The following is a 72,089-nucleotide window of genomic DNA, read 5'->3' as shown; positions in this document are numbered from 1 at the left end:
TGGGTTGGATTAAGAGATGCCTAAATAGGAGAAGAAGAAGAAGAAGAAGCCAAAAATGTAAAATTTTGAAATACACAAGTGCTATACTATGGAAGAACCAAACAATACAAGTGCTAAAGAACAAGGTAAAGACGTTTAACTAGATGGATGAATGTAATGTTGGAGTTTGTGTTGATTATAGATTTGATTTTAGGATGAAGGATTGGTTTGGAGAGATTAGGGGTGATTTGGATGGATAAATAAAGGGATTAGAAGGATAAATGAGATATTTGGAGAAAAATATTGGGTAATGGATTGAAGGTTTGCTTCTTTCACTAAGGAGGAAACTTAAAAACACACCCCGAAAATAAATTGGATTGAGGGAGGTTTGGATCGATATGTAGCATTGTTTTTAAACAAGAAGAGACACTGAGCACTTGGACAAGCCTAAAAATATTCAATTAAGCATGTTAACTTAGTGTAGGCCCACAAAACAAAATATCTCAAGATAGTGGAAGGTATTTATCTTTCAAGAGTTGATAGGTAGGGATCTTGTCGCATAGGGGCTCACATTTTCCCTTTCATTGAAGTTGTTTAACACCTTTCCCAAAGAGTTCCTATATCTACTCAAGAAGGTGCATGGTGAGTAACTTCAAGCTTGATAATAACCCTTGCACCACACTAAGCAACGACTGAAAGTTCTTAAACTAAGATGAACAAATTTTCTTGGGAGTCCTCTAAATATCTCAAGAGTACATGAGATCGAATTCTTAGATGAAAGGAAATAATGTCAATTGGCCGAGAGGAAAGGGTAACCCACTCTCCACCTTCACTTCCCCAAGGTATAAGGTTCTTGGGAGCTTGGCCGAGATTAACAAGATTTCTCTTCTACGAGGGTGTCTTTTGATTCATTCCTTGCTCCTTATACTTCATTGAAACACAAGAGTTGAGGTTGTCCCTTAGGGTGATTAAATCCTTAGGCATGTTCCCTAAATGGAATTATCCAAGTATTTTGAGTCACCCAAGATCACGCAAAGCATAAGGGAAGAACATACACATGTTGGGTTCTTTGAGATACAATTATGCAAAAAAGAAAAGAGACAAACTTAAGCTTTTGATATCCAAGATCACCCAAGGAAGCAAGGAGAGATGATATAAAATGCTTAACGCCCCTTAAAAAAATGAAAAGTTCCTAGCTTAGTGGAAGAAAAGAAATTTTAGACAAGTGGATCTACAACAAAGATGTTAGTAGTTTAAATATTGTCTTTGACAAATGATTTTCAAGCTACACAACTAGGGGTTAGATGAAAAATTGATCAAATAAAATGATGGTTAGCCTTGAGATAAGCATTAAAAAATTGGGCCCTTTTGTGGTGTGATTTGGGACACTCACTCGAATGATTGGGGGTGATGAGAGGGGATGGGTTCAATCCCTGCTAACACAAAAAACTTTATCAACAAAAGCACTCAAACATAGAGCACGGGTACTAAAACAATGCAAGTGCTAAGACACAAAGAAAAAACACTAAAACAAAAATAAGTGGAAGTGCTAAACAACGCACGTGCTAAATCTACATTGTGCAAGTGCTAAAATGAAAATATAACTATCGAATGAGGTGCTAATTTGTAGAGCAAAAGCATTGATCTAGGCAGTCACTAATATTCAAGGAACAAGTACTAAGTCGAAGTTTTTGCAAGAAAAAAGGTCAATACTTTGCAAAATAGAAAGGTGATAGGCACAAAACACAAGTTAGAGGCAAATTAGCTAGAAACCAAGCAAGAAACAAGCTAGAAATATTAACCTACACATAAAAAGATTAAAAATAACAAAAATGGTGAAAAATTCCATAAGACGAAAGCCCTAAAGCGCATAAGTACTAAACTAGTCATGCAAGTGTTGATCCCATTGTAAGAATACCTAAAGACAAGTTGTAGGTGCTAAATTTATTCTTGTGACATAAAAACTCAAATAGTTGTTAGTTTTTAGCAACGTGGGTCCCATAAAATGTGCCAAAATGAAGATGAGGAAACAAGAAAAAAGATACAAAATAGATAAAATGAATGAAAGGCACAAGTTACATTGCCTTTTACCTTCTCATCTCATAGATTGAGCTGAAGTGAATGCACCATCCTTTACTTGATTTTCTATTTTGATGTCATGGATGGATGCAATGTGGTTGCTTATATATCAGCAACATTATGTTAGGATGAGGATTGATAAAAGAAAATGACAACATAATGACAACATAAAACTGGATGAAAATGAGAGCTAAGGCCTCAATTTATAGATTCTTGATGATAAAAATGATTGGTCAAGATTCTATGTTCAATGGATGGCTAGGATTGAATGAGATGAGAGCGTTGATTGAAGTCTTAGCCTCATAACAAGTTTCACAAGAGGAATGGAGATGTAAGAGCTAGGTATGCTCACTCATGTGTGAGCAGACATGGGAAAGTTCATGAAAGGGGCAAGTGAGGGAAGTAGGATGGCTATTTTATGACATGCTATGGTGGCTATTTTATGACATTTGTAAGAGGTAGGGTGTTTATTAGGTGACCTTTGCATGCTCACGCATGTGAGCATGGGGGGTATAGGGACACTTGTTACATGATGACAAATTTAGATTTTGATCCATGTAGATGCATTCAATGGCTAGGATTGAGTGGACAAGGAGTGATGGTGAAGTGGAATTTAATATTAAGAAAAATGATAATGAAAGTTAACTACCCAAACTAAATTAAAAATTTGAGTATTAATTAATTGATTTAGTTGGAAGTTATGGAGTATAAAATAAACAGTTTATTTAATTAAAGGTGAGGAATATAGGTGAAGGTTAAACTTAATTAAATAAATGTGAATCTCTTTAAAAGTGAGGAGTAAAGGTAAAGGATGAATTAAATAAATAATAAATATTTTTTTAATTAACTAGGGTAAATTAAAGTCAAGTGTAGTAGATGGCTTTGCATGTGCATGGGTTTCGTGCTAGGGTCGGCGTGCCCTAGCCTGTGTCCTGTGCTCTGCTTGCTTTGTTCCAAGGGGGTTTCTTGCTTGCTGGGGGTCGATTTTTGCTTGCCCATGGTCAGGTTTTTTGGGCTACAACAAGGTTTTTTTTGCAACCCTTTTCAGTTTCTTCTGCTCTGGGTTGGCATTGGGGTGTGTGGGATTTTGGGGTTGGGTTTTCTTCCCCTCTTCTTTTTCTTCTTTTGGTATTTTCTCTAGATCCATGGAGAATAGAGGATTATCCTCTTCTCGGATGGTCTCTGGAGATCTGGATATGGCGGATCCATCTCATTTGATGCATGCATGTGGAAAGGAACACATTGGTCATTCCCAATCAGGGGCAGACATTTCTTCTTCAAAAGAGCCTTTTTCGCATGAAAAAGGTGAATGGTTGTTTGGAGAGATCCCAAGATCGTCCAGTTCTGGTTATTCAACCTGAGTAAATTTCAGAGGACGTTGAATATTGGTGCAATCATGCTCTCATATGCAAATGTATCGGTCTTCACCTCTCTATACATGTTTTAGAGTCTTGGGCACGTCGTGTCTGGAATCCTGAAGGAGACATGGAGCTACTTATGGCAGCCAATAACTATTTTTTGGTTATTTTTTCCAACCTGGCAAACATGAACAAGGCTTTTGAAGGTGGCCCTTATTTCTTCAACCAGGTGGGACTCTTTATCAAACCTTGGCATATTGGCTTTAATTTTGCCGAGGAGCTTCCCTCTCGTGTGCTCGTGTGGATTCGATTGTCAACGCTTCTGTTGGAATAATGGAGAGAAGATATTCTTCACTCAATCTCACTACTTCTTAGTAAACCTATGGGTTCGGCTTCACAAACTCAAGATCGAAAGGTAATTTCCTATGCTCGTATATGTGTAGAAGTTGATTTAAATAATCCTTTGTCAGACTCTATGGAAATCTGTTTGGGGATATCTTCTTGGATCCAACATTTGGACTATGAGACCCCGCCATTTAGATGCAGAATTTGTCATGAATATGGTCATTTACAGCGAAGATGTCCCAGAAAAAAATCTTCTAAACTAGTTGTTTCCGATCCTTCTCACTATGTTCTAGGGGAAGATAAGGGGAAAGCTCCTATGCCTATTGGTCATGCTGATAAAGATGGCTTCATTACTGTGAAACCTCGAAATAAAGACAAGGGAAAGAAGAGAACCTAGTTGGATAGGCAAAATGATGTCACCCTAAATAGGTTTGAGGTTCTAGAGGATTTGGTCCAAGAGGAAGGAGTTCCAATTGAAATGTCCTTGGGTGCCCAATTTCAGCATGAGGTGCTGGATGGGGATTCCAAGAAAGAAGGTCGGACCCTATCTTTGGAAAATCAACATGATGTTCAAATGGTTATGGATTTGCCTTCCCATGTTCAAGACAACAGAGATCTTAGTGAGTCACAGGTCCCTGAAGGTGCAATGGTCATGGCGTCTACTCCTTCCACTATAGTGGCCTTGGGTTCAGTGAAGAGTAACAAAGCCCCACCTATTTTAGGCTTGCAGCAAAAGATCCTCAAGAAGGGTTCTTTAGAAAAACCTTTAAGGAGTGGATGAAAAACGGATCAAGAAAAGGTTAAGCTTATTGGTGATACTTTGGTTGAGTCAGGGTATGTGAAGCCCATTGATTCCCACTTCTCTCAACCACATAAATGATTGTGCTCTCGTGGAATGTAAGGGGGTTGAACAGCATCCCTAGACAAAAGGTTGTTCGCGGATTAATTAACTTTGAGTCTCCTGATGTTGTTTTTATTCAGGAAACCAAGCTTTCAGTGGATGGTTTGGCCAGTTGTGCTTTGTGTGTCTAGCCCCAGGGCCTTTGGCAGGGAGTGAGCTCTCATGGCAGTTCAAGGGGGGTTGCTTGCTTCTGGAACCCGAGGAAAGTTTCCCCTTTGTGGTGGTTTTCTAGCAGGTCTTCCATTTCTATGGTCTCTTCTAGCTTTGAGACTGGAGAAAGATGCCTCTTCTCTAATATTTATGCTCCTACTGATCTTGTGGGTAAGTCTCATCTTTGGGCTCACATCAATCTTGTTCGAGCTCAGGATACTTTTCTCCCCTGGATTTTGGCTGGAGATTTTAATGTCGTTACTAGTTTGGAGGAAAAGCGAGGTGGGTTATTCAGGCTTGATCCTTCATCAAATTTACTCAAAGATAATATTGGTCTCTTGAATCTATTGATGTGAAGCCAGCTAATGGTGTCTTTACATGGAAAAATAGGAGTGGTGTTGAGGCTATCTTTGAAAGGCTGGATAGATTTTTTGTTTCCTTCTTTTGGGTGCATGATAGGTGGTCCACCAGTTCAGAAATTCTTGATTGGAGGGGTTTTGATCATTGGCCTATTAAGCTTTCTATTACATCTTTTAGAACCTCAAAAAATCCCTCTTTCAAATTTCAATTGATGTGGTTGCGTGATCAGTCATTGAAGGATCTTATGGTTGATTGGTGGTATGAAGGGGTTCCTGCCCACGAGCGGGCTATGTACTCCTTTGGGAAGAGATTACAACATGTAAAATACAGGCTGAAGAGGTGGAATAAACAATGTTTTGGGAACCTGCATAGACACAAGATGGTAGCTCAATCCAAGCTGGATGAGGTTACGTGTCAAATTAGGGATCAAGGGATGACTGTGGAGCTCAATATAGCCGAGTCCCTTGCTCTAAAGGACTTAGAAGAGTGGGCGTTGCATGAGGAGATTTTCTGGAAACAAAAGTCTCGTGTGGATTGGCTCCAAGAAGGTGATAGAAACACTGGTTTTTTTCATAATTCTATTAAGGCTTGGAGGTATGGTAACTCTATTACCTCTCGCATTTCTTCAGAAGGGGTTCATCTTTCATCTAAAGAAGAAATTGCTACGGAAGCTATCAGTTTTTTTTCTAGTTTGTTTACCAAAGAGGATCCTGGAGCTATGGTGGAAGAGAGGGCCATCTTGAACTGTATTCCCCCTCTCGTCTCTATTGAAATGAATGATGCTCTCTTGCGCCCCATCTTATTGTCTGAACTTGAGGGGGTTGTGTTTCAAATGAAAAAAGGTAAGGCTCTTGGCCCTGACAGGTTTCCTATTGAGTTTTTTCAAGAATTTTGGGAGATTATAAAGTATGATCTTCTAGATGTGGTTCAGAATCTCATAGGAATAAACAAATGCTCAAATCTATGAATTCTACCTTCTTGGCTCTCATTCCTAAGAAGGAGGGGGCTAATAGCTTGGATCAGTACAGGCCTATTGCTTTATGTAATGTTGTCTACAAGATAATCACTAAATTGATTGTTGAACGACTCAAACCTCTCCTCTGCACTTTGGTCTCTAAGGAGCAAGGTGGTTTCATTGATGGAAGACAGATCCTTGATGGAGTTGTGATAGCAATGGAGGCTATTCATTCGATGGCTTCCTCTAAGGAGAAGGCTATGTTCATTAAACTTGACATGGCCAAAGCTTATGATAGGGTGAGTTGGGATTTCTTACAGAAGATCCTTTTGGCTTTTGGTTTTGGAGAAGAGTGGGTGAATTGGGTTCTTACTTGTGTGACTTCTACCTTTTTCTCGCTTCTTATGAATGGGGAACCCTCAGAATTGTTTAGCGCTTCGTGGGGGCTTCGGCAAGGGGACCCTTTATCTCCCTATTTATTTATTCTCATGGCTGAAGGTCTTGGCAGATTTCTCACTTCCCAGGTGAGACATGGTCTTATTCAGGGCTGGAATTGGAGTAATGCTCTACCTCCCTACTCCCATTTTCAGTTTGTGGATGACATAGGTTTGACGGGTAGGGCCAGAATCAATGAGGCAGTGAATTTCAGGAGAGCTTTGGATATCTATTGCAAAGCCTCAGGTCAGAAAATTAATGAAGATAAATCATCCATATATTTCTTTAATACCTCTCTGCTTATTCAGAATAGGATTGTCAGGATCCTTAGATTTCATACAGGGTCCCTTCCTTTGTTGTACCTCAGGATTCCTTTAGATTTGGGGGTTCAGCGCGGAGATTTTTGGCAAGGAATTTAGGATAAATTTCGTTATAAGGTTAATCATTGGACTTATAGGTGGTTATCTTCTGCTGGAAGAGTGATTCTTCTGAAGACTATGGTGCAAGCTCTTCCCATTTATATGTGTTTTGTGCAGGCTCCCCCCTCCAGCTTTGTGAGAGATTTTGATGCTCTTTCCCGTCAATTTCTTTGGTCTGGTAGTTTTTTTTCTTCTAAGTGGAGTTTAGTTAAATGGGACTCTATTTGTAGACTGAGACATGCTAGGGGTCTTGGCCTCAGATCTATTGCTTTGGTTAGCAAGGCCTTGGCGGCTAAGCTGTATTGAAGGTGGTGTAACAGTCAGGATCAGGATTGGGCTAAGATTTCAACCCACAAGTATCTCCTTGGTGCTAATGATCATGAGGTGCCTCGTCTAGTTTAGTGGGCAGGGGCTCTTGTATCTGGGATACACTTCAAAAAGGTGCCCAACTTATTAAAGATGGCCTTTTGTGGATTTGTAATAGAGGCTCTGAAGCTCTTTTTTGGCAAGACTCTTGGGATGGTCACCCTCCTATGTTGTCTAGTTATCCACAGCTTCAGCCTCTTTCCAACATTTTCACTGATTCTGGATGGGTTAAGGTGGAGAATTTTAAAATAGTTAGGCGCATTGGTCAGGTTGAGGTGACTTGTTGGAAGGATCCTCTTGAATGGCCCTTGGGTGGTTCGGTTGAAGATTGTGTGGTGTTGGTTAATATCTTGGAGGGTAGGTTATGTAGTTCCCTCAAGGAGAGAGATATTTTGGCTTGTGGTCCTAATCCAAAAGGCAAGTTTTTTGTTGCTGAAGGTTATGCTCAGCTTGATAGGCAATTGCATGGCTTGACGGATGTTCCCTGGTGGAAGAAGGTTTGGAATAGCTTCTCTTGGCCGAAATGTAATTTCTTCTTATGGCTGGTTGCTCAGAGGAAATGCCTCACGTGGGAGAATCTTCGTAAGAGAGGCTTCCAAGGACCATCTATCTGTTATCTTTGTATGCATAATGAGGAAGAGTGCTCCCACTTGTTTTTTCTATGCCCTTTCTCTTGGGAGATTTGGCACAAGTGGTGGGAGGCTTAGCAACATGCTTGTTTTCATGCTACCCCCTTAATTGAATTTTGGGATAGCTTAGGCAGACCCCCAGCAAAGACCTCTTTTCTTCAAGTGGCCTAGGCTATTGGGCCAGCTCTTATTATCTAGAATTTATGGCTCGAAAGGAATCAGAGGGTCTTTTGTGATTCACATATAGGGAGTCCTCAACTGTGGCAGAAGATAGTTAATAGCCTTCAAGAGACAATCTCGGCTAAGTGCAATTTGTCTGAAAATGTTGATCCAGGTGATTATGCTATTGTAAGGAACCTACAATTGGAAAACATTAAAATGGACTGTGTTGTTGGAAATAGATCTTGACATGCAAAGCAGTGGATAAGTAGAGATGGAAGGTGGAATCCCCCTCCTGTGGGAATCTTAAAAATTAATTCAAATGGCTCTTCCCGTGGGAATCCTGGACATGCAGGTATTGGAGGTATAGGTAGAGGTGATGATGGTTGTGCAGTTTTTTTCTTCTCTATTTATATTGAGCAGCACTCTAACAATCTTATGGAGGCCCTAGCTATTAAGATTGTTGTTGAGCGATGTTGTTCTTTAGGATGGAGGAAAATTATTTGTGAGTCGGATTCTCAGATTGTTGTGGACATGTTGAACAAACAAAATTTGAATGATGTGAGTTGGCAATTTGCTTCTATGGTCAAACAGATTTTACAAGTGTGTAATACATTGGAATTTGTCTCATTTTGCCATATTCCCAGGGAGTGGAATAGAGTGGTTGATTGTTTGGCCAAGTGGGCTTCAGAGCATGTTGATGGTTGGGATTTTAGTGGGAGGGATGGTCTACCTCTTGATTATCTTGAAACTTTAGATAGGTTAATGCTAGAAGACAAGATGATGCAAGAGCACCCAGTGGTGTAGGTTCAATTTCCCTTTTATGTTTGTTTCATTTTCATTGTCATTTTTGAGGCCCTTGGAGGCTCCGGATGAGACTGGTTTTTGGTGTATTTCCAAAGTAGCTGGCCTTTGGCCCTACTCGTCATCTTTCTGAGGGATTTCCGAAAAGGTATTATCATTGGAAATCCGACGGTCGGATCTATTGCTATGGTCACTGGACTTTGTAGTGGTGGTGATGGTGGTTCTTTTAGGTTCCTTTTAGTTTTTGTTGATGTCTTGGTGGGTTTGAGGCCTATTCTTTGTAATTCTATGATTTCTGAATAAATCTTTACCCCTTTTTTCAAAAAAAAAAGTCAAGTGTAGTAGAGTGGACAAATTTAGGTGTCTACAAGAGATTTTAGATTGATAACAATTTGATGAAACTTAATTCTAACAATTCTAACTACATCTCAAAGCTAAACAATTAAGAACACAACTAATGAATTGGAAAATGATAAAAAGGATTTACAATTAATTATTAATGTGTTATCCTAGCTTAGTCCTAAGCGTTCAATATTTGTTTTGGGATTTTGCATGGCTTACAAATCCAACCTATATTTTCACCTACTTACTTTGGATCCATATGCCTTGACAATCACCATTGGTTCTCCATAAGACATGATTGTCACAAATCTATTGGAGAGAATAATAATTGCTAGATTCAAAAATGGGATATTTCATAGAAAACTTATCAAAGAATAGATACATTCTTGGCTAGCATGTTTAAAACCTCAATTTCTCTTGAAAGGCTCATTCTATGTTAACTTTGAAAGTGAAAACATCTGCAACTTGGTGCTCCAACATGGTTAGATTTTCAAAAAAAAATCCTTATACATTAAAAAGTGGGTTCCAAATTTAAACCTAGTGGAGTGATACTTGGTGATAGAGCTTACTTGAATCATATTATACAACCTACTATGTGAATTTTATACTGAGGTGCATCTCAAAGGATTGGAAACATCCTTATTGCTACTCTAGAAATTAATGAAGATTTTTTTATTAGAAAATCCTTCCTGTAAACCACAATTGACATCACTTGCATCCACACAATTTCAATATAGATCACCATGTTAACAAATTAGTTGTTGAATGGTGACAACAAAAATAAATATCGAATATATAATTTTTTTTGCCTCTTTTTGGAAGCCAATGACATTGGGAAGTGGATTTCATTAAGAAACATATTTCAAAAAGCAGAAAGTGTGAGTTGAAAAAATTAGGATTGCTTAAGCATCTAGGGTAGACACTTTTGAGGAGATACAATATGGTCATTTGAACCTTCAAATCCTTTCAACAACTAAGGTTCTAAGGACCAATGTTGGTATTCCATCTCTTGTTACTTTCGATGAGTTAGAGTTACTACATATATGGCTTCCAATGATTCTTTATAGCAATAGCATTTACATCATCTTCTATAGACAACTCCCTTAAATGAGTACTATCTTGTAGGTTTGTTTTGTGAGTGTCTTACTATAGATTTAGAGGACAATATTAAGGATATTCATATCATCTTTGATTATAGTTCCATCACTATTGTTCTCTCATCTTCATCTTTGGATAATGTTCTACATACATTTCCACAAGGTTCTAGATTGTCACTTTTTTTCAATTAGTCATTGGACTCTTGATTTGATTGAGGCACCATCATAACAACATTTGAGCACTTTCCAAAGACATCATACAATTTATTTTTTCTTTCCTCATAATCCTTTCAAGAATGGAAGAGCTTCACCATACACCATTAAGTTTACATCTTCCCAAAGAAAGTAATGTAGTTCAATACATGTGACTATTCATCAACTTTTTATTCTCTTCTTAGAGGAGATAAATTATTGTGTGTGGATTCCTAACTTGACCTTGTTGTCAAGAGTTATTTCTCTTTTTTCCCTTTCTCCTAACTTGTACTTATGAGAAGTGCTAGTGTAATATTTATTTCACCTTGAATATGTTTTATCCTAACTCTAGTGTTGCAAATATTTTAATGAGTTTATTTAATATAATAGGAAAAAATATTTTTTCTCATCAAGTAGATAATAATGACATGTGCTCACCTTGACTTGAGTTACACAAATGTCACCACTATTTAGGTGTTACCTTTTTTAGTCAAAATCATATGTCTCTATCAATTTGATTGACTAATACACTAATTGACAATTCAATTTTTAGCCTATCTAATCTCTTGAATGCTAATTAAACTCATGACTTATGCACATGATCTCCTTGATCCATGCATCCTCAAGGCTTATATATTTGTATGTTACGTTCTATTATATTAAATATACAATAACAATATTTTCCAATCTACTATTGTGGTTAACTTACCATTATTTCCTAAATAGAATTATTGTTTATGCAAAATTCTAACACTAGAAAACAAGAAGCAAACCTTGCATTGATTAACCCACATCGAACACTTAGCATGGAGAATCTAAAAAGTGGTCACTTTTTATTTTTTATTTTTTTTTATTTTTTTATTTTTTTAAGCAAGCACTTTTGACTGGAGCTATGAACCAGTGAGATCACAAGGAGGACCTCATCTCTGAATCGAAGGTCAAGGCATCCTCTTTGAAGCAACCTACACAGCCTGAGAGCACAGCTGTCAATTTCCTAGCCAACGAACAGAGAGCAATCGACCAGTGAGCATCGGGGGGACTAAGAGCACGCTCCAAATTTATCAATCACTCCTCGGCGTGCACCAACAGCGAACTACCTCTCCGGCCAAAGCAAACATTTGTCTGCCAAGTCAGCAGACCAGTGTAGTGACAGACGATGTGGAACGGTGGGGGCGGAGAGGGGCCAAGCCCCGTGCATCGAACTCACGACGTCCATTGAGGGAGGCTCGCAGCTGTACCATTGCGCTATGGGGTGAACCCCTTAAAAAGTGGTCATTAGAGAGAGGTACTTGCAAATATGTTATGCATATCACCACCCTACAAGTACCAATAGTTATGTATGAAGGGTTGTTGGGAGGATGAAAGAAGATTGGTATCATGGTTTCCTCAAAGAAGGAATCTTGAGTTATGCTTTGTGTAGACACCTAATTTTGTCCACTTAATTAAATGCATTTTTTATTTGTTTAATTATCATTCATCCAGCTATTAATTAAATTTACATTTAATTAATCTTTTCTCCTTTTTCGAAAAATTAATTAAATTAATATTTAATTAATTCACCCTAGCTATGTTCTTCTATTAATTAAATTAATTATTCAATTTATTTGATTTAATTCATTAAGACATATTTTGACAATTAATTAAATGAATAAAGCATATTTGTTTAATTAATCCCATCTCTCACAATTAAATAAATTAATATTTACTTAAAATCCTAAAGATCTCATCTCACTTTAAATAAATAAATATTTATTTAAATTTCTAAAATCTCTCACCCACTTGCATCTTCTAGGAAATGCAAGTTGCAAGTTAATTCTTTTCCTAATCATATCTAAACCCCCTATCATTAGCCTAATCACCCTTTAATGGTTTGCAAATTCCTAAACCAAAGTTTAATCCAAAACCCATCAACTCAAACCTTTGATAGCTTCCTTTAAAGTCTTCAAGCCTTTAATGGTTTCCTTCTAAAATCTTCCTAAGCCTTTAATGCCTTCCTTTAAAGTCTTTAAGCCTTTAATGGTTTCCTTCTACAGTCTTCTCAAACCTTTAATGGTTTCCTTCTAGAGTCTTCTTAAGCGTTTAATGGCTTCCTTCAAAGTCCCCTTAAGCCTTTAATGGCTTCCTTCAAGTCTTCAAGCATTTAATGCTTTGTCCCCCTCTCCTCTCAGGCCTTCTCTTGTTGACACTTGTCAACATGTGATTGATTTAAAGGAGAACAAATGGATTGAGGATCAACACTTCCTCAAGCAATCCTAACCCTTCCTCAATCAATTCAATCTGAACCCTTCATTTGCCCATTTTCCCTATAAATGGAGCTCATTCCTTCATTGTTAGAGGTCACACACGAGTTATCCATGCATTGTTACTTTGCTTAGAATTTGAATGTTTTTGTAGAAAAGATTTGTATTATGTTTTTGCTCTTCCACTAATTGGAATTGTTATTTAACCATTAATACTTCATTTGCATCCTCATTCAACACATCACATGATTAACCATATCCCATCCTCCATTTGACATCCTTTTGTTCTAGTGCTCAAGCCGAGGCCATACTTCATATAGCAGCAAGATCTTGGAGAGGAGGACAAGGAAGACTCATGACATAGGAAACATCATTAAAAAATAATTTTGTTTCATTTATTTCCTAACTAGGTTCTTGTGTTAATTTTTTTTTATAATGCTTTGAATGGATTTCTTTTCATGTTTTGCTTATGGTTGAAAGCTCTTACTAACATGAATTCCTATTGATTTTGCTCGTCTCCATTTTCATAGCATTTCACTTTGTTTGCATTAATTGTTTTTGGGTTTTGTTTTTAGTTGTCTTTTTTCAGGCGAGCTTACCTGAAATTTGTAACCCGTGCTTTTGTTGAGACTTACCGGTTAGATCTAATGCATATCACCTTTACTTCCAAGTGAGGTCCTTGTATAACTGTCACTTAATCTTAAAGAACAATTAAAAAATGAACGTGTATATAAGTGGTTATTAAGATTTGAGATTTGGGGTTTAAGCGATACAATATAATGGTAGAATGAAGGAGCGCTAAAGCTTTCCTTGTGAATTATTTTTTTCGAGTGAACACGAGAAAATATTAGTCGTGATAATTTTCATATTATTTTCAATGGCAATTAAGGCCACAGCACAAACAATCTTTTGCGACTTACACTGATTGTTTGAAAGGCTGATTGTTTGTCTTTGTGAATATACGATCAAATCTTGTATTTTTTGTTATGTTATGCAATTATTATTTATCCATGATAACAATATTTTAAAAATGCAAACAATTAGGTCTTTATTAAATGCTATTGAAATTACTCAGTAGTTTAAGATCATATTAATTCAAGTCTAAAATTCACAAATAGATCCGTTATTTTCTTTTACCTTAATTCTCTCTTTCTTTTTAGCCCAAATGGTCTTGAACAACAGGAAAAATGAGTTTCTTCTTAGTATCCAAGCCACTGTAGCTTTTTTCTTAAGTTTGTTCCATTGTCGACCTCTTTATTATATTATTCATAATAAGAGAAGCATCAACGTGTTTTCCTGGGTGGATTTACTATCTTTTTGAGCTCAACTCTTGCTACTTGTTTAACAAAATTTCATGCTCCAAGTCTTATGCCAATGAGATCAAAATTCAGCACACAGAACACTGGTATTTATAATTTTCAAACTCAAGTCAACAGTTTGAATTTGGGAATGGCTAGAAGAAGTTGATAAGGGGCAGAAGCAAAGGTACCACATGGCTCAAAAGATAAGCCAACCACACAAAAAAATCGTATTCCATGGAATCTGACATCACATTCCATTGGAATAGTGTTTTTAAACGTATATGTGAAAAAATTGGTTGTAACAGCAACTTGCCACATTCTGCTAGAAATACAATTAACAAACTCAATTTAATTGGTGGGAAAATATGTTACAATGTAAATGGTTACCAAGACGTCTTATTTATGTAGGTTTGCAATTCAATGCAATTTGACATCACATTACATCAGAGTAACGCTTTTAATCGTATGGGTGAATAATGCGGTTGGAATGACAACTCTGCACATTATCAAAATAGATCAACAAACTCAATTAGGTCAGTAGGAAATATATTACAATGTAATAGCTACCAAGACGTCTTATTTAAGTAGGCTGGCACCACTGGCAACAGTGTGGTCTTCAAACGTAAAATCAATTTAAAGGTCTCCTCAGCTTTGACTTGATAATCCAGCCCATGGTTTGATGCGTGATCAGGATGAAAACGCAATAAAGCTTGTTTATAAGCTGCATTCACCTGCCAATGAGAAAGGAGCATATGATTTGATATTATGGAAAATTTAGAACCATTTAAAGGAACTCCCAGATACCCCTTAACAATGTTAATCCAGTCTTGGAGAAAAAAGAGAACAAACATGAAGCCATGTCCAGGTAGAAGATATATACACCCACAATCACAATTCTTACATCCCCAGATACATCTATATAAGTTAAAAATCAGTTCAACCAGGCTTCTCTACATTTTGGGGATTCACCAAGCGTTTGTGTACTTTGCAACTTTTCTTAACCAGCTGTTTTAAGGCAATTATAATCCACCACTAACAAACATTTAAATCCTAATTGTAGGAAAACAATGCAATTCTAGATGGCTCACGGTCCAGATTACAATTGTTCATTTAATAAGACTCCAGGAAAAGTGATTCCTCGTACCTATTTTCTGATGGAAAATAATTCCTCATTGATCCTCAAAACTAGCATGCCAGTTATTTGTCAGGATTTTAAAAGACTAACTTGTTGCTCAAATACTTAGGTATTTAGTACAATTATTTCAAAGCATCCAGTACATATTACAAGTTTCCGAATGGCAGTCCTAGAGTTGTATTTCATGTTACGTTTTTTAAACTCAACTCTTAATTTGTTTTTTACTGGTTAATCTAACTAATGTGATCACAAATCGTTACAGTGGTTAATAATCACTAGTTCTGAGAATTTTTTATTTCACCTTTTAATTGTATATCTTAATGACTGATAATCAAACCAAAATTTATGCAACAACTAACCCCTTCATGGTAAGACAATTCTTGATAAGAAATATTTGAATGTTCTTGCCCGATAAGACCTAAAACTTCTCATCATGTTTTAAGCTTACACATGAAAATTTCTACACAAATTAGGGACAGCTAAAAGACCTAAAAACCTACGATGACATCCTCAAAGATTATGATGACTCCAAAAATACTTCAAAAACAATGTTATCATACTATCAAAAAAAATAAGAAAGAAAAAGCCTGCATAATTCGTAACCCTGGGCAATTTCATAAGTGAAAGTACACATTGAAAGCTGTCCAACAATATAACATGCATTTATACTATATTAAATTATATAACAAAACAAAAAAACATTTCCTAAAATTTATTTATCTCTCCTACTTACAAGGCCAATCTGCTAGAATCAGCCAGCCTAACAGCAATGTCATCAACTATAAACGGAATTGAAAATGTATAAAACCAACTCCTCCAACGTCATTCAATACATATCCACCAAAGTAGAAAAAAGTGTGAATCTGCCTAGTGATCCAAGTGACATGAGTGACCCATTTGGTAACATTAACAAGCTAGTTCCTGATTTGTTTGATTGTTGTTTGCCTATGCTTGCTTGCTGACATCAACAATTTGTTTGACTTTGATTGCCTACTGACATTGGCAAGAACAGCAGAGGGAAGATGCTTTATGATCTGCATGTGAGATGAGAGGCTCCATTGATTAACAGCAAGCAAGTTCCTGATTTGTTCAATCGTTGTTTGTATGCACCATCCTTAAATACAATTTTATTTGCTGCAGCGGGTCTTTTATTTCTAATGCGATTCCCTTAAGGAAAGGATAATAAAGGGAGTTCATAAGGGAGAACAGATAATAATTACAAATAAAAATTAATAAAAAGTCAATAGGCAAGCAAATGAAGAGTTATCTATATATATATATATATATTTTTAAAGGGTATATAAAGAAGATCAATCAAGGAGAAGGAGAAATCAATCATTGAATACATTTTATATTATTGCTCCTTTTGGAGAGTGAACTGTGATTCAGCAACCTGAGGACGAAACCCTTCAAGGTTTGAAATTAAAGGATGAAAACCCCTCAACTTCTATTGCCAAGTTAGTGGATGAAAGCCCCTGATTCAGGCCGATTCTAGAACATTTCAAAGGAATTTAAATAAAGAGAAACCACTGCAGGTTGGAGGAAGATTTACAGCAGAGATAAGAGAATCAGTTCTATATTTTCAAAGATACATTCTAAGCCTTAAATCTGAATTATTAAATAAACTGTTCAGCTATTATTTCTAGCTTAATTTATTGCTTATAATTAATTGTGCAACTATTATTGTGAGTTAGATTTGATTTATTTATAGAAAAATAAGAAAAATTTAAAAGGGTATATTACATTGTTTTACTGTGGTTGCCTGCTGGTATAGCAGGAACAGTGACATAAGGAAGTTACATTTATGTTATTTGATTTTTTAACTGGTAACATCAGCAAGGTAAGATGGATATCGTTCTAATTATACTTTGCATTCATGTTGTTTAGGAATGTCTTCAACTGCTGACATTACAAATTCAGCTGTGACATCACCTGGGCACAACTGACTGATCAACAAAGACTCTTAGGCTAATAACAAATGATAGACTGAAATTCTGCATTAGTGAACTTGTGATAAAGGTTTTAGTGATGTGTGGTTTCTGACTAAAGGATTCCTGTCTTTGACTACTTTGACTGAAATGTGACCACCATAAATGTTATATACAGTTTTAACATGCCAAAGTCCTCTGACTTAATAATGGATTTACTAACTAGTAGATGCTAAGAGTTGTCAAACTATATTTCTGTATTTAAAGAAGAATTGACTGTGATTGAACTGTGAGATGAAAACCATTAAGAGATAGCCTCTGGTATCAAACTGTAACAGTGCCTTGCAGTGGAAACCCTCTGGGGACAGCCTCAGATGTTATATTACAATTGAACTATGACCTGGGAGACCCTCAATGATATCCTCTAACATCAAACTGCGATGGAGCCATGAGATGGAACCCCTCTAAGAATAGCCTCTAATATCAAACTCAGTTTTAGCTTTGATGTGGAATAGCCAACATTGAAATGAAATCAAGCTGAAGCGAAAACCCTTTGAGGATAATATCCGCTGTCCGGCATCAAACTTGTTAGCATTTGAATTATCTCTTTCAAGATAACTCAAACCAAAACAGTACATTAAGTAAAACCTCACATCAAATGGAAGCTCCATAAGATCTAAGCTACCCTGGACGCTAAGCTATAAGACAAATATAGTCATTCCGTAGTAACAGCTCTTGCCTCATAAAAGAGATCTAATAGTTTTATCAACAAAAACAACCAATCTTAGCATGTTTGAAGCTAAGGATAAGGCTGATGGCAGGTTGAGAGTTCCCTGATGAAATTTTAATTCAAGCTGCCTTGAGCATTGTGCTCTGTTGCTGTTTGGGGGCTTTTGCCTGATTCTGTTTTAAAAGCCCCTGTAGTTGGGGGTTGCTGGATATTTATTGTCTCATGAGTTTTTGTTGTTGGCTCCTTGTAGTTGTTTTCTGCCTGCCTTTTGGCTTTCGGTCTTCTCTATTGTGTGCTCTGTAAAAGGGTGGGGCCCTTTCAAAATCCCTTGTTCCAGTTCATAGCTCTGGTCGAATGTGTTTACCTTAATCAAAAACAGAAATAACTGATCTAACAACAGAAATGACCACACCTCCTAACTAGCTAAAACAGATACCAGCAATCTAGTGCAAACCAAATTTCAAAGGAATAAGTTAATATCAACTTAGATTAACAACATACGATTTCAAGAACTAAATAGCTCCTTTGCACACAACAATGCAACCTAGATAGACAAATATGTCAATACGAAGCTTGATTCTACAAAATCTACTTTCAATTCAATTGATGAAGTTATAAACATGAAAATAATGTGTGGAACGATATTTCTGCAGCATGTAAAGCACAAACACTTAAAGCTTCCTGAAAAGTAGGAAAGAATGATTTTTAAAGCAAAAATCTAACTAAAGCAACCTAAAAATAGGCCTTGACCCTCTATCTGGAAATAAAACCACCAGAATAGCAAATACCAAAAATAGTTGAGGCTAACAATAGCAATTTAATGCAAGGGTACACTCTATGATCTTCAAGCAATTTTTGGCACCGAGACCTAGCAGAACCTTTGATGAATACCAAAATCCTACTCACCAATCAACTGCCAACTCCATAATTACCTTGGTGACTTGAATCTATACCCTCCAGGAAACAAAACAAATTCGATGTTCCAAACACTAGATCTTTTTGCCAATGACTCACCCAAACCATTCTAATTGAAAACGATAGCCTTGGGTTTGAAAAGGCTGAAAACTTGAAGTTGAAACCCTAGAATGATGATGTGACAAAAAAAAACCCTAGCACAAGCTTATAAACTGACAAAAGACCCATGGCACCATCACCAAAACCAATGTTTGAATGAATGGCTGGATACTGCCCTCAAACCCTAGGGGGTTTTACAGTTTACCTTAAATCAAACCAAAAGTAGTAAATTAGTAATCAACGAGAACTTTGCTGTTCTGACAAGCTCACACCAGTAATTTATACTTGAAAACAGTGATATGCAAACCGCAATCATGCATAGTTTCAAAACTGCTGTCATATGTTAATGAAACCCTGTGTTTACTCCTTGGGAAGCTGAAAGCCTATGTTCTTGGGTTTGAGTGCTGTTGCAGAACCAAATGGGTCTGGGTTCAAACAATTTTATTTTTCTTTTTAAAATTTCAAAAACATTCAATAACATATATATTAGACATTATAAGGCATTTACAAAGTTACAATGGAATCAAGAAAAGTGTTGCATATCGAGTTACAATTATAGTCATAATTTTTACATAAATTGTTGCATGTTAAAGGAGTTCTTTAAAGGGGATTATACTTAATGATTTTATTGGAAGGATAAGAATGCAAAAAATATTAGCACCAATTATTTAAAAATACTATCATTAAAAAAAAATTAAATCTTTATTCGGTATATGCTTCTAAAAAATAATCATGAGATTAACTTTTACATAAATATTTTTATCACTTTGGGATCCCCCATCATGAAAATGACAAACAGATGTGTTGGATTAGAAACTTCACTCCCCAAAAAGGTGGTGAGATCGAAGCCTTTGCTTGATTCAAAACAAATTTAGTATATTGTAACAGTAATACTAATAATTAATAAGTAACATATAAGTATTTTAAAAAACTAAAATTATAGAATAACTCTCAAGTAAATAAATAGAAAGTAAACAGAGTAAATTAAATAAAATAATTTAAGAATGCTTCTAAAGTAAAATAAAATAATTCTTAAGTAAATAAAAAGAGCTCTTCAAACAAAATAAGTAAACAATATAAATAAAACAAAATTATTTCTGAAGTATAATTAAAAACCTTTTGTAAATAAAATAACTCAACTAATATCTCTGGGGATTTTTTAAATAGATGTATTTAAAATATGAATATCTATACTAGTAATAATGCTCCTTGCACTTGTATAAAAATGTACCAGCATACAAATTGTAACTGTTTATTCCTACTGCTGCAAGCTTCTTGTTTGCCATGATGTAGAGCTTTTATTTATATAATTTATTTACTTTTAGATTTAATATTAATTAATTTAAAAAAAAATTTAAAATTTATATTTTATATATTTTTATAATTTATAAAACTATAAATTATTTATTTCTTATTAATATATTTATATACAATATTATGACTTAAGTCTTTATATATATATATATATATATATATATATATATAACAGAATTATAAAACTAAATACATTTGATAGTATGATACTTCATCATTGATCAATGCCAAATGCCAATTGATAGTTCAAAATTTCAATATTATCATATTATGTCATATGCCATTTAATATATATCAATGTATCATATATGTCTAGGTTCACGATTCGAATGAATATCATTACAATTACAAAATTGACAATCAAAAATAATAATTGTCTTCTATCTTCATCAATCATCTCATCATTGTTTGGTATATATATATATATATATATATATACAAAAATTTAATGAAATATAAAGAATTATAAAACTAAATACATTAGATAGTATGACACTTCATCATTGATCAATGCCAAATGCCCATTGATGGTTCAAAATTTCAATATCATCATATTATGTCATACGCCATTTAATATATATCAATGTATCAGATATGTCTAGGTTCACAATTCGAATGAATATCATTACAATTACAAAATTGACAATCAAAAATAATAATTATCTTCTATCTTCATCAATCATCTCATCATCGTTTCCTTCAAGTTCAAATTCAAAATCATTTGAACCCAAAGCAGTGCCACTCCCACTAGGTGCATCATGTGTAGGTATCTCATCATCATCACCCATAGTGACTCTAGCAAGATCATCAATAGTTGCATACAAGTTGGTACACTCATGGGTTACATCCCAATGCTTCGTTGACCCATCCTTGTAATGGTGTTCCTTATGTGTTAGAAGACACAAATTGGAATGAACATAAATCAAGTCTTCTACTTTTTTTGCAGCCAAACAGTTACACTAAACTAAGTGGATGAAAAATGTACTCCAATTCTATTCAGCAGAAGAACTTGCAACCTATTGAAATTGGAGAAAAAACCAACAAAACTTAAAAATAAAAAATGCAAAATAAATTAAATAATGTTAAGTGCTAAAATCTACAATACAAATGTTAAAAATAAAATGTAAAAAATACTTACTTGTGATAGAACCTTGATTGCAAGTTGTTGGAGGAACATATAATCTTGACCATGGAGGTACCACCATGTAGTAGCATCCATTTTGGATTGGCCATTAATAGAACAAGGACTATGATTTCTTCCTAAAATAAACAAGCCAAACCCTCTCCTAACATTTTCCACCACTTCAAAATCTGTGAAGAGTCTAGCGAATGCCCGCTTTTACCCACTAGCAACTTCAATATCTCTATATGGTGGAGTTCCCATGGCAAAGAAAGTGCATCAATGTTATAGGACCTAGGAGATAATGCATATGCAAGGAGGTGCAATGGCGTGGTCATCTTGTTCCAACAATGAAGAATGATTTTGTCCACCCTTTTGAAAAATGCTTCTTCAAGGTCATTCTCGTTTTGTGCTATTATGACTTTCATTTTTTCTATCATGGTGTCCATGCCATAATAGACTTCCCCCAAACATGTTGTATTTGTATCAGTAAACCTGACCATACTTATAATAAGCTTCGTGAAATTCAAGACATATTCCCCACGATCCTACCAATTGTCATCCAGGATCAATGACTTAACCTTTTGGGCCCTTTTTGAATTTGACTGCTTCCAAACACCCCATTGATTACTAATAACCATGGCACTCAATGTCTCTTTCACCTTCAAAAGTCGTCTCATCACACTATTGTATGTGATGAAATCAAGTTTCAACAACCTAGGATAATGTAAAAAATATTAAATATGTCATTAACACATTAAAAAAATATTATATGCATATTAAACATGGCATAATAAAATAAAAATTAAATAAATATATTAAATTTACCTTCAACAATTCCAACCTCAACAAACACCTAAAAATGGCTTGTGACATATGGTGGTTTATCACAACCATTTAGATCTCCTCGCTCTCTTGATAATTTTCCTTCACCCACTCTATTTGAGTGCCAATTGCTTGCATCACCAAGTTATGGAAGTGCATGGTGCATGGTGTCCAAAAAATGTGCTCATATCTTTGCTCAACCAAAGCACCTACAACCCTACAAACCTTTGCATTGTCTATAATCACTCGGACAACATTTTCATGAACCACCATCTCTATGGACTCAATGAGGATTTTTGCCTCTCACAATCAACTACCCTCAAAAACATTGCCCCTTTGGGGGACACTGCAATAATATTTACTGATGTACAGCTTTTGCAATCTTTCCATTCATTAGAAACAATAGAAACACCTGATTCAACCCAAGACTCTCTAATCGGTTTGAATGATGTCTCTAAAAAATTATTCTCTCTTGCCAATAGGGCGGTGTGCACCTTTTGACACCTAGGATTTGTGAAACCCCAAGGTGCATTATTGATTGCCACCACCATTTCTCAACAATATGATGATCTCACCAATTTGAAAGGAAGACCATTGGCATAGATGCAACGTGCAATTTTTTGCCTTGCGATATCTCTTGCTTCCATTTTAAATGCCTTGTCCAATGGGCCTTTTTTGCAGGAAAGATTGGGATTTTCTACTCCATCTTGCATAGAGGATGTCTCCAAGAAAGGATGTTAGGAGGCCTTTATTGATTGATGATTTGTGGGTAAAGTCATTGGTTTTTTCTTTGCAGATGGATGAGCTCTTAGTTTTTCTCTATCTAGCATTCTATCAGCTACTTCTTGTTCCCTAATGAGTCCCACTATTTGTGTGGCAGACAATCCTTTGTTATCTGGCCCTTCACATATTTTAATGCCTTTCCCAAGAGGGACACAAAAGTGAAGTTACACTTGATAATACAAGCACCTATAATCAGTTCTACAAAAATTACAATTCCAATCATATCCCCCACCTCCTGGAAGTTGTGCTAGCATTGTTGTATAATTTCCACAGAGGATATCCTTTATCAATTTTAATTTTTTTGGTTTTGAGTCTTTTGACTCCCACCCACTGAACTCAAACTTGTTGCCATTCTTTGCTATTATAAGAAATTACACATTTTTACATTAGAAATAATTAAAAATAAATGGAAGCATAAAAAAACATTATAACAAACACTACCTGTTTCTCTTTGTCTAAAAAATTTGAAAATTTCTTCAAAAACTTGAAATTTTTTATCAAAATCTTGAAAAAAATCATTAAAAGACTAGAGAATAGGGTTAAATGCTTACCTTAAATGATTGAATCTCCTTTGTGTAATCTCTTGTCCTTCCTCAAGCACTCCATGATCAATCTCCTTCGAAAAAAACTAGCTGCCCTTCAAAATGACAAAATGAGAAAGAGAGAGTGAATGGACAAAATGAACTTTGTCTTCGACTAAATCAACCTTTTAGTGTTGGATTGGGGTTTTAGAGAAAAAAAAATTAAACAAATGTTTTTTAATTGTTTTTGTAACTTTTTAAGTGACTAGGCGATTTTTGGGGTTGGGTTTGCTTAAGTGCACCCCAAGGGCCCGAGTTCACTATAGGTCCAAATGTGCAAACCCACAATGAACTTGGGGCCCCTGGGGCACACTCGAGCACGAACCTAGTCCAGGTGCGCCGTCCTCCATACGTGAACCTGGTAACATAGGAAAAAAAAGGAATCCCCACATCAATGTGTCCAGACCCCAAATTGGCAATTAGCTGAAAAGTGAAGACCCTTTTGCTTGAAAAAACCTTGTTGATATCCCTTGCTAAATGCCTCTTTTGGGTGGTCAATGTCAATCAAGCCTTTTCCTCTCAAGCACCTTAGTCATCAATGCCACTAAAACTCCATCATACAATGACGCATTTCATTTGGTAGTTTATATTGCTCAAGATTTTCTCGTTTTTCAACCTATACACACCATATAATCATTGCTGCTAATAAACCTTGTCTAAGACTGCCTCAGCATGGCTCATGAGTGTCACTGTCACTTCAAAGACCAGCTTTTACCCATCAGGCACCTCTTTCCTTTACATAGTCAATAAGGTCTATCATATCCTCCTAGACACGCTTTTGAGCAGCCTTTGTTTCTTAACATTGATCTAGGCAAGCCCAACAGTCACTTTAGTCACTCAAAACCCAGTGAGTAATCTAGGCACCCTTTTACACTACTCATGCCACTTAAACCTCTTCACTCACACCTAGGCACACCCTTCATTCACCAATGCACACACCCTACACTCACTGTTGTTATTTAAAACACCTGCCAAGCATCTATTTTGTCTGTTCATGTCTCAGGCAGTTATTTTATGATGTCCTGTCGCTCATACTCCCTTAAGGGCAGTCTAGATACAAGTCAGCTTGGTCCCTACCACTCTCCCATGCTGGATTTAGGGACACCTATCCGTCATTAATGTTGCTTAACACCCTCCTAAGATGCTAAACAGGCACACCAAACACTCTCTTTTGTCACTTTGACCATCTCTTATTAAATCCTTCATCATTCAAACCAGTTTCCTTTGTTGGAAAGACATTTCTTGTTCTTTTCTTACAACTCTGACTCGGCAAATGGGTACAACACTGAATAGTGACAATCAATCCACAAACTACTTATGGTAAGTGATGAAACTAGACTTACATATTTGGCACCTCGACGAAAAGATATGACAAAACTAACACAAAAGGTCTTATAACTAAAAGTTTTATAGGGGTGAACTGAGATGAAGCAATGAGCTCAAGGCCTTTCAAGCATGGCCTCTACTATTGAATAGTGACTGAGCTATGAAAAGGTCCTCCAGGACTTTGTATTGAACAATTAATATGATGAGCTGAGAAGAGCTTCTGCATATATCTGTTCATTACTTTTTACTTTTTAGCATCAACATTGTGCTAAAAAGTAATACACAGCGATGAAGATGAAGGATCATAGAATGTGATCCGAAATGTTGATGTTAAAAATAAAAGGTTAAAAACTAAAACACGGTCATATCCAGAAGCTCTTCTCAACTCCTTATAATAGACTCTGGAAAAATTAAGTCCGCTACAACTATTATGATTTTCATAGAATTTGCTCATAGTTGGTTTGTAAAACTAAATGGCCAGTCAGTAAGTCAAGTTGACTAGGGTCCCAAATTACTCGATAGCAAACCAAGCAAGCCAACAGGATTGAGAAAGAATGTCAAGAGACATCCATCCTAAGAGGTGGTTTGGCAATACCATAATAGTATTTCATTACTCTAGATGTTTAATTTTCTTATGCTACTTACATTTTGCAATCTTTTTTTTCCTCTTGTGCATGCATCCAAGTGAAATCGCCATAAAAAGAAACATAATATTAAACATTGAAGAAACATGCCCAGCTAATGGTCGAAAGATTTTGTGTAGGTTCCTACTGCCCCAAACTAGTATTAATTCTCTTACTTTGAATGACAGGTCCACTATAGATACATTGGCACTTGATGCTTTCTAATTAAAAAAATATTGAAATGGGGTAACACTTAAACCTAGGTTATTAACAACAGGCTGGCAAGATAACTGAACCAGACACAAAGACAATTAATACAAAGCTGTACTTGCCACCAGGAAAAATGAAACATTCACAGATAAGATGAACCTCAGTAAAGCTGATTGATGAATTTGTAAAAATGTTTCTATCATAATCAAGGAAACTTGGACTTTTCACCATAGAATATAAGTGTATTACAGAATACATGAGAAAACAAACCTAAAAGATAATATATGAGATTCACCTGCTGTGGCGATGGACAGGCTCTCCCATCCACAGGTATACCAAGATTGCGTAGCAGTGAGGCCATGTCTTTGGATTGAGAAGCAACTTGCTCAAGCTGTGCCCTTACTTTGCCACGCAGCTTTTCTTTTAAGTCCATTGTTTCTTCATCCTGTGGCAAAATATGGATCAGACTATTAAGGCAAACCAAAAAGATCATCATGCTTAGGGTGGCATCAGATAAAGGTACATAAATTAAAAATAAATTGGATAAGATTATCCATTTCACATGGTTGTGCAAAATACTAGCAATCCCTTTGTGAGAAGCTAACCTATAGTAAGATTTATCGTGTTTAGCATTTCAGGCACTTGCAAAGTACCATTCAAGCTAATTTTATTAACAGCATAAACGAGAAGAGCAGTGCTTATTTTATAGAACATATAATGTTTTTGCACATGCAAGGGACCCTTAACAACAAAACTCAGGATGGACCACCAAGAGCAAAGAAAAAATCAAAAAACCTTTATCTTAGAAATCAGGCAAGATTAAACGAGTAAAGAAAATGGTAGCTAGTAAAACAAGATTTTGGGTTCCAAACCTTCTTTTGGGTTTCTCTCATTTCTTCAAGACGTTGTTTTTGCCTCCTCTCCATCTCCTGCTTCCGTGCATCTTCTGCTCTTTTTCTCTTCCGCTGGCGTTGTGCCTCCTCTGCCTAATAAAAAACAACATTGTATTGACATATCAAATTACAGGCCGAAAAGTCTAATTGACCCACAAACATGATATCTTAAACAAGCTACAATTTGACAAAATCTACCACAACTCGTTACATGCATGCTCAAATAAAAACCTCAATAAAAAAGAAAGCAAGCAATATTGTTCCAAGCCTAGCACAATACAAATTCTATCAAAAATTGAAATTAGAAAACTGACTATGTTAGTATTTTGTCAAGCAATAGATTCTCTCATACTTAAATGGGGTTTACACAACCAATCAAGTGACAACATCTTTCATTAAAGTCTTAACAGGTGGCTGTTATGGGAATGATCAACTCAGTTATAGTTGTTTGGGATTAAATGCTGATAGAAAAGGTGAGGCTTGGCTTTCAATTTTGTGGGTTTCATCTCTTTCCTGTCACTAGTATGAACCATAAATTCATTTACATAGAATATTTTAATTGCTATATTTCTAATTACAACCCAGATGGGAAGGAGATTTCCATGATTGACTAGCTGTCACTATCATAGCATGTGCAGTTTCACCTTCTCTGTGCTAGACATAAAGTTGAGTTGGTGACTGTCACCAAAAAAGAAAGGATTTTTTTTTTAAAATCTACAATGAGGTAATGCTCCACTCCAATTATCCAACTTCTCTCAACACATTCCACCAAGTATTCCAAAAACCAAGAAGCATGATGTGAATTATATACTTACATATTCTCTCTCATTGATGTGAAGGCTTCACCTTGGGATTATACAGTTGAAATGAAGACATCTTACATATTCAAACAATCTGAGGAATCCCAAGAAGACTAGGTAAAAAGACATAATTATCTTTTAGATGCATGCGTCCAACATACAACATTGAAGATCAAAGCATAAAAACTGTCTTCTTATATTGCCTAAAATATAAATCACAATTTTATTGATGCATATTAATTGAAAGGTTAAGAAATTTAGGAACTTTGTAAGTCTATAGCAAGTATTTCTAATCATAATGATAATGTGGTGAGACAATTACAAAAACACATTCATTAGATGCATGTCCCCTGCCTTCTAGGATTGGCCCTGCTATTTTGTGGACATAGAGGTATCCCCATTTTTTTCTGCATATTCTTTTCATGTCACTAAGACGTTTCAGAATTATTCTGGCATCCCAGAGATATTTCCTATTTAACAGGGGACACTTATGCACCTCCTAACATTCCTGATAACATTGAAATACCTCCTGCAGAGAAATCTGACGTCAAGTCAGCAAAATGCTATTGAATAAGTGATGCTAACAAAGTTGAACTGCTGCTGCTGAAGTTATTTCTGTTTTTGACAAAGATAACAAACAATTGGTGATGAAGTCCTATGCTACTAAAGACATTTTGGGCACGGCTAAAAATAGTAAATTCTGTTTTAGTTTTAAGAGTCACTTTCTCTCTGTCCAAGACTGCTTAAGAAACTTAAGTTTAGAAGATGCTAATCTCATATCTGAAGCACAATTTTCAAGACTACTTTTAGAAGTCTGTGTTTAGGATTTTATTAATTAGAAAGTTATTTTATGATGAAAGTTAGTAGACGTTACTTTTCGTTGAGTTTTTTGTGTTTTGCGGAAGCTATTCTTCAAAAGGTGCAGTCTACTATTCAATGTATCGCCCAATTTCTTTAGATTTTTATTATGTTCGTTTTGGGTTTCAAACTCTATATTAGATTGCTCCTATTCCAGTTTGTAATAAGATATTCAAGGTTGCAATGAAATTCAGAAGGCCACGTAGAGCCAAATCTACTTGAGTCCAACCATCAAGTATTCCTTTGTTGCAAACTATTAAAAAAACACCAATCTATGTAAAACATTTTAAAGGAAAGACCCCAATACCACACGTGGTACGTAGGTTTATTCCTTGTAATGTAAAAAAAACATAGGTACTCAAGCATGGTGATCCAGGGAGTCATGTCATAGATGTACAGGTTGGTTGTCAGTTTATTTTCTGACTCCTTGCATAATTTGATGCTGCTATGAGTGTATGGCCTTGAAAATGATGAATCAACTAGTGATCAAACAGCTTAGGAAAGCACGTAGAACTTCCAAATAGCTGATACCTATGCAGTTATTCCCAAGGGATTCTTGGAGATGTCGTCATAACAATTTCTCTTTAGGGCTATATTATTGGCTTAATACTGTTAATAGTATTGCAGGCTAAAAGGAAATCAGGCAGATATTTTTAATTTTAGGGAGGCCTTAATTCACTACAACAGATGCCTACATATGATGCAGATCAGGAATATAACCATCTAAAATGCGATCGCTTCCAGAATGTAGCCCTCTTTTCATACACACAATTACCTAGGGGAATAAACCTTATGAGTCGAGTCAAATTTAGAGGAATTTTTTATCAATGATCTTGAAGACAGCACCAAGGATGAAGAACCGGTTAGGCCTATTCTTAGACATGTGTTGGGCACCCAAATAGGCAATTAAAGATAATGATTACTAAAATCATTAAAAAATTTGTCATGTTTAATTTAGATTATGCTACCGCTTTTGCTAATGTTGGTGTTATCTTATTCTAGTGTTACATTATGAAAGAAACTGATGATGAGCAAACCACTTTCAGTCATCCATAATTAGGAATTTAGAATATAGATCTTCACTTCCTCATTCCCCAATGCCATCTTAACATGCTAAAATTCTGATTATGACTGAAAATTAGATTACTATCCCTTAAGAATTGTGCTTAAAGAATGGAATTGAAGTGAAGAGCTGTGATGCCTTAAAAGCTGAAATTTGTAAAGCAGTTTTATAAAGTGTAATTAAGCAAAAAAAGACCCAAACAAATATGGAATGAGGAATTCAACACTAGACTATACCAAATTTGGGAGCTAAGCTTCATCTCCACTATCATAATGTAAGATTTACAGGCAAATTTGCTCAATTTGAACCTCCATGAAGGCTGGGATTTTTGCAGCACCTCTATAATACTCTACAAGCTTTCCTTGCTAAAACAACATGCTTCGCTACTGCACTCAGGTGTATGCACATCCTACAACACTAGATGACCGATAAATGATCCCAATAGGATACGTTTATAGAAATAAATGAGCAATTAATACACAAAGAGACTCCAAATGCCAATTCTCGCAGAAACAGAATATGAAGCATTCAATAGTGATAACCCCTACTGTATCACCTGATGTAAATTTATTAAATAATGTTAATATACTAAAAGAGGAAATAAATCATTAAATATTGTTAATTTATTAAATAAAGGTTAATATAAATAAATGATTAAAATATTAATGTATTTAATATATTAAATAATGAAGAAAAGTATTATTAAATAAATAATGTTAATGGAAATAAGACATTAAATAAACTAAAAGTTAATTATGAACTGCGATAATATAAGGGAAGCACATCACGGTTACCCCCCCCCCCCCCCCCGCACAAAGTGGTGGGACGGTAGTCGCAGCCTGGGCTGCGACCACGTCACACCCCTTCCCGCGGAAGGGACCCGTGGAGGGACGCAACCCTTCGCCTCCACGGGGTATAAGGAAGGAACCACAGCGCAAAGGGAGACACAGGACGGAGAGGAAGGAGAGGGAACTACAGCTGCGTCAGCAGAGCCGGCAGTAAGAGGTTAGCATTGATGCTACAGGTACGTATATGTGTGTGGACGTGTGTGCCACACACACATATATATACTTGTATTCTTTTGGTAGATTTGTCATACGGAGTATGTCTTCAATCTCGTTTTACAAATTATATTATTATTATAATGTTGTATGTATGCAGAATAATTATATGTATATAGGATCAAATACTGAGAATTAAGGAATATGTAAATGTAGGCATAAATTATGGATTGGAAAATGGTAATAAAATGTAGAATGTTATATGGATAATGTGGCTATATGAGGGAGGCTAATGGGAGGAAATTCCCTTAGCCTAATTCAGGGATTATGATAATCCCTGGTAAGCAGTATATACTGAGTATTCATATGCATATATATTAAGGCTTGGGTGTCAAAAGCTCACCCAAGAAGAGACGGATCTGGCCGGTCCTCTCTGGTAGACTTGGATGATTTATCCAAGTCAAGGAATTGATCATATATGATGGTCTTCCTTGGTAAGCTTGGATGTAAGATGTTACATCCAAGACAGGAATCGAATTATCCATCGATTTCCTGGTATGGCTTGGAACCAAGATGGGTTCCAAGAAGGCAAGCATTACAATCGCCTAAGGACATGTCCCAGTGCGGCACTCGTATCCTTTTTATTAAATAAGAATTGAGATTAGTGTTAATTAAGTAATTAAAGTTTAATTGCAAATTAGATTAGATATATATATATTTGTTGCATTCTAATAGTCTGTTTTGCAGGACAAGTGATCTCTAACTAGTAGGGACATTACAGTGGTATCAGAGCACAATCCTGCCTACCTGTGGAAAGAAGTCTTAGTTTATGATCACATATCAGAGAAAGAAAGGCACGAAAGCAATGGCCGATCAATTAGCCAAACAACTTCAGACTTTCATGGAGCAAACCAATGAGAAATTCGAAAGAATGAGCCAATTAATCCTCCAAAGTACAAATAGCAACAATAGAGATATTCCAAACCCTAGAAGAGAGACACTCTAATCACGCCAATAACGAACGATCTCCTCAAAGTTCTAGACAAACAATTCCCGAATTTCTTCCTGGAGAAGAACATGTGGGAGATGAAGAGGAGCAAGCCACACTTGGGGTGGAAGAAATCGCCCAAATTTATGCTAGATTAGAGCCGGAAGTTCAGAGGGTGGTTTCATTTAGGGACTTCTGTGAGTCCAAGACTAGTGAAGGTAGAAGAAGGAAGCTTATGGGTAAAGACCTCAAAGCTAAAGTTAATAAAATGTCCCTACCATGCATTGATGGGTCAGGAAAGGATATCGCCCAAGCTTGGGTCCAAAAACTAGATACATGCCTTTCATACAGCCCCATGACCAAAGGAGATGCTATAAAATTTGCCATAATCCATTTAACTGGAGCAGCCCATAATTGGTGGCATAATGGACTCATTACCCTAGGCCACAAAAATATCTCCACCTATACTGAGTTTACCCAAAAACTCATCAGCCGGTTTGACCAGAAAGACTCAGAATAGTACTTCCAAGAGTTAACCCACCTTAAGCAATCAGGAACCATTGAAGACTATATCGACCAATTCCAAAACCTATCAGTAATGGTCCCCGACCTATCCCAGAGAAGGCTTACTTACATGTTTTTAGAAGGCTTGAAAGACTATTAAATATTTTGTAAAACCCTTGGAACCACAGAGTTTAGTAGAGGCCATTAAGAAAACTAGGATGGTCGAATTTAGTACCCCCAAGAACATTTCAACCAAAACACCGCATTGGAATGAGGGACCCCAGAGGGACCACCGGGAGAGGCCCTACCGCTTTTGCAAAAAACCTTGGAGTTTGAATCACCGATGTAAGGAGAGAGAGGAACTCATGGAGAAAGGGTTATGTTTCAAATGCAAGGCCCCATGGGGGAAGGGCCATGAATGTAAAAGAGGACAGTTAAATAACACAGAAGAAATACGGGATGAGGAAAGACCCTATAAAAGGGCTAGGTTTGAAAGCAACGAGTCGGGTACCTTGGCAGTCATCACTCAAGGAAGTGAGAATAGATGCTTCAAACTCAAAGGGATAATCAAAGGACAGAAAGTAATCGCTTTGGTAGACACAGGAGCCTCACATGATTTCATTAGCAAACACTTAGCAGCAAAGAGAAGGTTAACAAGAGTTTGGAGGGTTTGAAGTCATCATGGGCAACGGAGTCATAGACAGGTGCACTAAAATTATACCTCAATTGGAAGTCACCCTGGGGGACATACAATTAAGAGGAACTTCTTTGTGGTGAACTTAGAGAACGACATCATTTTGGGGATGCCATAGATAAACTCATTGGGTCGGTTCACCATGGACAGTCTGAATCGGGAGATATGCTTCCAACATGAAGGGAGAGGATAACATTAAAAGGAATTCCCGATGGCTCTCCAAAGATAGTATCATGTAATAAAATGGAAAAAATCCTTAGGCACGATCAAGGAGAGTGGGTCGCCCAATGTATGGTCTTGGATAAATCTCCGACCGAAGGTCAAACCGTTCATAGTGATATACAACCCATCCTTAGGAGACACAAAAAGGTCTTCGAAGACATTCCCCCGCACTTACCCCCAAAAAGGGGATTTGAACACTCCATTGAATTAGAAGGAGGAGCAAAACCCATCATTACCACTCCTTACCGCCACCCCCACAAATTCAAAGAGGAGATTGAAAAAACCATAAAAGAGTTATTAGAAATAGGACACATCCAACCAAGCAACAGCCCCTTTGCTTCATCAGTGGTATTGGTCAAGAAGAAAGACAGGACAATGAGAATGTGCATAGATAACAGGGCCCTGAATAAAAAGACTATAAAAAACAGATACCCCATTCCAAGAATTGACGAATTAATGGATGAACTTCATGGAGCAAGATATTTCTCTAAAATTGATCTAAGGTCAGGATACCATCAGATTAGAATGAGGGAAGAGGATATTCCCAAAACAGCATTCAGATTTCACTATGGGCATTTCGAGTTTTTGGTCCTACCATTTGGTCTCACAAACGCCCCGGCCACTTTCCAGTCATGCATGAATCATACGTTCAGGCAACAATTGAGGAAATTTCTTCTAATATTCTTTGATGATATACTTATTTACAGCAAGACATGGGAAGAACATCTCCGGCACATTGAGGAGGTATTAAACATTCTCGAGTCTAAATCATTATATGCCAAAGTCTACAAGTGCGAATTTGGGATGGAAGAAATCATCTACCTAGGACACAAAATTAGTGAGGCCGGAGTAAGTGCTAATGAAGAAAAGATCAGGGCCATCAAGGAATGGCCCACCCCTAGAACCTTAACACAATTAAGGGGATTTGTGGGACTATGCAGCTACTGTAGACGTTTTGTAAAAGGGTTCTCCAAGATCACAGCACCCCTTACTTATCTAACTAAGAAAGGGGCTTTCACATGGAATGAGCAAGCCCAACAGGCTTTTGAACAACTTAAAATAACCATGAGCTCATGTCCAGTATTGACCATTTCCGACTTCTCTATACCTTTTGAACTACAATGTGATGCATCCAGGGAGGGAATTGGGGTAGTCCTCATGCAAAAGAAACACCCCCTAGCCTTTGAGAGCTGTAAACTTACCGAAGCAGAAAGACACTACTCTATTTATGACAAAGAAATGCTAGCCATAATGCACGCCTTGGCCAAATTTCGCCAATACCTTGTCTGTGGGAAGTTTAGTGTGAAAACCGATCATAACAGCCTACGCTTCTTCTTGAACCAAAAAGATCTTAATGATAGGCAACAAAAATGGGTGAGCAAAATACAAGCCTACGACTTTGATATAGAATATGTAAAAGGGGTAAATAACGAGGCAGCAGATGCATTATCCCGAAGAGCCCACCTCAATACCCTTACCAGCATCTCAAAGGACTGGAAGAAAGAAATCCTTAATGAATATGACCAAGATCCACAAGCAAAGGAAATTTTAAAGGGAAACCCTCCCAATGAAGATTTTATAGTTAGGGGAGATCTCATCTTGTACAAGGGAAGGGTATACTTGACCCCTCAGACCAGATTCAAAAGCAAAATCCTAAAAGAATTCCATGATAACCCCCTGGCAGGACATCAAGGATACTATAAAACTTATAAACACATTAGGGAAAAGTATGCATGGAAAGACTAAAAAAGAGATGTCCAAAAATATGTACAGAAGTGCCTAACCTGTCAACGCAATAAAACTGAACTCATCCACCCAACTGGTTTGCTTCAACCATTACCTATTATCAATCAAAAGTGGGAAAGCATTTCTATGGATTTCATAACAGGGTTGCCAAGGACACAAGGAAAGGATAGCATTTTTGTGGTGGTAGACAGACTCACGAAGTATGCCCATTTCCTCGCAATCTCCACAGAATACAAAGCCTACCAAATAGCCGATCTATTCTTCAGGGAAATTTTCAAACTCCACAGACTCCCTCAGAATATTGTCAGTGACAGAGATAGCAAGTTTATTAGCCAATTCTAGCAGGAACTCTTCAGAATGGCAGGAACAGTCTTAACCCCTAGTACCAGTTACCATCCTCAAATTGATGAGCAAACTGAAATAATGAACAAATGGATAGAGGGCTACCTTGTTTGCCCTCTAGGGTGAATAACTTAAAGTACACAGATAAAGCACATAATGCCGAATAATAATGCCATAGATATCAGACAAGTATCAAATATGTTATTCCATTCATAATTCGTTCTCCTTTTCATAAGTTACATTAGGAAGTATATAAAGATACCGAGGGGGTGCGAGCGCCAACCGTCGCACCGCAACTGCCACCCCTCGGTTGCCAACTAACCAAGACAATTACAACTTAATTAACTAGTTTTATTTCCATGTACAATATTGCCGCCAACATCATCCCCCCCAAAAGAAAAGAAGTCGTCTCCGGACGACTTAATACAAAATAGAAATGACATTAAACAGAACTGCTGACGCCAGTCGAGCCCGAAACTTATACACTTGCTGCGTCCTCGCCTGAAAACCCTTTTCTGCTCCCATCCGATGCTCAAGTGCGGATTTCACCATTAGTGCTTCCTTTGACATCACAACCCTCCTGTGCCTAAACCAAACTTGTCTGCAAAACATGCTTTTCAGTCTCAACCTCCACCAACTGCTACTCAAATGATACTGTCTCCCTAGCCAATTTGTCCTCGATAGCCACCCGTGCTGCCCTCTCAGCATCCAACTCCTAGGTACACTGGGCTATGTCTCACGCTAGTACTGCCTCCAACCTGGTGGTCAACTCCTCCCAAGCCCTCTCTACATCCACCAAGGCAACCTCACGTCCAGCCGAGACATACTCCAAGTTCCTCAAGCGTACCATTCCTACCTGGAGGTGGCCACAACCCTTTGGCACAAAGGCTAGGAGACACCTCAAATCCTCCATCACACTCCCCAAAGATTGCTAACTAAACTGAATAACTCTCTGTTGTCATACAATTGCGCGGACCTGCAATGCCTTCCCTCAAACTCTATTTGTTTGCAACCTCCAAATCCGTCCCCCTCTACGGCTTATGGCTTCCCCGCCAATGTTTAGCTGCAAGCTTCTTTCTCACAGTACGAACAACCACAACACTTACCGTGACATCTCCAATGCCCTCCGTCCAACTCCAACAAGTGTACTGTAGCTCAAAATAAACTGGGGTCTGGGGGCAGTGCCCCCAGTGGGGTTGAGGGGCAACGCCCCCGTGGGGTCTGGGGCAGCGCCCCCATGGGATCGAGGGGCAGCGCCCCCACAGGGTCTGGGGCAGCGCCCCTCACGGGGTCCGGGGGCAGCGCCTCGCAGTACAGGGTGGGGTCGAGGGGCAGCGCCCCCGCCGCCAAGACCAATTTACAACCTTCAGAACCACACGGAAGTCCATGGCGCGCATCATTTCTGTGATATTTTAAGGTGTCAAAACCCTCCTTCTCCACTCTAATATTTTTAGCGTCCTGGCTCCATATGTCATTGAATGATTTTTCAATCTGGTCGTCGTCTTTTTTTTTTTGTTTTTTTGTTTTTTTGTTTCAACGTAATGTCCCCGATGGCACCCCGGCCATACAACCTCCCCGTACGGTCAACAACAGCACTGACACCGCCAATCATACGGCCACCTTCCCATGCGGTCAACACCCCTCCACCGTTCGGCTGTGTTTGTTTGTGCGGTGCTGCGTTGCTGTGCGCCTCTCCTTTTTTTTTTTTTTTTCTTTGTCCGTTTTTTTTTTGGCGTGGTGCAGGGTTTCCTTCTTCTTTTTCCTTGCGTGGGCTGCAAGGTGCGGGAGTTTGTTTTAAGTGCGGCGTGCGGGTGTCCACCGCACGGTGGCATCCACCACCGGTGTGACCACAGCACGGTGGTTCCACCGACCGCACGGTGGTTCCACCTTCGATGGCCCCACCGTCGGTGTGACCACAGCACGGTGGTTCCACCGCCGATGTGGTCACCGTATGGTGGCCCCACGACTTCTTTTTTTCCCACGCCGTACGGTCACCTGGCGTACGAGGTTTTTTTGTTTTTTTTTGCAAGTCCTACGATCACCTGGCGTATGAGTTTTATTTTTATTTTTTATTTTAATTGTCCAGATTCGACTCGGGTTTCGTGCCTCCGGGATCGCCTTTTCTCGGTTTGCCTCGTCGGAGGGTCTCCCGCTATGGTCCTGTGCCTCTCAAGTCACCTGCCCGGCCTCTCGAGTCCCCATCCATCCTCTCGGGTGCCCTTCCGGCCTCTCAGGTCCCCTGCATGCTTCGCGTGGTAGGGTTTCAATTTGGACCCGTTGGTGGCAAGTCTATTTTCAATGGCCATCCGAAGACCTGGAACCACAAATTCTACGGCAACCACGGTCTCCTTCCCGTACATAAGGAGAAGAAGAATAATAAAGATTTTGAAGGCTGCGGCCTTCCACATAAGGTTCCAATCGTTGCCAATAATCTTGGGATTATCTACGTCACCGAGGTTTGGGGCGTCTCCCTTCCAATATTCTATGTATTCTGGCAAGTACACCTCTGTTACTTGCTCTAGTTCCTCTACTTCGAGCCTGTAGCTCTGGAACATTTCATAATCCTCCATTTGCCAATGGAAGAGCTCATTCAATGACCCTGTCTCATCCTCGGAGCACTCCTAGTTTGAGAATCTCTTCGTCGTTGGGCTCCCTGCAGCCCCGTCCTTCGTCCCTCGGGTCACCTTTTCCTTCATCCTCCGATTTCGAAGATGATGCCAGTTCCTCGTCAACAACCTAGGTCCTCAGATCAATGGTGTACTTCCACCCCCCTTTCTCCATAGAAAGGGTGTTCTTTTTCCAGTCGTGGTTCACCTTTGCTGTAACCAGCCACCCTCTGCCTAAGATGGCATCGTACCCCTTCTTCTTGAGTGGGATTACCACAAAATCTAGTATGAAAGGTTGCGTGCCGATGGTGACCGGCTGGGCCATCAAGGTGCCGAGTGGCTTGATGCCATGTTGGTCTGCACCTACCAAGTTGAACGTGGGTGGCCATAGTTTTGGCTTCCCCAGCTTCTTCCACGTATCCTCTGGCAGTACATTCACCCCCGAACCTCCGTCCACGATAGTGTCTTTGAGGATAGCCCCGAGAATTCCCATCCCTACTATAGCAAGATGCTGAACACTATTTAAGGCCAACAACATTGGGTCAGCCAAGGGGCTGACCGGAACTTCCGCTCGTGTGGCACGCAAAGGTGCCTGCGCAGTGGTTTGTATGGAATTAAAAATGGCGGTTCCTAACTGTGGCATTGTTTCTAGAAGGTCCTTTACCCTTATAGGTACTTCCATCTGCAGTACTTGCCCAATGATGTTATTTTCCACTTTCGTACGGGATGATGTACTCACCACCTCGTTGTCCCGTTGTTCGGCCGTCATCTCACATTCAATATTGGCCTTTGCCTCCCGTAGTCTCTCCTTCTCCGTACGGGGGTCGGGATAAGTGGTTTTTTTCGTTTGGGCGCGGGTGATCGCCAATACTTCTTTCTCACCAGTCTTCTCAGCCTTCTCAATGTTGAGGAGATTAACCCTTGCCTGTGGGCAATTTGCATCCTCATGGTCGCCTAGCCCACACCATCGACAGAGGTGCTGAGGGGTGGCTTCCTTCGTGCAATCACGAGAGAAGTGCCCCCACTGATTACAGGCCCTACATTGGATAATTGGCCGGCCCTTGGCATCATACTGGATACGGCTTCCGTTATTGTTATTGTTGCTATTCCTTCCGCCGCCGCGTCTGTTGTCCCAGTAACCTCCAGATGATGTCGTTGTGTTGGTTTGCGAAGTTCCGACGGTCGGCTGCTCTTGCGTGAAGAGAACTTGTTGGCTCCTAGTTTTCATATTGTAGGGACATTCCTTTGTCAAATGTCTCGCAATCTGACAAATGTCACAGAAAGCCTTCTTGGGGCAGGACCCCTTGGTGTGTTCGTCACTCCTACAGTCGGTACACCACATGTCGTTTTCTTCAGTCTTACTTGTACTCCCCTTCATGGCTTTGAATTCTTTCAGCATTCGTTCCATGTCCTTTTGGAGAGCGTGCACCTTTTTACTCGATTCACCACTACTGCTGCTTTCCCCGTCAGAGTCTTCATCATCGTCAGATGAATATTTATTACTTTTCTTCTTCTTTGACGTTTTGTATTCGCTCTCTAGGTCCATCGCCCTATTATAGGCATCGTCATATGACGTCGGGGGTACAATTTTCATCTTTTTTCGTAGGGAGGATTTCAATCCTTCAACGAACCATCGTTTCTTCAATCCATCTGCTGGTTGGCTTTCCATTTTACCCAGCAATTCCTTCAGCCTCCTGCTGTATGCCCGTACTGTCTCCTTGGTACCTTGTTTGGTACTGTATATCTCCATTACAATTTCATTGTCATCACGGAGCAACTGAAACTCCTCCGTGAATTCCTTCTGTAGATTGGCCCATGTGGCCACTTTTTGCTTGTCCACATCAGAGTACCAATCTATGGCAACTCCACGTAATGTGGTTGGGAACTGCTGTACCCAGTCATCCTAGTTTGTCACTCCGTTGGCGGACCAAATGGTTTCACATGTACGGCAGTGCCGTAAGGGGTCTTCCTTGCCGTCCCCTATGAACTTTGGCAATTTTTGTTTACTCGCCATCCCGAGTCGTCTTCCTGGGGGTGGTTGCACCTGTGTCTGTGGCCCTGCGCTACTTCCTCCAGTGGCACCGGTGGTGTGTCCTGCGTGGGCAACTGGAGGTACGGTGTTTTGCCTGTCGTGTGTGGCACCTACACCCGTACGGTTACCCTCCCCTTCGCTCTCACCCGCGCCCACTCCTGGTTCCCGCTGGTGATCTTCACTCCGTGGTGTGAGGGATAAGTTTCTAAACTGATCTCGAGTCTCCTCGACTAGATTTTGCCGTAACCTTGTTTCCTCCAGAAACTCTTCGTGGCTCCGCACCCTACGGTGTTCTGGTGACACATAGAAATTTCCATCGGCTTCTGTACCCTCCGCGACACCTCCTTGGTTCCCCTCGGGCCACCCTTCGGCAGGTCGTCCTTCGGCAAGTTGCCTCAGCCTCCATCTACATTCTACTTGTTGCTCCAAAATCAAGGCCCTCTGCGCGGCCTCCCACTCGTCCATTTCTGCTTTTTTATTTCTATCTTTATTTAATATATTGGGCATAAATCACTTCCGTACATAACAAGCACATGCCAAAAAAAATTTCCTTTCGGCCACAATTTATCTCAACATTGTGTCGGGATTATTATAGGGTTCAATTTCCCCTTTGCCTCTTGTTCCATGTGCGCATCGTCGGTCTCTGGGTTCATCTCACCGACGGGTAGGCCCATCGCGTCCATGCGCCATCCGCATCTTTCGTTCCCGAGTACGTCTAGGCAACGGTGCCAAATGTTTGCCCTCTAGGGTGAATAACTTAAAGTACACAGATAAAGCACGTAATGCTGAATAATAATGCCATAGATATCAGACAAGTATCAGATATGTTATTCCATTCATAATTTGTTCTCCTTTTCATAAGTTACATTCGGAAGTATCTAAAGATACCGAGGGGGTGCGAGCGCCAACCGTCGCACCGCAACTGCCACCCCTCGGTTGCCAACTAACCAAGACAATTATAACTTAATTAACTAGTTTTATTTCCGTGTACAATATTGCCGCCAACATACCTAAGGAATTATGTTACAGGGCAACAGACTGCTTGGGTCAAGTGGTTACACCTAGGAGAACATTGTTACAACACGACACACCACATGTCAATAGGGATGAGTCCTTTCCAAGCCTTGTATGGCTATGAGGCCACAAGCTGTGGAGAGTTAATAACCCCAGAAAGCAAAGTACCAAGAGCACAAGATTTTGTTCAACAGAGTAGGGACATCATGAAGACCTTGAAAGAGAATTTACAAGAAGCCCAAAATCAACAAAATATCTATACAGATAGGAAGCGTACGGAAAGGACATTCGAGGTCGGAGATCTGGTGTTTTTAAGGCTACAACCATATAAACAATCTTCCCTCAAGAAGAATGGGGCTAAAAAATTGAAACCCCGGTTATATGGACCCTACAAGGTAATTCGAAGGATTGGGGAAGTAGCTTATGAAATAGAACTCCCCAAAGACAGTAAAATACATAATGTGTTCCACGTCTCCCGACTCAAAAAGGTTCTCGGGCAACACTTGGCTCCATGCAGTGAACTACCTCCCCTAGATGATGAAGGGAAACTCACTTTGTACCCTGAGATCATTCTGGATACACGGAAAAAGGAGCTTAGGAACCGAACCATTACCAAATACCTGATTAAATGGAGGAATCTCCCAAATGAGGATGCTACTTGGGAAAAAGAGGAAGATCTAAATATGCTTGAGGACAAGCAAAATTGAGACGGAGGGACTGTGATAACCCCTACTATATCACCTGATGTAAACTTATAAAATAATGTTAATATACTAAAAGAGGAAATAAATCATTAAATATTGTTAATTTATTAAATAAAGGTTAATATAAATAAATGATTAAAATATTAATGTATTTAATATATTAAATAATGAAGAAATGTATTATTAAATAAATAATGTTAATGGAAATAAGACGTTATATAAACTAAAAGTTAATTATGAACTGCGATAATATAAGGGAAGCACATCGCAGTTACCCCCCCCTCCCCCACGCGCGCACAAAGTGGTGGGACGGTAGTCACACCGTCACACCCCTTCCCGCGGAAGGGACCCGTGGAGGGAGCAACCCTTCCCCTCCACGGGTAATAAGGAAGGAACCACAGCACAAAGGGAGACACAGGACGGAGAGGAAGGAAAGGGAACTGCAGTTGCGTCAGCAAAGCCGGCAGTAAGAGGTTAGCATTGACGCTACAGGTACATATATGTGTGTGGACGTGTGTGCCACACGCACACATATATATACTTGTATTCTTTTGGTAGATCTGTCATACGGAGTATGTCTCCAATCTCGTTTTACAGAATTATGTTATTATTATAATGTTGTATATTACAGAATTATAGCATGATTATAATGTTGTATGTATGCAGAATATTTATATGTATATAGGATCAAATACTGAGAATTAAGGAATATGTAAATGTAGGCATAAATTATGGATTGGAAAATGGTAATAAAATGTAGAATGTTATATGGATAATGTGGCTATATGAGGGACGCTATTGGGAGGAAATTCCCTTAGCCTAATCCAGGGATTATGATAATCCCTGGTAGGCAGTATATACTGAGTATTCATATGCATATATGTTAAGGCTTGGGTGTCAAAAGCTCACCCAAGAAGAGACGGATCTGGCCAGTCCTCTCTGGTAGACTTGGATGATAAGATGTATCATCCAAGGCAAGGAATTGATCATATATGATGGTCTTCCTTGGTAGGCTTGGATGTAAGATGTTACATCCAAGACAGGAATCGAATTATCCATCGATTTCCCGGTATGGCTTGGAACCAAGATGGGTTCCAAGAAGGAAAGCATTACAATCGCCTAAGGACATGTCCCAGTGCGGCACTCGTATCCTTTTTAGTAAATAAGAATTGAGATTAGTGTTAATTAAGTAATTAAAGTTTAATTGCAAATTAGATTAGATATATATATATATTTGTTGCATTCTAACTGTCTGTTTTGCAGGACAAGTGATCTCTAACTAGTAGGGACATTACATCAACCTTCTGTTCCATGGAGATGAAGTTTGATTTGTCTTTTATAAAGGCATCTGTTATGATGCTGAATGCACCTATGTTTTAACTCCTGCATCTGGCGAATTTTGCAGGGGCCGAATATGCCTGCATAATTTGGGCACATGCCAAATACATCAGTATAATCTGATTTCACAACTTTCGTGGGCCCCAGGGTGTCAGGATCAGACTTTGAATCCCATGTGTATATGTGTTCACATGCATGGGTGTGGACATGGAGGTGTGTGGGTGTGTGTGTCACCCAATTCAAAACATTCTGTTTTTTAAATGTAAACTTGTGATCTATTGAGGACCCCATCGTGTTAATTGAACAAATCAATTACATTCTGGTAGTTGAAGACCCCAAAGAGTTTGCCTGGATAATAACCATGCGAGGACCAGATACAAACTGCAGACTAAGATAAATAAACAGACCATTTTCATACCAGTCTGCATCAAATTGCCGAGGGCCCAATTGACACAAATATTATCAACATGTCTATAGTAGCAACTATTTCAAACAAAAGTACACACGTGCAGGTGCAGGCACGCACAGACACACCCACATGCATGCACACGAGCATACAATTATGACCATCTTTTATCACCTGTGCTTTCATAGCTAATTCCTATTGAGCTATGGAGGAAAAAGAGGCACTGATTTCCATTAAGAATTATAGAGGGTTTTCTGGGAACGATCTTATCTTCTAAGAAGAATTGATTTGTCTAACGATCATATGTGTTGTGCTCCCCATCAAACTACCAAGAATGTTGTCTATTAACTTGAGGAGCGAAATTGATGAAAGTTAATAGCATGCCAGAGATTTTATAAAATTTGACAAAATAGACATTGCACAAATACTCATGAGCAGATACTTGTTGTGGCTTGAAATAATTTTCTTGTAGCATGGTCACAATCATTAGAATAGTAGAACATGTCAGAAATTAGTTTAGCCTTCAAATTTGACTCTATCAGGGTTCATATCTTCTGAGGACTGTAGAGTTGCACCCGTGTTTTAGCGACTTTTCCTTTATAGATAAGGCCTACAAAGTTCAGGGGAAAAACGAGGACCCAGTTTTCATTAAGAATTACAGAGGGTTTTCTCAGTTCAGGGAGTCAACATATCTTCTAAGAATCATTGAACTGTTCCATATTTGCACAAATCTTTCTTCATATGTGCTGTGCTGCCTATCAAATTACTGAGATTGTCATCTATAGACTTATGGAACAAAACCTTTTTCAAAAACAGCAACCATCATGAAGGTAAAAAATTATTAGTTACCACAAAATTTAATAGGATGCTCGAGCTTAATAAACATTATACAAAATAGAACTTACAGAAATACTCATTAGTAAATTCTTCCTCCTTTTGAAGAATATATCAGCCTTGTAAGATGAGAGCAATCAGAAAAACCTGGCTAGAAGATTTCATTAAGCTGCTATTGTACCAAGCACCCAATGCCAAGACTATAAAAGATTTCATTGAACAAGCCATAGACAATTTCACAAGATTGAGTTATACTATCAATTTTGTTGGTGAAAAGACTTTCACCTTTTCAATAACTTTGCAACCAACAAGACTTGCTTTACAAGGTATATCCTCCAATGCTATTAGATTTCCACAATCCATATGAAAATTGTTTGCAGTTTCTGGATTAGATTGTGATTTTACAACCAAGGTATATCCTGTAAAATACTTTACAATTTTGAATGATACATCTGGAAACAATGTGTTTTTCTTTTACCCACTTTTGCATTTCACACTCTGAACATAATCTTGGAAATGAATATCTACTTGTTCCATTTCATCTTGTGCAAAACGGACACTTTCTCATGCACTTCAATCATGATCTACTCAATAGTCCCAATTCCAAAGACCAATTTTGTTTATATGCAAACACTAATACAACTTCATTTTGCACCATAGGGTCTGTTTCTTACAAGTCAACCCAGCAATTCATTGTCTAAGTTCCTATTTTGCAACAATCAAAAAACATTGTAGCTTGAATTCTGCTCAGAAACAAAAATGAGCCCTCCATTGTGGAATTTCAAAAACCACAAACTGGTGTTCTTATAGCTTTTCTAAATGCAATCTTAAAGAATGAGATGGCAACAAAAGCACAAATTAATTAAATTATTACAATGCCTCCAAACCTGAAAATTCAATATATTGAAAGTAAATATAAACATGGAAAAAATATATTGAAACTGGTTAAAATTTAGGTATGAACAAGAAGAAACTCATCTTGCGCAAGAATACATACCTGGCGCTGCAGTTCTAACTGTCTCCGTGTCCATTCCTCTTGTTCAGCATATCTAAATGCTGCTGTTTGCTTTAGCTTCTCACGATCAGCAATCCATTCACTTGTGTTTTCTACCACTGCAAATTCAGATTTTGCTTCTGCAACAGATGATTTTAAAGTTTTATCTGTCACTTGTTGAGATTTAGGATGAGGGAGATCCAGATGAACTTCTCTCATCTTGACAACACCACTGTTTTGACCCAATTCATTCACCTCTCTAGATGGCTTGACCTCAACAGTATTTGCAGATTGACCAATTGAGGCTCCATTGAAGATATCTACTCTAGGAATTTGTGTCTTAGGCTGCTTAGGAGTTCTATGGCTTGTCACATCATCCTGACTTGAAGTATAAACTATACCACTAGCACTTACAAGATCAGGAGGATCTGTTGAATACCTATCAGAATGGTGCTTTTGAAAATCAGCATTCGCTTGCTCGTTCTTTCCTTCTTGCTCAAATTCTCTGCAAGGACTATAAGGGTATAAATTTGAACCAGAAACGCTAAACTCTTCCTCAACATAAGGTCCCCTGTATTCCATACCATAAAGAACTTGCTTCTTCAATGCCGCTTGTTCCCACTCTTCACGAAGTTTTCCGTAAGAACCTTCCATTATTATTTCACATTCTGCACTATCACTGTCTGAACTCAAACTTTCAAATACATGTCGGCCATTACCCGAAGGATTTTTCCTATGTGCACTTTTCATACGTTTGAATGGCCTGAACCTCCCTGAAGAAAATATTTGACAATCATCTTCATCTTCCGAATGATTTGAAGATTTAAGAACTTGATGACCATTGTGATTGAAACTTTGCCCTATCGATCCACATGAAATAGATCTTAGATTTTTGGTAGAACTAGCATCACTATCTAAAGTTAGATCATGGTCATCATCTTCGTTGCTACTTGTTGTATCCGTTTCGCCATCATTGCCTCTCTCATTGTCTCCATCATCACTATCATCCTCAATAACAATGACATCTCGAAACGGATACTTAACATTGCAGCTGCTTCTTGGGATCTCCATATCCCCAAGTCCTCCCATAGAAGGTGTGCGAATGGCTTTGAGTTTTATGTTTTGGGTTATCTTTTCCTCCTTTACTCTAATACCCATAGGATGTTTGCCTGGAGCTCCTTGACTTGACTGTAATCCTTCTGTTTTAACCTTGCCAAATCTCTCAGCCTCTCTCAACCTGGCACATCCGAAACATCTTTTCACAGTTGCTCTCCCCAACCATAAATCTTGGCATTTACATTCATAAAATATTGGTGCAGCTTGCTCTCTCAAGCCTTCTAAGCCATTACTTGATGATGTTTCTTCTCGTCTATTGTGCACATGCGAACCTGGAACTTCTGTAAGTCATTGGCAAGGACAATTATCAGATTGAAATTTGTTAAAATTTGTCAATTATCACTTAAGGCAGCAAACTAAAAATAATTCAAATTTGACACATCGTATGGTTAAGCATACACTTACCGTAAAGAGAAGACTCCGAATCAGCAGCCATTATAATGTTTCACCGATTCCCTACAAATTTTACAGGCTTCCTTTCTTCTCTTCTAGAACACCCCTGCCAAATGATAAAATGCAACATCAGCTAAATAAATTTCAGTGAATAACTTGAAATAAAAAGCAAAAACATGAGCTGAAATTGTGACAGATACGTGTAAAATTGGTGACGACACAAGTAAATTCCATCAGCGGCGCATACGTAATAATCCTCGTAAGCCTAGGGTTGCCTAAAATCAGGGCTTTTCACAATTACGTTAAATCATTTAATTGTCAACTCTTTTTCCTAGTTTAAGGGGAGTCTGCAACAATAAAAACGTCAAAAAATCACGAGTTCCGGACCTGTAGCTTAGCAATCAAATATCCAAAAGAAGAAATGAAATTATTCTAGGTTAAACCAGTTTATAATTCAGGACGCTTAAGAACTGAGCTTCTTTGCATTTCTGAATTCGCGACGAAATTGAAAGTCTGCAGCAATAAAAACCTCAAAAAAAAAAAGTCCAGCTTCCAGACCTGTAGCCTAGTAATCAAATATCCAAAAGCAGAAATGAAATAATTCTAGGTTCATCCAGATTATAATTCAGGAAAATTAATATCTGAGCTTCTTTACATGTCTGAATTCGCGGTGAAATTGAAAGTCGTTGAATTGCAGTGAATCCCGAAACAGATTTCGAGATTAATTTGCAGGCAAATTAGACAAGAATAATAAAAATAAATGCAGCGGCAGAGCGCCAACCTTCTAATTTAAGCAAAGATTTGCTGTCGTCCTCTTTATTTTCCAAGAAATGCTGCCGCTGGATTAATCTACCATGGTGCTGGATTTGAATTAGTCTATCAAAATTTGATAAGCGAGTGATTTCTTAACAAAGCGTTTGCAGAAAACGAATGCAATCAAGTGCCCTCAATTTATACAGAGGACGAAATAAACATCTAAGAAGTGAATTGGTTCAAATCTGGTTAACCTCCCAACATCTTGCGTTTGAAGCGTTATTGGATATTTTAATCGTGTGCATTTCTCGGAAGTCACCATATTTTAAATGAGAAATTACCAATCTAATGCCTGGAAACACATTGACAAAAACAGGGATGTAACAAAGGGAGATAAGAAAAAATAATTAGGACTAGATGAAAACATAAATATGTGAAAAAAGAAGTGAGGATATTTGTAAGATAAATAAATGATAAGTTGGGTTTCGCGGGTTAGTTAAAGTTAAAATTATTTTGGAATTGTAGAGAAAGGACGTAGATTAAGGCCTGTTACAAAACAATATATCTCATGGAAATTCATGACTAGAATGGGTGAAAGACACGAGCAATTGTAAAGGTTGTGATGGTATAATAGTTTGTGAGAGAAATTGTAGAAGAAATATTAAAAATTGGTAAAAGAAGATATAAACTAGTAATTGTATTTTGGTGTGTAATAGGTATGTCAAAGAGGTGTGAAAGATCAATTAGGGAAAACTTTAGTCTATTTTTTGTAACATTTGTGCAATACATTAGGTCAATTGGTAGGCCATTTGGCAAATGATGTTGTTTGTATAAAAATGGTCTGAATGGAGAAGTGATAGATTCAAATCAACCATGCATCCACTTACAAGGATCCAAACACAACTTAAAAAACCTCTAAATCAAGAAGATAATCAAGATCAATTACCAATAGACTCATTTTATGTTTGCAATAGGGAGATGGGGGGAGAGAGAGGTGAGAGAAGGATAGAAAGAGGGATATATAGAGGGGATGTTAGGGGGGTGACAAGAGGGGGTGGGGAGGCGAAGTGAGAGAGAGGGATACAGAGATAGAGATAGAGATAGAGAGGAAGATAGAGTGGAGAAGGAGAAGGATATGGAGAGGAGAGAGGGGGAAGGGGATATATATAGAGATGAAGGAGAAATATAAAGAGATGGAAAGATAAAGATACAGGTAGAAAGTGATAAATAGAGAGAGGTGGAGAGATGGAGAGATATTTAAGGGCTAGAGAGATGGAGAGATAGAGATAGATTAAAAGAGATATAGATATAGACGTCTAGGAAGAGGAGAGGGAGAGAAAGGGAGACATATCTAGAGATAGTGGGAAAGAGAGGAAGATAAAAGTAGAGATGAAGATAGAAGTAGAGATGAAGATAGAGTGAGAGAAGAAAAGGGAGACAAATAGATAGAGAGATATAAAGAGGTAGAAGGAAAGATAAAGATAGACAAAGATAGGGAGATGGAGGAGAGATAGAGAGAGAGATATAGGAAGAGGGGTAGAAATAAAGATATAGTTGGTGAGATAAACTGAGATATATATATAAAGGGGGAGAGTGAGATAGTGATAGAGAGATAGAAAAAGAGAGAGACAGAGAGACAGAGAGAGACAGAGACAGAGACAGAGACAGACAGAGAGACAGAGAGAGACAGAGAGACAGAGACCTATAGGAATAGATATATAAATAGCAGGATAGGGAGCAAGTGAGGGAGGGAGAGCTAGAGACAGAGAAGAGGGGGGAGAGGGAGAGAGATATTTAGAGGAGGAGAGAGAAGAGGGGGGATAGAGGAAGATAGATAGGTAGAGAGGGGGAGAGGGAGAGATAGCTCAATATAGATAGAGGGAGAGGGAGAGCTATAGATAGAGGGATATTGAGAGAGATATAGATGGATAGGGAGAGAGTTAGAGACATAGGGAGATAGGAGTAGTGAAAGATATGGATAGAGAGAGAGGTGTGAAAAAGAGGGGGGGAGGGACAAAGAGAGGTATAAAATGTGGGAGATAGAGAGAGATAATGAGAAATATAGAGGGGGAAGAGAGAAGCAGAGATGTAGGGAGAGGTAAGGAGATAGATAGAGAGAAAGATAGAGATAGAGAGGGGGAAGAGAGAGAGAGGGTGATAGAGGGGGGGGAGTGGGAGAGGGGGAGGAAGAGACTTTCTAAATATTTTTCAACGTCAAAATAATCAAGATTGACATTACATTAAAGTCAAAGTAAATCCAAGAGATTGGTGGATGGTACTAACAATGAAGCTGAGTGTCAGGCGGCAATTGAAGCAATTCTTTTGGCGAAGAAATTGGAGGTGAAAAAACTCCATCTTGAAGGGGATTCCCAGATAGTGGTGAATGGTATTGCTAGGGGACGGATGGAGGCTTGGCACCTGGATAAACATATCAAAAGGATGAATAACCTTCTCAGTGGGTTTGAGGATTTTAAGGTATCGCATGTTCTAAGGGAAGCAAATGTTGAGGCTAATAGGCTTTTGAACGTAGGTGCAAATGGTTCATTGGCTGATCATTTTAATTTCTTTGAAGACTTAAGGGATTTGGGTCCCTTAGATTTTGGATGAAGGTGCTATGTGTTTGAAATGGGAACCCGAGACGTGGTGTTGATACTTGCGTGATCTTTTTTTGATACGCATGATGGAGGGGTGGGGATGGCTCACGTGGTTTGTGTTTATCAAACTGGCAGCAAGTTGTGTAATGGTGGCGCAGATGCAATGATGTCATTGTATGGATTTTTGTTTGCTGATGATGCGTGGTTTGAGGTGGTGCGTGCGAATAAATTAATGTTTGGAGTGGCTACGGATATTTTAGGCCCTCATTTTCTTTTTTTTGGCATTGTGCAAAGGACTGTTTTGGCTATTGCGAGTGTTGGTTTTGGCTATGAGTTAGGGGAAGGATGGAAGCCAATTTCTCATTGTTTACAGAGGGCCAAATGCCTGCATTTCGAGGCACAATCTCAAGCAACCGCCTGTTGAATGTTTTAGGGTGGATGAGGAAGATTTCTAGAGGGTTGTTCGCCTGATGTTTGGGGAAGAATTCTTGGAAACTGACTGTCGCCCGCAAACAAATTTGGATGTTTCGTCCCTGTTCGTGGCTTTAGCTCTGATGGTGGGAGGTTCAAAGGAGGAGGTGTTGCAGGTGGCATCCCTAGTTCTGAGATCAAAATTGTCAGGTGGCCTGGCGGAGGTGGTGGCTCGGGCGGAGATTGGTATGGGTCTGAAAATAGAGCAAGGGTCATGGAGGCGTTTAGGTGGGGGAAATGAAGCAGTGCAGCCTCTGGTGGTGTGGTTGGCTCCTCGCTCGGTGGAATCCCAGATGGTGGATGTAAGAAATGGGTGGCGGGAAATTGTGGACTTTGTGCGGAAGTTGGGACCGGTGGAGAGAGCAAAAATGTGTGGCAAGCAAACCCCGGTGAAGTCGCGGGCTCCGATTGGCGAAGATGGGCGGTCATTGGTGCGTTACCAAATCCCGCGAAAGAATGCGAAAGTGGTGGATCGCAATATGTTGTGAGGCGGACGACCAGGAACCACGACAAGTGTCAGGATGGAGCTACCCAAGGCAGGTCCCAATCAGGCCATTCCCAACTTCTCCAGGGAGGAAGCCCTTGGCTGGTTCCGGTAGGTTGGTCTCTTGTGGGTTGTCGGTTTTTTGGGTGGGGATTCCTAGTTGTAAGGAATGCATCCAATTTGGTAGGCTTTGTAGGTGTGGTTTATGTCTCGGATTCTTTTTGTTATTATAGGGGCAAGACCCCATTTTGTGGAATGTTGTTGAGCAGCTTAAGGCATGTATACTTTCCTTTCAAGCAATTTAAATCTTAAATCGGTTATCGATTAAAAAAAATACTTTTTGCTTTTGTAAAGAGTTTAATTGAAATATAAAAATAATATAATAAGAATATATTTTTACATAATAACATATCATATCTTATAATAATTTAATATTAATTATAATATAATATTTTTTTAAGTGGTGGCTAGGGGCATAGCTTGATTGGCGAGAGCTTCCAGTGGTGAAGCACGAGGTCTAGTTTCCCCCCAGCCCACGTGGTACCAAAGGATGTGTCATGCCAACGCTAGCATCACTAGTCACATTAAAAAGTTTACTCGACGCACTGCAATTTCTAGGGGCTGCTAAAAAGTTTACCTAATGCACTACAGTTTACCCGACGCACTGCAGTTTCTATGGGGTGCTAAAAATTTTACCTGGCGCACTATAGTTTATGGGGGGTGCTATACTCGATTCCTGCAGTCAAAAAATAATAATAATAACTTTTTAAGTGAAATAATGAATAAATATTATATCTTTGGTTTACTTTACCTACATTCCTCTAGAGATGGGTATGCTAGTAGAAATATCTGTTGTGTAATGCTTGTAATGAAATAGTTTAAGTATTTATTTATTTTTTCATTTTATTTAATTTAAATGATTTGAATCAAATCCCTATACAATAGTTAACTAGTTTTATTACCTATTTTTTCAAAAATAAAATAAAAAATATTAAAATTCATATATATTTATATAGGAAAATCACTTTGTTTACAAGATTATCAATAAAAATAAAATAAAACTATTTAAAATAGACATTTATTTTTTAAATATAAAGAAATCTAAAAAAGGTCTATAAAATCTATCATTACTATAAATTTGCTCTTATAACACCATTTGTTTTCGTCCAATCGTATTGCAAATAAATATTTCCAGTTTAAAAATATAAATCTCTTTATAAAAATCAAGTTTATTTTGAAATAAAAAAAAATAACAATCAGATTTTTGGTGCAAGAAATCTTAATCAGGATTAAGTGAATACAATAGTATTGCCTATGGTACTAATAAGAAATTAGAAACAGAACAAATGGTATGATAATGGTAAGAGAGATTTGTCACTGTGAAAAGATTAAAGTTTAATTTAAAAGATATGATAATTGTGAATCATATCCACAAGAACTTTATCAAATCTTATAATTTTTTTCTTATTATTTATTATATAGAATTTTTAAGTATAATATTATAGATGTGACTATTAGAGTAACTTTCAAAAAAATAGAAATAAATATTATAATATTTTTTAATTTATATTATTTGTTAAATATTTTGTAAAAATGACATTATAAATATTTTTTTCATTTTAGAATATTTTAAATATTATCTTAGATATTTTTAAATATCAATATAGAGAATTATTATTATTTTTTGATAGGCAATGGGTCGTAGCCGAAAGAATTTTATTAATATAAAAAGATTACAATTGTCCTGGTACGGATGACAAACTATAATTAGTTTGTTCTTTTCCCCATTTATACAACGAGTTATTGAAGCTAGCTCTACATTCCCTTAAGGTCTCCATCGCAAACTTCTTTGCTATCCCTCTAAGATCATATCTGAAACATGCATCCCGTATATCTCCCGCTACCACGACAGGAGGCAATGGTCAACGAGAGGGGAAGGGCATTTAGTCCGGGTCAAGGAAGGCCCAACCTTAGCAAAGCTTCTTCAACGTTGGGATTCATCTTAGTTGAACAACCCGTTGAATGACTCTCCAAGCTTTCCTTAGAGTTAAGTTCATATCTCTCTGCCGACATATAATCTTCCTACTTGAATCTTTCCTCCAACTCCTTCAATCCTAACCAATCCGCAGTCGCCAATATGAATACAAATTTTTCATGGATTACAAAACCATCCTGTGGGAATCTAATCTGATCTCCCTTTTATTGAATCAATCTACCACTAAATTAGCTAACTGGTCAGCCTCAACGTTAGCTTCTATGTAGATATGGTTGACAGTGAATGAATCAAAGGATTTAAGAATGTCCAAAATTCTTTCTAATGTCGCATTTAACTTCCAATTGGGGGTAGATCCAATCCTGACTGCATTAACTACTATGGTTGAGTCTCCCTCTACTTCAATTCTTCCAAGCTGCATTTTCTTGCCCAGGAGGAGACCAAACATCAATGCTTGGAACTCCGCATAATTATTTGTGTTAGTTCCCAGAGGGGATGTCAATCTCCCTACAGTGACCCCATTCCAATCCCTTATGATGCAACCAACACCAAATGGCCCCAGGTTGCCCCGAAAGGCGCCATCAAAAATCAACTTAAACCATCCTTCCCTTGCAACCTTCCATTTAGCTTGCATTCTTAAATTGGTAGCCACATTTGGGCCAGGGCTCGTGAAAGATGGGACCTTTAAACCTGCCCAAAAAAAACTCATTTTGCCATCCCATTCTGAGAATGTCCCATGCTTAGAAGACAAGTCAAGAGTCCTTTGATTCTCCACCTCCACAATAGCCACTTTCACTTTATTAAGGAATGAGGTAAGGGTCAATTCTTTGTCTTGAAATATTTTGCGATTATGCTCTTTCCACAATTTCCAAATAAGGAGAGAAGGGCAGATCTTCCATAGACTTTGCAACAAACTAGTCTTGACCCCTGATGCCCAACATTGAAAAAGACCGATGGTATCATTGGGAAGGGTTGTGATCCATCCCAGCTTAGCATAGATCCATTGCCAACACTCTTAGACAAAGTTACAACCAAGGAGAATATGATATGGTGTCTCCTCCATTTTGCATAGCACACATCTAGATGGACCCTCAAACCCCAGTTTTCCGAACTTCTCAATGGTCAAAATTCTTTTTTGTAGAGCAGCCCAAGTGAAAGTCCCAGCATGAGGAGCACAAAGCTTGTCCCAACATAAGAAAATCATAATTTCAATTTCTTGAGGTTTTCCTTCCTCAACAATCCAATGGTATCCATCTTTTGCATTATACTCCCCATTCTTCAAGGCAGTCCATATTATCTTATCCACACCCCTTCTGAAGTTCACTTGTCTCTGTGAAAGTATTGTTTTCAAAATTGCAATATCTTGAGGGGGCAAAGGTAAAGAACTAAAATCTTTCCACTCCCAACCAAAAGCCAATCCATGTGGAGATAGAATGATCTAATCTCCACTTTTGAGTCCCATAGCCTCTTAAGGAATGCTTTTGTATCTCTTATATCAATTATGTTATTGAGACAGGGATATCCACACCACAAATCTTCCCAAAATAGAGCTTGACTCCCATCATGAATGTCCCAAAATAGGAATCTATAGATAATAGGCCTACAGTTTAGTATAAAATTCAAAACCTTAGATCCTTTAGGAGGGTTCTCAATTCTGACAATGTATGTAGCTTCATCATTTAGATATTTTTCTTGAAGGATCCGAGCCCATTTGGAACTAGGCTGCCTGATCATTTTCCATATCAATTTAGCCCCCAACACCTTATTCTACCACATAAAATTCTTTAACCCAACCCCTCCATACTCCTTTGGTTTACAGATATTTTCCCAACAGATCAAAGCTAATTTATGCTACTTCAAGAGACCCTGGCAAAAAAACGTCCTCATCTTTTGGATAATAGCATTGTTTACCCCAGCATTGAGAGCTAGGAAAGATAAGAGATAGATTGGTAGTGAGGCAATAACTTATTTTAACAAAACTATCCTACCTACCCAAGGTAGCCAGCGACCTTTTCAAGAGTCGAGCTTCTTATCCATTTTGTCTTTTAGGGGATCCCATAATTTGGTTTTTCTTTTTCCTTTGGCTAGAGGTAGCCCTAAATAAGAACATGGAAGAGAGCCTTTTTTAAATCCCAATATGTTCAAGATTTCCAACTCCTTTCTGGAAGGGGTATTAAAAAAGAAAACTTCTTATTTTGAACAATTAACTTGTTGTCCTGAAGCGTCTTCATAGTGTGATAGAAGTGAGCAAAATTGCCTTGCCTCTCTCTTGCTCGAGGATCCAAATAGCATTATATCATCATCAAATTGTTGATGTGGCACTGATATGCTTCTTGACACTTTTATGCCTGATATTTTCCCATTGTAAGATGCCTTCTTAATAGCCATACCAAGGCCTTCTGCCATGATGATAAATAAAAAGGGGAATATAGGGTCCCCTTGTCTCAAGCCCCTTGAAATCTCAAAGAATCCCTCTAGCGAGCCATTTACTAAAATAGATATTTTGAGAGTAGAAATACATTCAAAAATCCATTTAATGAATTGTCGGTTGAAGCCAAATGCTTCAATAGTTTTACAAAGGAATCTCCAATCAACCTTATCAAAAGCTTTCTTGATGTCCAACTTTATGAGCATACCCTCCTCCTTGTTAGTTTGCAATGAATGAATTGCCTCTTGAGTGATGATAACTCCATCAATAATAGTTCTTCTAGGCACAAAACTAATTTGTTCCTCAGAGATAATGGTTTGTAGGAGCTTCTTAACTCTATTAGCCAGGACTTTGGTTAGGATTTTATATTCGGTATTACATAGTGAAATTGGTCTAAGATCCTCCAATTTAGATGTCAATTCCTTTTTAGGGATGATTTCCAAGAAGGTATTGTTGATCTCTTTTACTAGGCGTCTCGAGTTTCTTGTTGTTTCTAATTCCTCTACTAGGTCACTCCCAAGAAAGTGCCAAGAAGGAAATAGGAAAACCATCCAGGCCAAAGGCTTTATCTGTATGCGTTTGACTGAGAGTCATCTCCACCTCAGCCAAGGAAAAATTGTTGTTTAAAGTTTTGTTTTGTTCTTGATTGATGATCTTGGGAATATATCCTAGGAGCCCAGTCTGCACTTTTAAATTTGCTCCAACTTCCTTGTTTAAAATATCTTTAAAGAAAGTAACCATACCATCTGCTCCCTCAAGTTTACTTATACAGTTCAAATTTCTCTTCTGCCTAGTAATATTATGGAAGTATTTGGGATTCTTATCCCTAGCCTCTAACCACAATTCCCTTGATTTTTGTCTCCAACATGTTTCTTCCTTTGCTAATATATCCTCATATTCTTTTAGAAGATAACACTCATTGTCCATACCAGATTTGAGGACCTCTTCATTCTACTATGTTAAGACATCTTCTCTTTTCTTTTTTGGATTCAAAGACGTTACAAAACTTCTCTTTGCTACAATCTAAAAATTTCTTCTTTATACTTTTCAATTTAGTTGTGAAGCAGAATAATTTAGACCATTACATTACATTACATCTAATATTCAAATGAAAACATGCATTAACATTTAATTTCCATACATACATTGTTTGCATCATAAGATAATAATTACATTGCATTCTATTAAATCACTAAGTTTCAAAACTCAGATAAAACTTACATCACAATTTACATCTTGTCATGAAAGCGTACAATTTAATAATTACAACCGACCATATAAGGTCCATGATTTACAAAGAATGATCCATAACAAAAAATGGGATCCAACTAGATAACAAGATTCTCGAATCCAAGTGCAATTGGAACACCTATGAAGCCAACTCCGCAAGAAAGAACAACACACTCGATGGAAAATGGCACTACCACACGACCATGTGGATCAAAAAGAACCACCCCACCATGCTAGGAGATAGAAATAAGACCCACTAGAAACCTAAAGGTATGCACACACACGTGGTCAAAATCACAACATCGGAAAGACTCTCGTGAAGTAAAACTCGCAGAACATAACTCCACATCAAAATTCAGGTGAAACCAACACGATTACACACTAGTGACCATAAGGGAAGAGTGTCATCACATAGCTTGGTATGGTTACCCTGGTAGGCCTCCATAGGTCCCGACCCCCATCTTGGGTTACCCTGGTAACCTTTCTCAAATCCCCGGCCCCATCCAAGTCTCATGTGGACCCAAATAATTCTTTCATGAGGGCAAGGTTGTTGGTTTGTCATTCTAGGCCTTCTTACTGCATCTTGAGTCTGTACTAGCACTCAACCATGAGCGAGGTAAGATTATCTTACTTAATGTTTAATCTACCAAACCCCCTAATATATTATTAATTTATCACTTACTTAAGAAAACTTTTGATGGGTTACCCTGCTAACCACTTTGGGCGCGACCCTCGCTCGAAAGCCACTCTCCCTTATGACAGTTAACCAAAAAAAATCAAACGAACTCCCAAACCAAGGTATAACATGAAATTGTACACGAAGTTCAAAACAACATAAAATAAAATAAAAACACAGTTCTAGAAATTATATGAGAACTTCAATTTTTTTTTATTTAAAAAAAAACAACTCCCGAGAAACCAAATTTGGGCAAATTTTGCCAGCATAACCCCATACAGGGGTGAATTTCAATAAATTTTAAACTTTACCCAAATCAAAATCATAATAAACAACCTAATTTTCATTCTATAAACAAATTGAAAACTTCAAATATGAAATCTTTTGACAAAAAATATAGTGAATAGCCACACCCAAATTTCAATTTGAAACTAATTTTTCAACAAATTAAGAATTGATTGGACAATTTAAAATAAAATAATAGAGGGTTTAAATTTCAAGTTTAAAGCAGAGTGGTTTTGTAGAGGGTCATAAAATCTTGGATGGAGTGGTCATTGTTGCTAAGACCATTCACTCTATGGCAGCTTCCAAAGAAAAAGCTATGTTTATCAAGCTGGATATGGCAAAAGCTTATGATAGAGTTCGTTGGTCCTTTCTCCAAAAGATTATTAGGGCCTTTGGTTTTATTGATGAATGGATCCAATGGGTAATGAACTATGTTTCATCTGCCTCATTCTCTGTGCTAATTAATGGAGATCATACTGAGTTGTTTGGTGCATCTAAGGGTCTTCATCAGGGGGACCCTGGACCCTCTCTCCCCGTACTTATTTATTCTTTTGGCTGAGGGCATGGGGAGATTGATTAAGTATAATATGGGAATGGGTATTATCCATTGTTGGAGGTGGGGTAATGACATACCTCCTCAATCTCATTTGCAATTTGTGGATGATACGGCCCTAATGGGACTTGCTAGGATTAGAGAAGCTATAAATCTGTTTAAATTCTTAGATGTCTATCTTGTTGCTTCTGGTTAGTTGATCAATGAGGATAAATCTTCCATTTTCTTATTCAACACACCTAGAGCTATCCAGTTGAGGATTTCTCATATCTTGAGTTTCCAAGTCGGTTCTCTCCCTTTAACTTTCCTAGGTATTCCTATCTTTGCTAGTAACCCTCCTAGGGACTCTTGGCAGGGTATTTTGGACAAATTTCGCATAAAGGTTTAACATTGGATGCACAAATGGTTATCCTTTGTTGGGCAGGTTCAAATAATCTAGTCGGTGGTTCATGCTCTTCCGATTTATAGGTGTATGCTCCAAGTGGCCCCAAAGTGGTTTGTGAAGATATTGGATTCTTTAGCAAGGCAATTCTTATGGCCAGGCAACTTGTCCTCCTCTAAATGGAGTCTTGTCAAATGGGAATTGGTATGCAGCTCGAAACAGTTGGGTGGGCTTGGCTTAAGGAAATCTACATTATTTGGGGAGGCTTTGGCGTCAAAATAGTACTAAAGGTGGTGTGTTGAACAAGATCAAGGCTAGGCTAGGATTTAGTCTTATAAATATTTGCAAAGGATCCTGAAGGAGGAAATCCTAAGATATCTGATTGTGGGAAAAGGATCCACAATTTGGAGTACTCTCAAGAAAGGGGTTGCACTGATAAAACAAGGATTATTTTGGATCTGTAAGAAGGCGGAAGTGGTTCTTTTTTTGTTTGATTATTGGGAGTTACCCTCCCATTATTGAATAGTTTCTTAATTTAGTGAATCTCTGCCAGAGGTTCCTTAAGGCGGGGTGGTCTAAAGTGACCGACTTTAAGATTGTTTATAGGTGTGGGAATTTAGAGATGGTGTGGTGGAAGGTGCCTAATGAATGGCCGATTGTTGTTATGGAGGAAGATTGCGTTGACCTTCATGGCATTTTGGCTAGTAGACATTGTAGTTCCCTTAAGGATAGGGATAGACTTGCTTGGTCCTCAAATCCTAAGGGTGTTTTTACTGTTGCTAGTGGGTACCAGGAGATGTTGTCCAGTAGATTGGAGGGGAGGGAAGTGCACTGGTGTAAATATTCTTGGAACAAATTCTCTTGGCCGAAGTGTAACTATTTTTCTTAGACTTTGGCTTTGAATATGATAAGGAGACTCTCTCAAAAGAGTTGCAATTTGATTTATAGACTAGTAAAAAGTGTTATTGTGGGTTTCCTTGTTTGTTTTATGCCCTAATCTCCTTGGTGAATCAATCCCAACATCCAAACTCCTTTGGAGAACTCTCTACCAATTAAATTGCTCCAGTTACTCAAGTCCAAGGTTAGAACTCACATGAGTAAGTTCAACCTCCAACATGCCTAATTCGATGCTCTTCACTTGTAGGGGACTAAGAAGGATCTAACATGGTTTATCAACTCCCTCCATGCTATTTTGGTGTTCACTCCATTTCATTTCCCTATCTTTTTCATATTTCCTATTATTAAGGCCTTGTAGCCCTATGAGCCCCTTTCAGCCCTCCTTTTATGGTTTTTGCTCTTTGGCTCTAAAACCTCCCAAAGGAATCCTCATAAGCTTTGTTGATATAAATACCCATTTGGACACCCTTCAATATTTTTAAGGTTAGGTGGTCTGTTATGTCCGTACAGGTATTGTCCCAAAAATGGCACTTTTCAAGTGTTTTAGTCTTGTGTGCTTTCATCAATGAGGTTTGTGGGTCTCCACACCCTGTCAAACCTCCACACATACACTGAGGCTCTGCCTAACATCCATCCTTAATACCAATCACTTGGCACTATTAAATTTGTCCACCCCTGCAAGAACTAAGGTAAAGAGCAATCATGTTCCCTAGTCGGGCTATGGAAGAGCTCGCCTAGAGCATGATCTTAAAATGATCAAATGCAACTTCTAGGTCACAAAATTTAGCATTTACACCGCACGCAGACTCCATAACTTGAATCCCGAAGTTTGTTGGAAAACCACAATGGGAATTCAAGATGGAGCCATATTTAGGGCCTAAACCCCTTGCTCAAACCAAGAATAGTGAAAACAAGAAAGAATTTTAATACACCTACTAAACCAACAAAATGAAAGGACACAAATAATTTTTTAGAACCAAAAAAGCAAGTGCTAGGCCTCCATGAAAGTACAGTATGAAAACTAATCTATTTGGTACAAACTACAATAAGCAATTTGACAAATTTCAGTGAAAAACCAAGAAATTGCCTCAAGTTGCTATTGAAAATTCAATCTTAGAGGTTCTAACTCTTCTACAATATTTTGAGTGGACTTATATATTCCCACACAATCAAATCCAACCACCAATCAGACCACTAACTACCGCTTTGAGCACTTTTCCAAAATTGCTCACATTGTTGATAACTTTTTACTCTACAATGCATTTTGACAATGATGTCAAATCTTCACAATATTGACCACCTAGGATGATTTCCTAACATCAAATAAACATCTTCAAAATCCTTATGAGGCCTTACAAGGAATTTTCCAAAATTTGCCATGTGATGCCATTTAAGGTTGACAAAGGCACATAGGCCCAAAACAGAGTAAATAAGCTAAGTTTAATGACAAGCAAACTAAAAAACAACCTCAAAGAACACTTTTGGACTATTCAATAGTCCTTTATTCAGCCATTGACCCAATAAGGATCAATCACACCAAAAATTGAATGTTCCCTAAGAAACCTCAGGTGCTCCTACACCATACTCCCCCAATGAGAAAGAAGTCAAGTGACTACTTTAGGCAACAAAGAGAGGTCAATTACAACCTTTGAAAAGTCTACTTCAGGTACCCAAGTGGCCTCAGAGTCAGGAAGATTTTTCCATTTAACCAAATGCTCCATGTAGGTGGTTTACCTTGTCTTCTTGATAATCCTTGAATCCAACACCTTCTCAACTTGTAGCATGGTTGGAGGTGGAAAAGGCAGGTCTAAAAGTGACTGAGAGACATCTGAAACTCTATTGTACTCCTCTAGAATTGTGCCTTTGTACTGCACCAAATCTACAACATTGAAAATAGGAGACAAAGCTATGTCCTCGGGTAGATCAATATTGTAAGAATTTTGTCCATACTTAGCCAAGACCTTACAAGGTACAATCCTTCTCATTTTAAGCTTGATGGGTACACCTTTTTGAAGCCTTGTTTTATTCAATTGGACCATTACCAAGTCACCAACAACAAATTTCACATTCTTCCTCTTTTCATCCACTTTGTCCTTGATTCTTTGAGAGTTTTCTTGTAAAGCTTTCCTAACTTGCTCATGAATATCCTTCATGGACTGAGTCATATCAACAACATGTCCACTCCTTTTCTCCATACCTCCAAGGTCTCTAAGCTCCAACACACCTCTTGGATGAATCCCATAAACTACTTTAAAAGGACTCTTGTCAGTTGATCTATTCACACTGTCATTATAAGAAAACTCAGCTTGATGGATGATCTAATCCCAAGCTTGCCCATACTCCTTTGTCAAACATCTAAGAAGGTTCCCAAGTGTCATATTTACCACCTCTATTTGGACATACATTTGGGGATGGTATGCTGAGCCAAAAGACAAGTTAGTACCCAATCTCTGCCATAAAGTTTTCCAAAAATGACCAATGAACTTGGTATCTCTATCTGACACTATGCTAATTGGCAAACCATGAATCCTAATGACCTCTTTGAAAAATAAATGATCAATATGGCTAGCATCATGAGTCACCTTACATGGAATAAAATGGGTCATTTTACTGAATCTATCTACTACAACATAGATGCTATCAAATCCAGTTTTGGTCTTGGATAAACCAACAACAAAATCCATACTTACACACTCCCATGGTCAGTTTGGGATAGGTAATGGCTGATAGAGTCCAACATTGGAAGAGGTTTTCTTTACCTTTTGACAACAAACACATTGTTCAACATACTTTCTAATATCCCTTTGCATCTTTGGCCAATAATAGAATCTTTGAACAAATTCCAAGGTTTTATTCAACCCAAAATGACCACTTAAACAACCATTGTGCTTCTCTTGCATCAAGTTCTCTCTCGTGGGCCCTCTTGGCACACAAATTTGTCCTCCTTTAAACAAAAGACCATCTTGCAAACTAAAATCTGCATATTCACTATGAAAATGATTCCTAAACTCTTGGAAAACCTTGTAGATGTCAGAAAAATCTTTATCATCTTGATAAAGCCCTTTGAAACTATCAACTCCAATGCTCTTGAGTTGCACTTCTTGAACTGTTAGTAACCTTCTACTCAATGCATCAGAAACCTTATTACATTGACCTTTCTTATGCTTAATGGTAAAAGTATAAGATTGCAACAACTCTACCCATTTGATATGCCAATGATTCAACTTTTCCTGGGAGTTGAGGAAACTAAGATCTTGATTATCATTATAAACCACAAATTCTTTAGGCAATAAGTAATGCCTCCATTTTCTAAGTGCTTGAACAAGTGCATATAATTCCAAATCATATGAAGAATACATTTTCTTGGCTTCATTGAGCTTTTCACTGAAGAATGCCACCGGTCTATTGTCTTGGCTTAGGACTGCTCCAACTGCTATGTTGCTTGCATCACATTCAATGGTGAAAAGTTTGTCAAAGCTTGGAAGAACAAGGATAGGTTGAGTAGCCACATTTTTCTTCAAGAGTTCAAATCCTTTATGTGCCTCTTTTGTCTATTGAAACTTAGTCTTTGCACCTCCTTTGATTGTATCAAGCATAGATGCACATATCTCACTGAACCCTCTGATGAACTTCATGTAAAACTAAGCCAAACCATGAAAACTCCTCACTTCGCTTGTTGTTTTGGGTGTAGGCCAACTGATTATCACTTCCACCTTTGAGGTATCCATCTTCAAATCACCACTTAAGATTACAAACCCAAGATACACCAACTCCTATTTCATGAACTCACATTTCTCCAAATTGATAGTTAGTTGTTCATCACATAATTTATTCAATACAATCTCTATATGCCTAAGATGTTCTTCTTTATATTTACTAAAAATCAAGATGTCATCTAGATAAACAACAACAAATTTACCAATTTAATCTTTATCACTTCATTCATGAGCCTCATGAATGTGCTACGGGCATTTGTGAGTCTAAATGGCATAACAAGCCATTCATAAAGACCTTCAGTGGTTTTCAATGTTGTCTTCCACTCATTTCCCTCCATGATTCTGATTTGGTGGTAGCCACTCTTGAGGTCTTTCTTGGTGAAATACTTAGCACCCCCTAAACAATCCATCAAATCTTTAATTCTTGGAATAGGAAATCTATATTTGATTGTAATCTAGTTGATGGCTCTTGAATCAGTACAAAGTCTCCAAGTACCTCCCTTCTCAAGTGCCAAAACGGTGGGAACTGCACATGGGCTGATGCTCTTTCTTATAAGACCATTATCCAAAAGTTCTTGGATTTGCTTATCCACTTCTATGTTCTGCTTCGATGTCATGTTGTAGGCTGCCTTATTAGGCAATGAGGCTCCAGGTATAAAGTCAATCTGATGGCTTATGGCTCGTTGAGGAGGAAAATTAGTAGGTGTTCCATCACTTATAATCTCCTTAGACTGATTGAGTATTTTCTGCACTTCATCAGGTATACAAACTTTCTTATCCTTCTTTTCCTCTTTTCTTTTCACAACAAGTGCAAACCCCACTCCTTCTCCTTCTTTGAGAGTGTTTATGAACTCCTTTTCACCAAGTAGTAGCACATTTGAACCTTTAGATCTGCCCTCTTCTCCATCTCCTATGGACTGAATTTTGTAAGTAACTCCATCTTTTTGAAAGGTGAAGGAGTTCATTTCTCCATGGTGTATTGCTTTTCTATCAAATTGCCAAGGCCTACCTAGGAGTAGGTGACATGCATCCATTGGCAAGATATCACACAAAATCTTGTCTTTGTATCCTCCTATGGTGAACTCCACCCAAGTTTTCTCATTCACCAAAACATGTTGCCCGTTGTTGAGCCAAGTAACCCTATAAGGATCACTATGTGGGATTCTTTGCAGTTTGAGTTTGCTTACTGCTTCTTCTGACACTATGTTTTTAGTGGATCCTAAATCCACCACCACTCTACACACCTTACCCATGATCTTGCACTTTATCCTAAACAAGGATCTTCTTTGACTAGGTTCCTCCTTTACTAGTTCTTTGATAAAAACTCTTCTTATCACGAGGTTCTCTCCAACCTCAAAATCTAAACTCACCTCTGGTGACTTCACACTTGTTGCATTCTCTTGGATATAACTCACTCTCCTTTCACCTCCATTGGATGAAGAAGACTTCTCAAGGCATCTATAGGCAGGGTTCCCAAGTTGATGACAATTGTAGCACTTCATTGTGGAGAAATAGGACCCTCTTCCTGGTCCACTAGACCTTCCTCTACTAGAGTTGCTAGATCCCCTTCCTCTATAGCTGCTTTTGCTATTGGAATCCCCACTTTTATCTACCAACTTGGATTCCGCTTGGGATATCTGGTCTACACCTCTTCCACCATAGCTACCTCTATGACCTATGACATCTCTTCCCCTACCTCTGCCGCTATTACTTTGCTGTTGTTTCTTTTTACTCTTCTCTTCCACCTTGAGTGCCAATTGATATCACTTGTGGATAGTACTAGGATACAACAAGCTTAGCTCTTCTTGGATATTCCACCTCAAACCATTCAAGTACCTGGCAACCTTGATGCTTTCATCTTCTACCACCTTGGATCTCAAGCACAATTTTTGAAATTCTTCAGTGTAGCTGCTCACATCTAGTTCTCTTTGCCTCAAATTTTGTCTCCTTTTGTGTAGTTGGATCTTATAGTCTTCAAGGGTATAGGCTTCCCTCACCTTGGTTAACATTACTTTCCAAGTGGCAATTGGGTTCTTACCCTCCTTTTGTCTCTCCTCTTGGATGAACTTCCACCAAGTCAAGGTTGCTCCTCTCAATATAGATTTGGCTACCTTCACTTTTTGGGCTTCACTAACTTCATCACACTCAAAGTGATTATATAACCCTTCAATCCACTCCATAACCACTTTTGGTTCCATTTTTTGACTAAAAAGTGGCACTCCTTCTAGGGACTTACCCCTAAGACTTTTATGGCTCTAAGGAAAGGTTCTTCTAGCAAAATAGGATCTGGTTCAAGTGTGCCATCCTCCTCTACCACTTCTTTACCCTTTTCTTCATTGACTTTGATAGTCACCTTCTCGGTTTTGTCTTCTACTTCACCTAGTTTATTCGCCAATCATTCCAACTTTTCCCTAAGGAGTCTATTCTCTTCCTCTTATTCTTCTACCCTTTCATCCAACTCTGCATTAGTCACCATACTGAAACTATTCTCACCCACCGATTCAATCTCTGACATAAACTAGTTCCTACCTAGGTCTTATTGGGCTCTGATACCACTTTGATAGGGAGAATCTCTCAAACAAGTTGCAATTTGGGTTATAAAATAGGAAAAGGTGTTATTATGGGCTTCCTTGTTTGTTTTATGCCCTACTCTCCTTGTGTGAATCAATCCCAATATCCAAAATCCTTTGGAGAACTCTCTACCAATTAAATTGCTCTAGTTACTCAAGTCCAAGGTTAGAACTCACATGAGTAAGTTCAACCTCCAACATGCCTAATTTGATGCTCTTCACTTGCAGGGGACTAAGAAAGATCTGACATGGTTTATCAACTCCATCTATGTTGTTTTGGTGTTCACTCCCTTTCATTTCCCTATTTTTTTCATAGTTTCTTATAATTAAGGCCTTGTAGCCCTATGAGCCCCTTTTAGCCCTCCTTTTACGGTTTTTGCTCTTTGGCTCTAAAAACTCCCAAAGGACCCCTCAGAAGCTTTGCTAATATGAATACCCATTTGGACACCCTTCAATATTTTTTAAGGTTATGTGGTTTGTTACGTCCGTACAGGTATTGTCCCAAAAATGACACTTTTCAAGGGTTTTAGTCTTGTGTGCTTTCATCAATGGGGTTTGTGGGTCTCCACACCTTGTCAAACCTCCACACATACACTAAGGCTCTTCTGAACATCCATCCTCAATATCAATCACTTGTCACTATTAAATTTGGCCACCCTTGCAAGAAATAAGGTAAAGAGAAGTCATGTTCCCTAGTCGGGCTATGGAAGAGCTCGCCTAGGGCATGATTTTAAAATGATCAAATGCAACTTCCAGGTCAAAAAATTTAGCATTTACACTGGAAATAGACTCCATAACTTGAATCCCAAAGGCCGTTGGAAAACCACAATGGGAATTCAAGATGGAGCCATATTTAGGGCCTAAACCCCTTGCTTAGACCGAGAACAGTGAAAACAAGAAAGAATTTTAATACACCTACTAAACCTGCAAAATGAAAGGACACAAATAATTTTTGAGCACCACAACAACAAGTTCTAGGCCTCCATGAAATTATAGCATGGAGACTAATCCATTTGGTACGGACTGTAATAAGCAATTTGACAAATTTCAGTGAAAAACCAGGAAATTATCTCAAGTTGCTATTGAAAATTCAATGTTAGAGGTTTTAACTCTTCTACAATATTTTGAGTGGCCTTATATATGCCCACACAATCAAATCCAACCACCAATCAAACCACTAACTACCGCTTTGAGCACTTTTCCAAAATTGCTCACATTGTTGACAAAATGTTGTCAAGCCACCATGACAACTTTCTACTCTACAATGCATTTTGACAAATATTTCAAATCTTCACAATATTGACCATTTAGGATGATTTCCTAACATCAAATAAACATATTCAAAAGCCTTATGAGGCCTTACAAGGAATTTTACAAAATTTGTCATTTGATGCCATTTAAGGCTTACAAAGGCGCATAGGCCCAATACAGATTAAATAAGCTAAGTTTAATGACAAGCAAACTACAAAACAAACTCAAAGAACACTTTTGGACTCTTGAATAGTCCTTTATTCAACCATTGACCCAATGAGGATTGGTCACACCAAAAATTGAATGTTCACTAAGAAACCTCAGTTGCTCCTGCACCAAAATAGATGTCTAACCTGGGTCAGTATTCGCAAGCATGGGTTCCACGATCCTTCCATCTGTATTTTGTGTGGTAATGGGGAGGAGGCTTCTTCACACCTATTCTTTAGATTCCCTTTCTCGATGTAGATCTGGTATTACTGGTGGGGGTGTGGAAATATCCTTGTGTTCACGCGGATTCTCTAGTGGAGTTTTGGAGCGTTTGGGCAAGCCTCCTATTTTGTCCTCTTTTCTTCAGATATTGGGCCCATTTTCCTACTTTGGCAGATTTGGATAGAGAGGAATAGGAGGATCTTTCGAGAAGTTAGACTGATAGTTCAAATAATTTAAGGTTTAATAATTAAGTTTACAAAACGCATAACACGCAACTCAAGTAAACCAAATAAGCACAAGACCCACATACCAAACATAGGGAACTGACGGACGACTGACAATGCTCACTATTTAGTATGGCTAGGGTTAATTGTAGGGCCTTATGACTATCTCCTCCACTTCCATCAGGTCAATAAGGTACGCTCAGACCTGTGAAGCCAGGTGGAGATGATACCTCGTACCTACATGATACTTGTACCTACAATTTCCTGCATGAACGAACCACATATGTATATATATATAAATACAGTAGACACGGTGAAGGAGAATCGTGACATTCCATGTCTCACCAAAGTGAGTGAAGAAAAGTTATCTCCTCGCACCCCATACACTTACAAACATGAACATGTATATAACGCATCGCACACATAAAATAAATATGTTAGTCCATGTCAGTATTCCAATATAATAACATTTAACCATCAATAAGGAATTATTACATGAAAAACATACATTGAAACTCAAATTAAAGTATAACACGTCATAACATAATGTCTGAGTAAAATATCATAATATAATGTATCCACTAATATCCACTGAAAAAGTCAACTAAAGTCAAAACATGAGTCTAAAAATTCTGATCAAGGGAGGGGTACTACACCCATGCCTTGATTGATGTGTTCATTAATTCAAGGCTTCACTTGAAATTGATGACATTGTAAACCATATGTCATTCTACCAACATCTTCTACCTCTACCATTTATTCATAGTCAATGACATTGTCTCACATACCCACTCTCATCACTTCATTCTCACTATCGATGTCCTCCGCAATTGGGAAGGGAAACTATCCTTCTCACCCGACCATCGAACTTCGTCCACCCTATCAATTTTTCACCCCCAATTCGAGGCTCTAACAAGTACATTTCCCTCCCTTAGAATATGAGACAATTTAAAATCTTGAAATTGTTCTAAGAGTTTTAGAATCAGTTGGACAACTCCATTAATCTTTCAATTTTGAGCTTCGCCTGATGCTAAAGAATTCACAATTATCTGTGAATCACCTTCGAGATGTAATCTAGAAAATCCAAGTTGTCTTGCTAGTCTAATTGCAAGCAAGGTTGTAAGGGCTTTAGCCTCATTATTGGTTCCATCCTTAATTATTTGGGTTTCGATCGCTAGAATCACTCCATATTCATTTCAAGCCACACATCCAACTCTAGACACTCTAATATTTTCTTTAGAGGCTCCATCGAAATATATCTTTATACATCCTTGATTTGGCTTTTCCCATTTCACCTTCGTCCTCTACACACTAGAAGGATCAACCCTTAGCTGCCCCTGAATGAGCCTAAATTATTATTAATATATTATAATGCACTAGTATAACATTTATAATTCTATTTTAAAAATAATCAATGATAATATTATTTTATAATTAAATATATGAACATATTTTTAGTATATTTATAATGATATAATATAAAATATATTATACCATTAGTAATAAATTAATTTAATGAAATAATAATAATAATATTATATAGCTTGCTAATGGGCTTTTGAGGGCTTATCCTCCTAGGGCTATTGAAAAAAGTCATGTGTGGATGCCGCTAGACAGGGGATGGATCAAAATCAACTTTGACGGGGCATCCAGAGGGAATCCTGGGATCTCTGGTGCAGGGGTCATTGCTCGAGATGAGAAAGGTAGTATTTTAGCATTTGGAGCAAAGAGATTGGTGGATGGCACTAACAATGAAGCTGAGTGTCAGACGATAATTGAAGCAATTCTTATGGCGAAAAAATTGGAGGTGAAAAAACTACACCTTGAAGGGGACTCCCAGATAGTGGTGAATGGCATTGCTAGGGGTAGGATGGATGCTTGGCACCTAGACAAACATATCAGAAGAATAAATGACCTACTGAATGGGTTCGAGGACTTTAAAGTATCGCATGTTCTAAGGGAAGTGAATGCAGAAGTTGATGTGCTCTCGAACGTAGGTGCAAATGGTTCCTTGGCTGAACATTTTAATTTCTTTGAAGACTTAATGGATTTGGATCCCTTAGAATTTGTATGAAGAAGCGTTGAGTATGAAAGGGGAACCCGAGAAGTTGTGAAAAGCTACGTGTGAACCCATTTTAGATATGCATGTTGAGGGGTGGGGAAGGCTTATGTGGATTGAGTACACTACAATGGCAGCAAGTAGAGAAAATGGCCGCGTAGGTGCAATTATGACAGTGAATGGAACTTTGGATTTGTTGGATTAGAGTCAGAGATTCATTAATCTCTATTTCAACTTCATCCAGACAAAGCCCCTTGGCCAGATGGATTCCGTGTTGGTTTTTATAAGAATTGCTGGCATATTTTAGGGAAAGAAATGGTGGAAGATCTATATATGACAAGAAATGAGGAAAGATTTTTAAAGGAAATTAATAATACATTTTTAGTATTGATCCCCAAAAAATAGGTCACAAGAGGACCAGAGGATTACAAGACGATTTTCCTGTGTAACACATTATACAAGATTTTAGTTAAAGCATTGGCTAACCATTTAAAAATAGTATTGTCAAAATTATTTCTAAAGAGAAATCAGGATTTGTGTTAGGTCATTCTATTCTAGATGGAGTTATTATGGCTCAAGAGGCCATCCATTCAATTCAAAATAATAGACTACCAGGTATGTTGATCAAACTAGACATTTTAAAACCTTATGATAAAGCAGACTGGAAATTATTATGTAAATGTCTAGAAGCCTTTGGATTCAATAAACAATGGATAGATTTGGTCTTTTACTGCATATCTACTCCAAAATATTTAGTTATTATAAATGGCTCTCTAGAGGGATTTTTTTTAGGCATCTAGGGTATTGAGACAAGGAGACCTGTTATCCCCTTTCCTATTTATTATCATGGCGGAGGCCTTCGACAGAAACATTAAAAAATCCCAAACAGTTGGAAACATCAAAGGCATTAGTATAACCAATAGCATCCCTAGAGTCTCCCATCAACAGTTTGTGGATGACACAATGCTACTAGGAGATGTGTCTTTGTAGGAGGCCTCAAACTTCAAATGTATTTTGGAGAATTATACTAAGGCATCAGGGCAACATATCGGTGTTGAAAAATCAGAAATCTTCATTTTCTTTCTCCAGCCTGGGATGGAAATAGATATTTAAAGAATATTTAGATTTCAAAGGGGTTCTCTCCCTTGCAAATACTTAGGTTTAGCCTTTGAAAAAAGAATCAGATCTACAAAGATTTGGGATCCTTTAGAGGAGAAGATGGATAAGAAAATGTCAGCCTAGAAAGGTAGATGGTTGACATGGGCAGGCATCGTCATAATGCTTAAATCAATTTTTTTCAGTATTACCAATTTATCTCATGTCTTGCTTAGCACTATCAATGGGAGCTAATAAGAAGTTAATTAAGAGAATGAGATATTTCTTCTAGAAAGGTGTTTCTGAGAAGAAAAAGTTGGTACTAGTAGCATGGGATACCATCTACAAACCCAAGGAGAATGTGGGGGTAGGACTAAGGAACCAAATTTAGTTAAATAAGGCATTGGGCACTAAATTGGTTTGGAAAATGTATGAACAACCACATCTCAAGTGGGTTGATATTTTGTAGAAAAAATATTTATTAGGAGATAACCCTGAGTTAATATTCAAAACGGTTAACCCACTCAGAGGCTCAAGAGTTTGGAATTTCATTTTATTATGTAGAGGACTAATTATGGAAAAATTGACTTAGGACGTAGCAGATTGTACCAAGGCTTTGTTTTGGAATGATTCTTGGGCTAGTTACTCCCCAATCAACTCCTTTATAGATACAATTCGACTAAGAGAAATACTCAAGAGGAGTTGGGGTATACATGTGCAAGATAATGTGAGATTTAATGTAGAAGGGAAAGCCTTAGGGTGGGAATAGAAATAGTTTAGGATCTCCTGTTACCAAGGGATGCAATTTAGAAACTAAATGACATTATTCAAGGAAGATCCTTGGCTTTTAGGGATTCTAGAGATAGATTGGTGTGGGTTGGGGCTAAAACAAGGTCCTACAATGCTAAAGATAGATATAGAGACCTCATCAGAAAACAAAATTGGGTTCAGTCAAATTTGCCTTTATAGTTATGTTAGAGTAAATGATGTTTTCTTAAAGCAAGATATTTACTTGGGTTATGTTAAAAGTCATGATTCTCATAGCAGAGTGGTTTAAGAAGATTGGCTTCAGTGGTCCATCCAGATGTCTTATGTGAGTAGGAAGAAGAGACAATTGATCATCTTTTTTCACATTACCCTTACTCCTTAAAATGTTGGCAATGGTTGTGTGTGAAATTGGGATGGTCCACTACATTACCTTTAGACATATTTAATCTTTTCCAAAGTTGGTTGTTGCTTAACAAGTCAGGGTTGTATGGTGGTTTATGGATAGCCAGTCGCTTGATCATGGTTTGGAAATCTGGAAGGAAAGCAACATAAGGATCTTCAAAGGGGAAATTATGTATGGATATGGCATCGTTAACAAAATAGAAACAACTGTAGTTGAAGTGGTTAATAGTAGAAATGAAAAACACTTACACCAGCAAACCGAGTTCACACATTGGGATGGCATAACAAGAGGCAGATAGAATGGACTCAAAGTCCCACACTTATTTAGTAGGGTGAGAAGAGAGTAATCAAGCAAGAATAGATTGTATTTGGTCACCTACCCAAGAGAGCTAGTTTAAATTAAATTTTGATGGAGTGGCTAGAGGAAATCCTAGAAATTTTGGAGCGGGGTGTGTCATTCATCGATGGGATGGAGTCAATATTATTAGTATGGAAAGACCTCTCAACCAAGGTACTAAAAATGTTGTTGAATTTCAAGTATTACTGATAGGATTGGTGAAATGTAAGGATTTAGGCATTGA

General features: G+C 38.0%; 1 protein-coding gene across 1 annotated transcript; it reads right to left on the bottom strand.

Moving 5' to 3' along the window:
* Nucleotides 1-14,445: 14,445 nt before the first annotated feature.
* Nucleotides 14,446-47,391, bottom strand: LOC131071525 (uncharacterized). The gene is made up of 6 exons (XM_059211119.1): nucleotides 47,030-47,391; nucleotides 46,261-46,354; nucleotides 44,743-46,136; nucleotides 26,573-26,686; nucleotides 25,996-26,145; nucleotides 14,446-14,842 (listed from the first exon to the last, which is right to left on the bottom strand). Exons 2-6 carry the CDS (start codon nucleotides 46,289-46,291, stop codon nucleotides 14,675-14,677), a joined length of 1,857 nt encoding a protein of 618 aa, XP_059067102.1. The 5' UTR covers nucleotides 46,292-46,354; nucleotides 47,030-47,391; the 3' UTR covers nucleotides 14,446-14,674.
* Nucleotides 47,392-72,089: the final 24,698 nt, after the last annotated feature.

This window comes from Cryptomeria japonica, chromosome 9 (genome assembly GCF_030272615.1).
Source record: "Cryptomeria japonica chromosome 9, Sugi_1.0, whole genome shotgun sequence".
NCBI lineage: Eukaryota > Viridiplantae > Streptophyta > Pinopsida > Cupressales > Cupressaceae > Cryptomeria > Cryptomeria japonica.
The sequence above is the reverse complement of the archived record's forward strand: the minus strand, read 5'-3'. Positions and strand labels throughout refer to the sequence as shown.

What these genes read in the sequence shown, in the direction of transcription:
- LOC131071525 (XM_059211119.1), bottom strand. Translation starts at nt 46,291, where the DNA reads ATGGCTGCTGATTCGGAGTCTTCTCTTTACG. An exon ending in AGTTAGAACTGCAGCGCCAG is followed by an intron (nt 26,687 to 44,742) that starts GTATGTATTCTT and finishes GTTTTTTATTAG; the next exon opens with GCAGAGGAGGCACAACGCCA. An exon ending in CCTGTCCATCGCCACAGCAG is followed by an intron (nt 14,843 to 25,995) that starts GTGAATCTCATA and finishes TCTCATTGGCAG; the next exon opens with GTGAATGCAGCTTATAAACA.